The sequence below is a fragment of the Vigna unguiculata genome, chromosome 9 (genome assembly GCF_037176805.1).
Source record: "Vigna unguiculata cultivar grain cowpea cultivar isolate G323 ecotype 2 chromosome 9, ASM3717680v1, whole genome shotgun sequence".
NCBI lineage: Eukaryota > Viridiplantae > Streptophyta > Magnoliopsida > Fabales > Fabaceae > Vigna > Vigna unguiculata.
The window spans coordinates 35291065-35363153 of record NC_140800.1 but is presented as its reverse complement, the minus strand read 5'-3'; the positions used below and the strand labels follow the sequence as shown (position 1 = coordinate 35363153).

The 72089-nt window shown below is 28.5% G+C and overlaps 5 protein-coding genes and 1 non-coding gene across 6 annotated transcripts; 2 read left to right on the top strand and 4 right to left on the bottom strand.

Annotated features, from left to right (window-relative positions):
• Positions 1–8406: 8406 nt before the first annotated feature.
• On the top strand, positions 8407–11685 carry LOC114163764 (F-box protein SKP2B-like). The gene is made up of 5 exons (XM_028048069.2): positions 8407–8545; positions 9072–9369; positions 10422–10770; positions 10873–11014; positions 11120–11685. Exons 2-5 carry the CDS (start codon positions 9110–9112, stop codon positions 11476–11478), a joined length of 1110 nt encoding a protein of 369 aa, XP_027903870.2. The 5' UTR covers positions 8407–8545; positions 9072–9109; the 3' UTR covers positions 11479–11685.
• A 1828-nt stretch (positions 11686–13513) lies between these two features.
• TRNAQ-UUG (transfer RNA glutamine (anticodon UUG)) lies at positions 13514–13585 on the bottom strand. Its single transcript has one exon. It is a non-coding gene; the product is annotated as a tRNA-Gln (tRNA).
• A 13679-nt stretch (positions 13586–27264) lies between these two features.
• On the top strand, positions 27265–29170 carry LOC114164694 (putative indole-3-pyruvate monooxygenase YUCCA11). The gene is made up of 4 exons (XM_028049440.2): positions 27265–27933; positions 28283–28516; positions 28599–28724; positions 28834–29170. The coding sequence occupies exons 1-4, from the start codon at positions 27319–27321 to the stop codon at positions 29056–29058; spliced, it is 1200 nt and encodes a 399-aa protein (XP_027905241.1). The 5' UTR covers positions 27265–27318; the 3' UTR covers positions 29059–29170.
• A 7705-nt stretch (positions 29171–36875) lies between these two features.
• LOC114162224 (uncharacterized) lies at positions 36876–38190 on the bottom strand. The gene has a single exon (XM_028046041.2). It carries the CDS (start codon positions 38073–38075, stop codon positions 37077–37079), a length of 999 nt encoding a protein of 332 aa, XP_027901842.1. The 5' UTR covers positions 38076–38190; the 3' UTR covers positions 36876–37076.
• Positions 38191–46091: 7901 nt separating this feature from the next.
• LOC114162484 (basic blue protein-like) lies at positions 46092–47047 on the bottom strand. The gene is made up of 2 exons (XM_028046395.2): positions 46755–47047; positions 46092–46629 (listed from the first exon to the last, which is right to left on the bottom strand). Exons 1-2 carry the CDS (start codon positions 46936–46938, stop codon positions 46430–46432), a joined length of 384 nt encoding a protein of 127 aa, XP_027902196.1. The 5' UTR covers positions 46939–47047; the 3' UTR covers positions 46092–46429.
• Positions 47048–59837: 12790 nt separating this feature from the next.
• Positions 59838–61889, bottom strand: LOC114162527 (uncharacterized). Its single transcript, XM_028046448.2, has 2 exons — positions 61529–61889; positions 59838–61241 (listed from the first exon to the last, which is right to left on the bottom strand). Exons 1-2 carry the CDS (start codon positions 61674–61676, stop codon positions 60382–60384), a joined length of 1008 nt encoding a protein of 335 aa, XP_027902249.1. The 5' UTR covers positions 61677–61889; the 3' UTR covers positions 59838–60381.
• Positions 61890–72089: the final 10200 nt, after the last annotated feature.

The following is a 72089-nucleotide window of genomic DNA, read 5'->3' as shown; positions in this document are numbered from 1 at the left end:
TATGAAAACTAACTTGATTTTAGAGATTATTTGGTGAAATTGACATGAACCCTAATTATATTTTTCTCAAATTAGTATAACCATACATTATAAAATGTTGTGATTTTATGTTTTTTAATGCATACAATGAATTAGTTGAATAATTTTGAATTGGATTAGAAATTAGAATACTCATTTTGCGTGAATTCAATTAATTAGAAAGATAAAAAATTGAGAAGTGTGAATTGTAATATGAAAATGGTTTAAGTAAAAGAAATAATTTTTTTAATTAATAAATTATATATAAAAAATTTAAATTGACACCCCTAAATTTTTTGTCCAAGTTTCGCCACTGCTTGTCGTCATCTGACTTGAGAACAAAATGAACCCCTTAGTATTTGTATGATGAACTAACAAATTGTTTCTACATATCACTCATGTGGGAAGCACAAGAACACATTGACCAGAAAGAAAGATCAACATCTAAAATAGAAAAAGTGTTGTTTTTAATCAAAATACTTTGTTAGCACAAGAATGACATGAATAGATTCTAATTGTTATAATATAAAGCACTTTGCGATATAAAAAGAATTTGATGTATAGGAGAACAATGTAAATTTTTATATATGGGTTAAGAGACCCCAAGTTGTCCTATTATTTTTATAAAAAAAAAAAAATCTTCAATCATGTTCTCCCATGCTTTTTTTACGAATTTGTGAACATGTTTGCATAGCACACCTACGTTATCATCTCTTTGAAAAGCAATAAAAAACTATAAGACCACATATGCAATTTTTCATTCTTACTTTGATTAAGGTGTTATTATTCTCATCACTACTTTCATGACTTCTTTTATTATTTTTATTATAGATATTCTATTTATTATTATTATATTAGAGTTATTACAAAAACTATGGTGAAACAAAATATTTATTACGTTATATTTATTATTATTATTATTATTATTTTTAATGTTAATATTTTGGTAATAAATGTTATTATTATTTTTATTACTATTATCATAATAATAATATTTATTATTAAGATTTAATTAAATTTTAAATTTTGTATAAATTTATTATTTTTAGTTATGTTTTTATTAAATACTTTTTGTTTAATAAATAATTATATTTTTTAATTGAATCTTCATTGTTTAGTTTTTCGTAATTGTGTGACGTGACATCGTTATTTGGTTGTCTCTACAAATAAAAAGAATGTGAGATTTTGTGATTAAAATTAAACAACAATGCGATTAATGTAAAATGACATATAATTTTTATTACTTTTATTGAGAGAGTTTTGAATAATAAATGACTTTAGTTGCCATTTACATCAGTAGTAATAATCATAATATTTTCTTAATTAGCACAGAGGATGACATGAAAGTTATTGAGAGTACAATGATCTCATGATCGATATGTACTTAATTAAAATAATATAAATCACTCATTATTTTACATTAAAAATATTATCCATACGTAACAAAATAAGTAAATATAAGTACGAGATCCACTCACACATTTAACCAAATAATTAAAATGCACAAACACAATTCAAAAATATAAAAATTTTAAATACAAATTTGATAAAAAAATTAATAAAAATTTAATTATAAATTCTCAATTTTAGATACTTAAAATTTAATTACACTTTAGTATTATTTTTGTCAATTTTACTATTAAAACAGTCATTTTATTATTATAGTTGCTATTATCACCTTTATCATAATTTTTATTATATGTTTTGTTATAAACATTTTCATCATTATGTTACCGTTCCTGATTACCCAATTTAATATCATATTATAATTATGGTTAATACTAAACATTGAATATATTGTATCATGGTTATGCATTATACTTTTTTTCATCTTATCATATTTAAAAATAAAACGACTTTAGAAATTATATAACTAATATATATATATATATATATATATATATATATATATATATGTACGAAAAAAATATAATGTGTAATTTAATATTTATTTTGTGATACATAAGTTTTTATTATTTTTTTAGTATATTTTGCTATATGTTTCTTTCTTAATCCAAACAATTCAGCTAAAAACTAAAAAAAAAAGTTAGGAAACTTTGATACATATACAAGATATGATTGAAGCAAAAGGAGACCAAAAAGATATTTGTGATTGATTCATTCATGAATGGAAAGATGACATGGTATTTGTTTATTGACATGACATGATTGAAGGCAACCAGAAATACAGCTTGTGATTACTTCCTTCCTCCAGATTATTTTGACTAACTATTGTTTGGTACACGCTTCATATTTCATTTAGTATTCCCTCTTTTTTCATCCATAAACAGAACCACCAAATTCGTTTTGCATATTGTCATTTATAATGAATGGTGAAACATTTCTTATACCAAAAATATTAAAATACTCATTTTAACAACTTTCATAAAGTTCAATAAAAAAAAAAAAAAAAAACTTCGATATGACAGAAGAAGATATATTTTATGCGTTCTTTGAAAATTAGTAATATAAAAGAGGTTGTTAAAGAGTAATAGGACGGCTGAAAACCAAAATTGAAGTATTTTATTTAAAATTTATTTTAAGTTTTTTCTTTTGTAAAAAATAAGGTATTTTGAGTATAATTTGATGAAAAAAAGTGTATAGAATGTATATTTTAAGAAAATATATATTATTAATTTTAACATAATTATTTTTTACTAATAAATCTCTCAAATTTGTTTTTCAATAACTTGGATTATATGTATTTTTCTTTGTCAATAGTACAATCATCTTTTGTCTCTCAATCTTCTTCTCATTGTTCCAAGTTTAAAAGTTAGAATTATCATCATCAATAACTATTTCTCTTTTCTTTTTCTCTATCGTTATTTTTACTTATATCTATATTGTTATTATCTTGTTCATTCAAAAAATACCCACTTGTATTTTCTAATTCATCTTTCGTATCTATTTTTATAAATTTATTCATAGTTCCTTTTTGTGATACAATTAAAGCCTTAATTCTCTATTTTTTCTGAATTTTTGAATAATTTGATTCAATTTTTTTCTAGTTGACATATTTATATATTTTTATGTAAAATAAAATGATTATAATTATAAAATACTACTAAAGATAAGTATATAAAATGAGTAAGTTAAAACAATAAAACATGATTCTGATGTCAAGAAAGTAAACTCGATAATAGACTTGTAGGGTGTTAAGTCTCAAGTTTCTCTCTCATTCTTAAGTCTCAACTTTTTCACAAACCTACAGAGCTTATTTTAAGATTAATTATTAATAAAAATGATTAAAAAAATTATTGTTTTTTTAATTTGACAAAAAACCCAACTTCGAATTATGCTCAAATTAATCTATTATCCACAAAAAAGACTAAACTTTAATCTAATTAATAGTTTTGTAGAAAAATTTTAATTTTTCATTAAGATATATGTAAACAATCTCTCAAAACTCGTAAATCTAAGAATACCGAAAATCAAAATTGGGCAAAAGAAACACATTTTTAATTTTAATACAATTCCAACAAATAGAATAAAAACAACATCAAAACACATAGAAAGAAAAAACATATTAACCAGCCATGAAGATGAAAAGATTGGTATACACGAACAACATGAGATTCAAGGAATGTAATATACCAAAACCATAAAAAAAAAGACTCTAAAATAGAAGAAGAACAAAGAGAGACGACATAAGTTACTAAAAGATAAAATGAGAAAATAGAATCAAGATTGATTATAAGAAACTAAACATAACTAATAATTCTCTTTTTCGTAAACAAAATTATAAGTTACAAAAAAAAATGTTTTAACTCATTAAATATTATTTTTAATAGCAATAAAAATCAACATACACTAATAATAATTAAATTAAATTTTATTCTCACACATAAACTTATAATTAATTTAATAGAGCTATATTAGTAATAAAATATTCTTTTTCAGGTCTTTTTTTCTCTTTTAATAGAAGTATATTAGTACTAAAAAAATTTTGGAGACCTTTTTTTCTTAAATATACTATTGTAATTAATTTAATAAAAAAATATTAGTAATAAAAAATATATTTTTGAGGTCTTCTCTATTTGAAAAACTAAAATGAATGTTTTACTTGCTTTACTCTTGAGCTAACCTTAAATGTAACACACATGTACAAAAGATAATTTATAGTGTTAAAACTTTATATATATATATATATATATATATATATATATATATATATATATATATATATATATATATATATGTATAACGAAGGAATTAAATACATTTTAGTATAACATGAGTGATTATATAAATAAATCAATATAGTAGACAGTTGGTGAAAAATCTTAAAATTTTAAAATTTTTCTTAATGAATTTGTTTTTAAGAAAGTAAGACCGAATATGATAAATAATATACACGTAAAAGAATATATATTAAATATTATTTTAAATTTTTTAGTTAAAAATGATGATAATCTTTTATATGAATTTAATACATGTCTTATTCATTTTTAAATATTCATAATAAATCTTTTTCAAAAAATTTAACAAATTCAACAAGTTACAATCATATCATATATAGAATTTGTCATATCTATATCAATTTAAATCATATTTCACTTAAATTAAAACTGTGTTATCCTTTATAAAACTAACTAAAATAATTTTTTTTTCATATCTTTCTTATTTTCATAAGTATAACAAGTAATAGTATGTAACTGAAATAATAGAGGTGAAAAAAATTATTTTAACATAGTGAAATGACAAAAAACCAAAGTAGAAGAAATCAACAAATTTTCCGACATTTAAATTTAAATTGCTTTTATATAGATTAGATAATCCTAAATTTTATTAGAATACTATTATTATGAATATGAGTCAATTATTATGAATATGAGTCAGGATTCAGCCTCCCTCTTTGTGGTCGTGGTGATGGTTTAAGTTTAAAATTCACACCATGACTTTATGTTTGGATGAATCATTTCAACAATGTTGAGAAATTGAAAATTATTGTATTTGAATTACTTGCAATTGAATTTTCCTTCATTTTCTAAATAACTTATTTGGATAAAGAAATTAAAATATCTTACATTTAAATTTCATGTTTGAATAAAACAATTGAATTTCTTGTGATGTGACACTTACACGATTACTTTCCATAAATGTTACTATATAATATTTTGTTACAAGAGACCCTAATGCCACATAATACAGTTAATCTCCATAAATTTTATAATTTAATTAAATTTAAAAACTATTTTCGTTAAATATAGTAAATATTTGAAAAAGATATTGTCATCACCATCTTTTCTAACAAATATTATGTGGTAACATTTATGAAAAGTAACATTGCAATATAACTACTATGTCACAAAGTTAACTATCATACTTAAATGTAGAGGCTCAATTGAAAAGGTTTAAACTTTTAAGAAGAGATCACAAAAATTTATTAGGACTCAATTGAAAGTTTTCAAATTTATCCAACTTAAAATATAATTAAGTCTTTATTTTAATGTATACAATTTTTAAATTAAATTTTAAAAATATTAGTCAACTTAAATTTTTTTAAATAATTTATATTGTTAAAGGTCTAGAGAGTCTAGAGTGTAAGGTTGTGAGCAAAAAGAATTTTAAATTCCACTTATTTTGAATATATTTGAATTTATACTGATTTAACTAATTGAAATACTTTTAAAAAATAATTACGTTTTAAATATTTTTTAATTTCTCTGTTGAAACAATACATTTCATTATAAAAAATTATATAAATTCTTAAAAAAATAAATTATTTCATTGAAATATTATATCCAAACATATCATATGTCTTTTTGCATCATTACCACACTTGATGTCTTTCGATACTCAACTTATTAAGCACATAAAGAATTAAAAGAATAAAAATTATTTTAATTTAACTTTAAATTAAAAAATAAGACCGAATTATTTGAATAACAACTAAAATAATTTTAGATCCCCGATAGATGAATGGCCACAATTTTAGATAGACGTTGGACGTCTCCAAAACACATACATTTCTACAATGACAACTTGATTGACCTCCACAATGCAAAAGCACAAAGCGATTTTGGGATAAACATAAAACAAAATTACATCAAATCATTTCGTGTAAAGGTTACCCAGACGCAATCCCAACTCACCCAAACCAAACTCTCCAACCCCATTTCAAATTCCTACGCCTACACGTATGAATAAGCTATCATATTCTTTTTTTTTTTTTTAAATTCACTTTCAGATTATTTTCCACGTCTCTTAGTTATAATAATTCAATAAATTCTGTATATTTCATAAGATTCTTTACAATATGGTGTCCCCAAGTGTATTCTATTAAATATTCAATATAAGCACACAATAAAATAATATTTTCCCTTAAAGTTCAAACACTCATTTCATGCGCCATCGAGCTTGAAATTATATGATCTTATATCTAGTTGCTTCCAAGGAATGTTTTATTTCTGGTGATTGTCAAAGGAGGAAGAAGAATCTAGAGTGAGACATGCATCAAAATGTCAAAGTGTTTATGTATTTTTTTTTTCTTAGTTAGGATTATCTTTAAATTTATTATATTTATCACGTACAACAAAATATGAGCATACACAACCCTTTTCTACACTTCTTTACAGAACATTAAAACAATATCGGGTCGACAAAAGAACATGGAAATACGCAATTATGCGTCGATGTTATAGGAAAAAAAAATACAATAATAAGTTTGTAACGTTACCATAATAAGCTTATGATTTCAATTTGGAACTTCCAAAATAATGTATTAAAGAGGGGCCTAATCTAAATCCATCACACTGTTAAATACTAATTTAAGAAAGCATGAAGAGTGAAGACATAATAACAACTCTAAATTCATTAACATGATTATAGTTTGGTTATATCTAATAATTAAAGTGTAATTGCAATTTGTAGCCCTCCGATGTGACCTGTGTCCTACATGGAAAACTTGCTTCCATTTTGATTGATGGACTCATACATGTTCATAAAATAACACTGCACAAGTTGTAAAATATTTGCAATCGTGAGGTGCGGTTTCGGAATCGTAACACAGGGAAAAAAGACACATAAATAAAATAAAACCAAATAATGTAATTGCGTTACAGCAAGAAAAAAAATTGCTTCTTTTTCCTTCTATTTTCATTCCTCATGTTTGCGGTTCAGATGCTCCACATTTTTTCTACTTTTCGGGGCGGTTTCGGTTTTTCACAAACACACTTCTACACGCGCCACTACTTTTCCGTTTCTCAACCATCACTGATGTTTATTGAGTATAATTAACACTAATGCACTTCTTTTGTTATACTTTCTAATTCTTCAAAATCAAAACTGATTTTAAAAAATTAAATAATATAAAGAGTGAAACTTACGTACCGAGTTTCTAGAGAATGTGCGTTACGAAATAGGATATTGTTATTCAAATACACTGTGTATGACAACTAATCTTCGTAAGATTATACGCTAGGAAATATAACACAATACGTTATGTGTTATAATTTACTTTAATAAATTTAGTTTTAATATTATTTATTTTAATAATTTCATTTAAATAAAAATATATATTATTCTTTTTATACTTGATGTTTAATAATTTGAATGAGAAAAATATTAAAAAAATAATATAAATTGCATATGCGTAGAAGAAGAAAAAAATCATATTGTAATATAGTATTATGTACTATTATCATAAGTAGAAGAATAGTTTATCTCTACTATTTTTTATTTTGTTGTATATGTATCAAAGGAATAGTTTTTAATTTCAAAATATAACTAAATATATATATATATATATATATATATATGGAAATATCCTAATTGACTTTTATAGTAAAAGTCATTTAATATGTAATATAAATTTTTTATTTATCATAAAAAAATATAAGTTATTCATAAGAACATTATTATTTTCGCATAAAAAAGACACATGACGACTAATTTCTCCACCACTTCTTCGTTCGACTCTTATTTTTAATTTAAAATTAGTTTATAAAATTGTCCTTGCATTAATTTTCTAAAAATAAATTATAATTTATTTATATAATAACTTTATATAATAAATAATTTTTATTTTGTTTTTCTAAGAATGTCCGTGAAAAAATTATCCAGACAAACTCAATTTAACAAAGCTTTTCATGATTAAGTTTAGATTTCTCTTGCATTTAAATATGAAAAACATTTTTGTACTAAAAAAATGAAACTCGAGAGTTATAAAACATCTAAGATAAATTTACGTAATGTCATTTCTCATTTTATTTTCCATATAAGAAAGAACTTATAAGAGAAATTTCTTTCCTTTTTTCTTTATTTCTTTACTAGTTTCGGTGACTCTGGTGCTGACCTCCATTCTCATCAAAGGAGAGTACTTTACTTGGGACCCACTTAACCTGTCGCTGCCGCATTGATCATGCGTACACGTGGCAGCTATGCGTTGCTTGCCTCTTTCTCTCGTTTTTTCCTTTCTTCTCTTTATAGAGCTTCTCCTCCCATTCTCTATTCAGAGAAGCACACCAAAGCTTCTCTGCTCTTATAGGAACAAAAAAAAAAAAAAAAGGCGACAAAAGGGGCAAAGGTATTGGCTTTGCTCCTCTGATCGCATTCATAGTCATGTAGAACTATTTGTTTTCGGTTTTCATGTCTCTGATTAGAAGAAACCTTTTTTTATTTTAATTTTCCCAGTTTCATTTCTGATTGTTTCTTTCTCCCTTCCCCTTTGGTGATTTTATTTCTCTGTCTCAATTTTAAGTGCGCTTAATCTGATTTTAGAGAGGACCTTTTTGAGTCATCATTCTTCTGAATTGATCTTTCTGATGAGTCTCGAGAGTCAAGTTTGAAACTTTCAGCCAAGTCTTAATCATGTAATTGAGAAATAAGTGGCGGGTATTTATGTAATGTGCTGAATCCCTGAAATAGGATTATGCTCTTTAATTATTTTTTTATTTTTTTTTACAATTGTTTTTATCTTTCTGTTGTTTTGTGCGCATGGATTTTTCTTGGTTTGTGGTGATTATTGTTTTTCTTAAGGCTGTGTTTTCGATACTTTAAATCTAGGGATTCTCTATGCCTTATCCTTTGTTTTCCTCCCCCTTTTGTTACAGCTGTGAAAGTTGAAGCTTTTTGTTGTGCTGCAACTGAAATGGTTGGCAAGGATAATCTGAGGGCTGAGGACTTGAACTTGTGCTTTGAGAGACTTATGATGGTGGCTGGGAGTGGGAACAGTGAGAAAGGGGTGAACTTGAAGGTTGGGGTGATTACCGAGTGGAAGGATATTCCTGTTGAACTTTTGATGCAAATTTTGTCCCTTGTGGATGATCAGACAGTGATCACCGCTTCTGGAGTTTGTCGTGGTTGGAGAGATGCTATCTACTTTGGCCTTGCTCGTTTATCACTATCATGGTATATTGTTCTTTCTCTTGACGCTATGTATCTGTACCTGCTGGCCTTCTGTTTCTCTCCAATCGGGGATTTTGTTATGGTGAAGTGTTTTTGGTTACTTTTGATTGCTGGGTTTAGTTAATTTTGTTATGATGTGATTGTGAAACTGGTACTGTCTTCTTTTTTTTCTATTGCTTTTGTCATGATTTTTTTGTTCCTTTTTGCTTGGCATGGGGCTGAGCTGTTTGAATTGTTGTTTCCTTGGTTTGGGGATTGTAGAATCCCTTAGTTTGATGGAGAGTTTTCAATACTTTAAGATTGAGCTGGGATATTCTGATGAGAATGTGACCTGACACGTATGCGGTCAGGTAAATTTCTAATCGATTTAAGAGGTGTCGTGTGACTGTCTTGTGGGGTTGTGTTGCAAATCTTAATTTTTTCTTTGCCAAGGTGTTCTCGTGTCTGAAATTTTAGGCTCTCTAAAAATCTATCTCTTTATTGCCTGCATAAATTAGAAGATACAGCAAGTTGTGTGTGTATTTTCTTTTTGTGATAACGTAGTAAGCCTCGCCCCCTCTTTTTCTTTAGCCTAATATGTTATATTTATATTTATCTATCGATTTTTTAACTTGAAAACCTTTGGGTTTTTTAATGTTCCTTTTGCAACTCATGGTTCACCAGTTTTACTTTTCAGTCAATTTGGTATTACACTTATTTGTTAGCTGACTACAATCTATTTCTTAAAATGTTATATAAATATGTAAGTGCTCTTTTCTATAATGGATAGCGATGGTATGGCCAATAATTGCAAGTATAATTCCTGATGATCTTGACCAAGTTATTATTGTATGTTTTTCCGCTTTTGTGCTCAGTTCATTAATTTTCTTAAATGATTTGCTACAAAGGGATTTCTAGTGAACGCCTCACAGTTAATGTATTTGATTTGATTCAGTGGTACGGAGTGTTTGTAGTTATGGTTTGTGTTGGGAAAGAAACTGTTAGTTGAAGTGCTTGTAGTTATGGTGGAGTTCATGGAATGTAGTAATAACAACATGTAATTCGTCTCTCTTCAGGTGTAGCAAGAACATGAATAGCTTGGTCCTATCCCTCGTTCCTAAATTTACAAAACTGCAAACTCTAATCCTTCGTCAAGACAAGCCTCAACTAGAGGATAAAGCTGTTGAGACTATTGCAGAGTGCTGTCATGAATTGCAGATTCTGGACCTCAGCAAAAGCTTCAAGCTAACTGATCGTTCACTTTATGCTATAGCATTAGGTTGTCGCGAACTCACAAAACTCAACATCAGTGGGTGTTCAGCATTTAGTGACAGTGCTCTGGCTTACCTTGCCAGTTTCTGCAGAAAACTGAAAGTTCTAAATCTCTGTGGATGTGTTAGAGCTGCATCTGATACTGCATTGCAGGTAAGAATAATTGTGGTAGACTAGTTGGTTTCATAATCGTATAAGAATCAAAAGATTGCTTTGAAACTTTCAATTATAACCCATCGAGTCAATGATATGCAGGCTATTGGACAGTACTGCAATCAGTTACAATCTTTGAACCTTGGATGGTGCGATAACGTTGGTGATGTTGGAGTGACCACTTTAGCATATGGGTGCCCTGATCTTAGGATAGTTGACTTGTGTGGCTGTGTCCGTATAACAGGTATATTATTCCAGGCTTTAGTGATTTGAAATCCACATTGTGTTGGTCCTTGTGTTTCTCCTGATTTGGCTTTAACAGTTCTAACATTAAGGTTGAATATTGCAGATGATAGTGTGATTGCTTTGGCTAACAGATGCCCCCATCTGAGGTCTCTTGGACTGTACTACTGCAAGAACATAACAGACAGAGCAATGTATTCTTTGGCACACAGCAAGGTGAATAACAGGATATCAGTGAAAGGAGGAAATGATGAAGATGGGTTAAGGACTTTGAACATCAGCCAATGCACTGCACTCACTCCATCTGCGGTTCAAGCGGTTTGTGACTCATTCCCATCTCTCCACACATGCTCAGGGAGGCACTCACTCATCATGAGTGGCTGCCTCAACTTGACCTCTGTGCATTGTGCCTGTGCTGTCCATGCACACCGTGCATTCACCCATTTCCCTCACCCAGCTCATTAAGCTCCTGCTTTCATCATCTTCAACCTTCACTTCGAGGAAGTGCCTTTCTAGGGCTCTGAGAAGTGTCTTCTTGTAGATATGCCTGCATCATGTACATCTTCAACTTCTCTTTTAAAACTTTGGTTTGTTTTAAGACATTTTGGACGCCATACCTGGCTTGTTCTTAGTAAGCTTTTTAAGTTTATGGAAAGACCTGGACTTTTTAAATCTGGATGTATTGTTTTATGGGAACTGTATAGCACATCTTATTTCATGGTGTTCTTAAATTTGTGGAAACTTAAGTTAAGAAAATAATTTTTTTTTTCATTAAGTATTATTTATGGAGAAATTAAAAAAAAAAAAAGATTCGAATTTTTAATGTCAATTTTTAAAATTAATTTTACATCTCAGTTTTTTGGAAAATAATAATGAGTTTCAAACAGGCTATGATATTGAATTAAATATTAGTTTGAGAAAAAGAGTCATATGCCATGGAAAAAGATACGATTGCTTGTTTGATGAGCTGTTGTTATGTGTAGAACCTTGTTTTTTTTATTTTTTATTTTATTTTACAAAATGATACAGTTCACTACTACAGTTGAACTGGTATAGTGTACATGTATGTCATATTATACATTTATACATTTGACTATTATGTTTGACAGTGCTTTTATGTTTTAACGGTACTTGCAGGTTATGGAAATTGCTTATAAAATAAACAAACATGTACTTGTACTTGAGGGTAGAATACGACAGGGTTTTTGATGATTATAGCTTTTTATATTTAATTTATTTTGAAATAACTTATAATTATTTCTGTTTACATAAATTATTTGCTTCTAACTAATTTACATAAGTATTTGCTTCTAACTAATTCCTTTCATTTTTTTTTTAATAATTGTAAATATACTTCATTATCACTTTCTTTGAGCTTATAGCTTATAAGTTATTTTAGTTAGCTTGTAAGTTATTTAATTTTGTTTCATTATCATTCTTTATATTTTAATTATTTTTTTATTATATTAATTTCTTTTACTTATTACCTATTTTAGTTTTATGAATACAATTAGTTATTGCATTATTTTTAGTGTTTGTTAACTTACCTTCAATGTTTGAAGCAATTCAAATTAGTTTTAAGAACATAAATAAAAATTTAATTATCACTCATTAGATGGAATCATTTAAATAAAATAATTTGTTCAAATAAAAAAAGCATATGCATCTTTAAAAAAAATAAATTAAAATACTTAAAAAAATTAATAAGAATGTAGCTATTTAAAAAATTAAATATAATTACGTAATAATATATTTGTGTTCAGAAACAAAATTTAGTTCTTTTACTTGACAACATTAACATAAAAGAATTTTAAAATTAAAAAATAAAAATAGAAAAAAACTTCTACTTTATTTAAAGCTTTTATTTTAAATTTTAATATTAAAAAAAGGTTTTTATGTAAAATTTAAAACCTGTGTTTATTATAACTAAAGTTAAATAAAATGAGTTGTATTATGAATATTAACATAAGTCAACAAAGTGAATATATAATAGAATTTTTTAACTTGAATTTCAACTATAAACATAATAAACATATTTTTCTTTCAGTACAAAAATGACTATATGTAAATGAAAAAAAAATGATAAAAAAAAGATTGTTTGCCATAAGCATCCCAAAATAACCTTAATAGAAAGCTTTTATGCGTTGTTTGGTGAGAAGGGAGGGTGAGATTATAAATATAATTTAGTGTGCGTAGGAAAGAATGTTTTTCAACAAATAAAGTTTAACACTCATCTGCAAAAACAAATATGAGAAAAACATAAGCTTTACCAACCACAAAATAAAAACAATGGAAGAAAGTTATCAAAGATTTTATTATCTTTTAACAAATTACGATGATTTACATTTAAAAAAAAAGAATTATTTGAAATAAATTTTGGAAAATTGATCCAAACCAAAATTTGATTTGCTTTTTGACAAAATTTAACTCTTTTAATTATGTCAAATATTTCTTGATAATCAAAAATAGAAATTTATACATATTGTATAAAAAAAGAAAAAGGTCCTACCGGGAGTCGAACCCAGGTCGCTGGATTCAAAGTCCAGAGTGCTAACCACTACACCATAGAACCATTTCATGTCATTTTAAGTTAATAAATAATTAAATAAAAGTTTTAAAAATAATAATCAAAATATAATTTATAAATCCAATTTATATCAAAAATTTGAAATTAAATTAATTCATGAAGAAACAATAAAATGATAAAGGTACTTTTTAGACTTGAGATTTTCAGTGGATTGTGTTCATTTGTTAGCAGTTTTTTAAGATTTCTAATACTGCGTACATTCAATATTATTTTCAGTTTTTATGATCTTTTTGTATTCGTATGATTAAATGTGAGGTCACCAATAATATTTTAATCTCCTTTGAGATATATGGTAGCACTCTGTTTCTCTTCGCACTTTCCAACTAAATTTTTTCTCTGTGTAAAGTTTCAAGATTTAATTAATTGAAACTTGCTTGAAAGCAAGTCCATTGCTTAACTAAATATGATATACTTATGCAATAAAACCTCACATTTAACAATTGTGTAAACTATACTTGTAACTTACACTAATATAAATTTTTATATTGAAAGCTACTAAAATTAAATTATACACTTTAAAATGCAAATACTATACTATTTATCTCTTCTCATGTTAAAGTAAAGATGTCCTTACATATGCACATTATAGAATGTTCTTTCGAAAGACAATTCAAAATATGTTAGTTATAAAAGATATTCATAGAGATGACATTGGACTTGAAAGTGAAAATTTCAAGAATAAATTTCAAATTTTTGGATAGATGAAATAATAAGAAAACATTAGGGTTAAATATGTTTTTGGTCCCTTAAATTTAGTGTATTTTGGAATTAGTCCCTCTTTGAAACTTTATACCAATTTAGTCCTTAATCTTTAGAAATGTATGAATTTAGTCCTTCTTACCAAATTTTGTTAAGTTTATTTGACATTTTAAACACATTTTATGATAATATTTGATTTAACATTAAAGCGAAAATGTGTCAAACGGTGTAAACAATTTAAATACTATCATGAAATACGCTTGAAACGCTAGATAAACTTAATAAAATTTGGTTAAAATGACTAAATTCACGCAATTTTTAAAGATGAAGGACTAAATTGGTCAAAAATTTTAAAGGGGAACTAATTCCAAATTTTACTGAAACTTGAGGGATAAAAAACATATTTAACAAAAACATTAATAGTATTCTAGATTGAAAAAGGGTTAACTTTTTCCTTTTGTATAGCTACCTAATCGAAATTCCTAAAGAAATGAAATGCATTTATATAAAATTCCATTGTTCTAATTTTAGTAAAAATATATAGTTAAAAGAATAAACACCAAAGAGTAAAATGATAAACAATAATGAGAATTGAGTTTCATCCATTTAATAATTACGTAATCTTCCACTTATAAATATACTATCTCCATCACCTAAATTCTATATTTCATTCCAAGTTAATTAGTGAATTTTAATAATTTTAAAGATTCCAACTTAATAACTAATTTCTTCATCTCTAAATTAGTGTTTGCAACAAGATGAATACTATTTTAAACCAACAACTCTAAATCATTCTTATTATTTAAAAAACATTAATACAAATATATAAATTAACTACGTAGATAGATTACATTTATAATAAAAACATATCCTATGTTTAGGCAGTGATATTTTTGAAATTAATGTCCTTGAAATTAATGTCAAAGTATAGACTACAATTTAATGAAGGAATCAAAGCCTATTTTGTCACAGTGACATTTTTAAAGTATTGTCAAAAAACAGGTTACAACGTAACCTATTATGACATGGTACATTTTTTAAATTATTGCCCAAAAATAGACTATAGTTCCATGAAAGAACTGTATAACCTATTTTGACGCAGTTATAGTTTTAAAATTACTATTAAAGAATAGATACCGATTCATTAAAAGAATCGTAACTTATTCTGACGTGATGACATTTTTTAAATTAATGTCAAAATATAAGCAACGATTCATTAAAGGAACCGTAGCCTATACTGAGACTGTCTGACTTTAGGGTACAATTTATTTGAAGGAACTGTAACGTAAACCTCCGTGAGTAAGGTTATTTTCTTAAATTTTTACTTATTCCCGAAAGTCATTGTTGCCTCCTACTTCTGCAAAACTCGTTCTCTTCCTCCTTCGTTGCAAAAGAGAGAAGATTTTTCTTTCCCTTTTCTTCTTCTATTTGGTTTGGAAGCACCCACGTTTAGGTTTGTGTTGGTTCCTTCTTGTTTTATTCCTCTTTTCTTCCTTTTTAATGTAAGGCCCATTAAAAATATTTCCATTTCTCCCTGCCCTATATTTTAAGGGGCTGTCCTTGTAAGTGGGCCTAAGGATTGGCACAGTAGATAAAACCATCATTCGTTGCCCTAAGCCTCACTTTTCACTCATTTTCACAGAACCTAGGTCTGCAGCCGTCAACCCCTCTGCTAGGGTTTGTTCACTGTCACGTTGAGCTAAGAGAGATTGCTACTCCATGTAAGTATTCCTTCTTGTTTGTATTGGTCCCTCTTCACCTTATCGTAATTTCAGTTAAGAGCCTCTGCTAACTCCATCTCCTGGTTCTGTCCCACTCTGTTTTCAGCCCCATAATTCGTCCTTAGAGCTGTTGTGCCCGTGGTCGTGCCGCCAGGATCTCTACTAAGCTTTTTCCAGGTACGGGAAGTTAGGGTCCGAGTCTAAGTTGTGTTTTTATGCTTGTTCTTGAGCTTGCGAATTGTTTGTATGGAATAATCATTGTTCTTGGTACGTGAGATGCTTTGTGTGATTGGCTGGGTTGCATGATACATCTGTTGCAGGTGAGACCATGGCGAGAACTGATAATCTCGCCCAGGCGAGTCGGACTCGCCTAAGCGAGTCTGGTGGAGGCTCGTCCAAGCCTTTTTCGCCAAAGGTCGCCCAGGCAGCCAACTCATTATTTTGAGCGAGCAAACAACTCGCCCAGGCGAGAGGGGTCTCGCCTAAGCGAGATCCCGCGTTGTTTCCTGTTCCTGTTTTGAGCCCTCGCCTAGGCGAAGGGGGAGACTCGCCTAAGCAAAACCTTTCAGCCTGAGCGAGGGGCTGGACGAGACAGTATGTGGTTTGGTTGCTTGGTTGCCCTTGTATGATTGGTAATGGTTTGGGTATGCTTGCTAGGTTGAGATATACATATACATATATATATATATATATATATATATATATATATATATATATATATATATATATATATATATATATATATATATATATATATATAATAGACTGCCATGTATGTGTGACAAAATTCATGAAATGTATGATGGATATCGTGAGAACTTGGCATGTGAAATTAATGAGTGAGTTGGAATTTACGAGACATGGTAATGATATGAGATGAGGCCCTATACTCATGGGGTGGTAATGATCAGTGATATGGATTCAACATGTGGTACGAATGAGGTATTATATTTTTAAAGGTTGACATGGAATTTGTAAGCATGATTGGTATTCTCTTATTGTGGGTTTATGATTGTTGGGTCCGTGTCAGTGTGTAATTCCCGGGAGCCTCTTGGTGAGACTTCCGGGGTTGCGCTTCAGTGGTCGGGACGTAATTCCATGGTCCTTGCTAGTGGGTGTCTATGGTGGTGCCCCGGCTGTATAACTAGGTAAGGATTCAAGGTAAGGTTGTATCCTGACGCTCTAAGGGGTCAGTTAGTCTCATCTAGAGCGGACTGACTCTTGTGGTGAGAGTAGCATGAGGCCTGAAATTCATTAAGGGCTAACTTTGTGGTGAGGGAAAATGGATTCATTGTAACACTTGTGACACATAGCTCGGGGGTGAGCAACTCGAGGGTGAGCAGAGGTATCCACTACAAGTGTAAGCAACCGCTGAATCCGACCAGATTATACGTATCCGGATGAGTCGAGTCGTAGTGTATTGATTGAGATTCATAATATGCTTGATTGTTGTATGGATATTGAATGGTGAAAATATATTCGACTGTATGATAAAATGTTGTTGGCTCTAGCTTACCCTGTTTGTTGTATGGTTGTCTTGTATGTGGCTATTCTTTCTTGCGATGATCTTCAATTTAATTGATGGGAGCAGATGGGCGAGGTTCCTGCGGTCAGCAAGGAAATGGCGATTCCGCTGCTTAGCCATCTGGGCTGGACTTTATGTTTCTTTTCTTCATGGGTCTTCTTTAGGGCTACAACCTATGTATTGTTCTATGCCTTACGATTCTACTCTCTTTTTGTTAGACTTTTATCTGGTTTCCATTGGCATCGTGGTGTGCCCAGTTTGTAGGGGTTGGGTTAGGACCCCAGGACTACACTACATTACTATTTTGAGTGACGTTTCTTTTAATTTCGCTTAATAATTAAATGGGACGTTACATTTAACCTGACACGTCTTTGTATTGAACGTTGTAGTGACCAACCACAAAAGAGAGAAGCTTTTTCTTCCGTTGTTCTTCTTCGCTTTGGTTTGGAAGTGTAACATGCTGGTCGAATATTACTAATTTTTAAATAATATAAAATAAAAGTAATAATAAAGTCATATTTAATTAAATGTCTTTCCCAAAACGCGAGTAATTAAAACCCTTTTTAATCGTCATTCATAACAAATATAATTTAAACTTCAAGTGTTTACATTTCCAAAACTGGGAAAATAAAACCTGAGTTACAAAGTAATTAAAGTAAACAATAAAATCAAATCCCCAAGCATCCCTGCTCCGACTTTATGCATCACCAGCACCACCTGCAACATCATATGCTCCCGTATAACGCATTACACGATCATCACCAAACACAAACAGATATAGTGAGCTAATAGTATCAAATTATATATACAATTCAAATATACATGCATACACTCATCAAAGGAATTATATCCTTTGATTCCATACCACACCATCGCCACCATGTTATCCATGTTCTACGTCTTTAGATGATAACCTTAAGATACCCTTTGCTGCCTCCACCTTCAAGCCACAACTTATAGAACACGTATGGGAAACCTGCTACGGACCACACTCTGTAACGCCATGTGGAGTTCCCAATACGAACCATAGTTTGTATTTGTCCAAAGACTACCAAACTCACTGGCTAACGTCGAAGAGGGCAATCTTCTTGGACCCATCTGTACGAGCCACGACTCGCACACTCACACTGGCAACACTCGCCGATCTGAGCCACAACTCAAGGAATGCTAATGTCCATCCGCCATTCCGAGCCACAACTCAAGGGATGCCAGTTTTAGCCACAACTCAAGGAATGCCACGTGTTTACCCCATATCCTGAGCCACAACTCAAGGGATACCATTCTGAGCCACAACTCAAGGAATGCTATAGCAAAGTCCATCCTTAAGATATCACCTAAAGCCTCGTAGACCACGCACATCCAAAGCATATAAGCCATGACCCTGCATTATCACCTCATTATACAAATGAAACCTACTAACACAGGAACACATCATAATTACTTGACCATGAACTCATGATATATATCATGCTTCCACGAACTTGCCCGCTTGTGGTCCAACCTCTACAAACCTCCTCGCTCGTAGTCCAACTCTTCGGATCTCCCTGCCCGTAGTCCAACACACGTGATCCATCCAACTATGAACTTTCCCGCTTGCAGCAACCCTCAAGTGTGAGCACGGAACATACAACCTCCCCGCTCATATCCTCACACGAGAGCATAATTAATATGAACCTTCTCGCTCATATTAATCATGTGTTCATCACCAGTCATGAACTTACCCGCTCATGACACTGATAAGCATCTCCTGGTTCAAGTACAACATCACAAACCAAACGAACACACATCCCTATGCATTATCGCTTGGTGTTGCCTAAGCGCTGTCAGGCGAAATGCCAACGAACACCATCTTCGTGGCTATCGCTTGACGATTCACTCCTCACCGCCAAGCGTCACGCGCTCCAAGGACTTCCTTGGTGCTCCTATCGCCTGATGACCACCATTGTGCTGCCAAACGCTATACCAGTAACGACCCGTTGCTGGTTTAGCACCCCAAAACAGGTTACATTCAATCCTAATCTTACAATTATGTATGTCCACAATCAAGAATCTATATGGTTCCAGAAATCACATGACTTAAATGCACAGTATTAACTTAGATAGCTTTAACATGCTTGTACACAAATATCACATATTAAACATGTATTTCACCAACCATCACTCATATTCATGTAACCATTTTAAATAGTATACACACTCATGCTCCTTAAAAATATCACAGGCCAATCCAACACACACGTTATTTTCCCTTTCTCATTTTCACAACCTTTTGCATGCATACAATTGACATACACCACATAAGACCCAATCAAAGTTATATACTTATTCTACATGCCCCTACAATTCCATTACTTTTAAAGTATGATTATCATGTTCCCATACTTGTCCAAAACCCATCATGATCATGCAACACTCGGTTATAGTGATATCATCGATAGTGACCTTTTTTACACACTTATAACATCATACATTGGAGCTAACCTAATTAGATTTATATATTCAACATGGCTTCGCAAGCACTACCAAAAACATACTCATCAATCTCTCTCTCTCTCACACACACACACACATATATATATATATATATATATATATATATATATATATATATATATATATATATATATATATATATATATGTATATATATATATATATATATATATATATATACATATATATATATATATATACATATATACATATATATATATATATATACATATATATATATATATATATATATATATATGTATATATATATATATATAATATATATATATATATATATATATATATAGATATATAAGTATATATATGTATATATATACATATATATGTATATATATATATACATATATATACATATATATGTATATATATACATATATATGTATATATATACATATATATATATATATATATATTCACCAATCAAGGTTATACCAACATTTAAGCATACTTAAGCATTCATTACTAATCATACTTGTAGGGAATTCAAACCACTAATCATGAGTAACATATATATCTATAGCAACATACATCCAATTCAAATATCCACCGTTCAAAGTGTATAACAACATGTTATGGATCATTTGTTAAAATTTAACCTAAATCGAATGGTTAACAAACCGAGAAATACAGTTTCACGAAAACTGCGCATACTAGAAAAATCAGTAGTGCCTAATGCCCAGAAATTAGGGACCTGGCGCCTAGCGGTATGAAACCAGCGCTTGATAGTTCCTACTGTGCGAAAACACGAAAAATAACGTCTTTTCATGAAAAGTCCCTATTTCACACATTCATGCATCGCCTGATAGAAACCCAAAAATTAGGTTTGTTTCACATGAGTCGCCTGACAACTTTGAAGGCCCACCAGGCGGTTTTTGGAAATTTTCCAGAAACCTAGAAATTTGAGGTTTTTCAGTATGAAAACATATACAATTTATCATACTTTATGCAATTAAATAATTAATCATCAAAATAACGAGATTCAACTCCCCTAACCTGAATTCCTAGCTTCCAATTACAAACTTATTATCCTTGGTGAATTCCCTCTCCACTCTCTTTTCTCAGAGCCCTCTCCATTTGCTTCTGGCTAGGGTTTTTCTAATCCTACTCATTCATGCTAAAAAGAAATTTGGCCAAAAAGGAACTTATTACTCCTAAGGCAAGGTTTGAACACACAACCATCAAATTTCAAAGCAAAAGCATAATTAATTCAACTAATTCATGTTTCATGATAATTCCTATACATCTAGAAATTTATAATCACTCATCATGATCAAGCATATCATTAAAAATAATAATTATTCAAATAACATACAAATAGCATACATAGGACTCAAACCCAAGTCCTTTCACATAATTAAGTACTCTCAACCACTTGAGCTAGTACTATTCCACATCATAAACCCCAGCATTAAATGTCATAAAGGTTCCCACTACCCGCATTTATTAAATAATTATTTAAAATTTTCAGGTCTTACAGGAAGCACCCACGTCCATGTTCATGTTGGTTCCCTCTCATTTTCTTCCTCCTTTGATCATCTTTAACCTCTAACAACTTGTTTTTGTGCTCAACATTGTAGTGGCCAGCTGCAAAACAGAGAATATTTTTCTTCCCTTGTTGTTCTTCGTTTTATTTCTCCTCTTTTCGTTTTTATCCTTTAACTGACTCGTTTTTGTGCTCAACTTTGCAATGACTAGCCATTGAAACAATGAGCCCTTTTTCGCATCTCACTGACCTACATCATAGTCTATTTCGCTATAAATAGACCACAACTCCTTCCATAAACGTAGCCTATTAGAAATTATAGACTACAATTATCAATTGTAGTCTAAAATGTTTGTTTTAGACTATGACCTGATATGCTTTGGTTCATTAATTGATAAATGTATAGGTTACTTAATTAGACATATGATTTTGGCACTTAAAATGCATCCAATTGATATATTTTTGAGTGAATCAAACATCTTTAGCTTAGAATTACAGAATAAGGTACTAAGAAGATAAAAAAAATTCAAGAAGTTTTGTTGATTTTCAGCAATGTCTCAAGGAATTAAAGGATGATACAGTTGAGTCCCAAAATTTTCCACTGAGCGCTAAAAAGATGATTTTGAAAAGATTTAGAATATGATTTTTTTACAGTTGAGCTATAAGAAAGTGACAATGAACACTATAGGCAGTTAATAAGGATGTCAAAGGCGGTAAAAGAAAAGTCAAAAGTAGTGCACAACCTAAGCTGCATGAAAATGGCGCTTAATAGTTAAGGTGACAAAGAAAGAAGAAAACTCTAAATAGAAGGAAACATTTGTAGTTGAGGGCAGAAAGGTTCGAAGTGAGCGCTAGTGAAAATTTCTATAAATAAAGGCCTTATGTCTTGGATTTCAGCATTGAGTGGTGAAGTAAATAGGTAACAGTATATTAGGAATACATTGTTACGAGGCTAGAGAGATGTTGCACATTGTGAAAAAGGTATAATTATCTACTGCTAGATTATATTGCAACATACTACTCATCATGAGTAACTGAGCTTTTTTGTGATTGATTGAATGGATCAGTAACTTCCCTATACTCTATTTTCATCTATGTAATCATATTTAGATATTTATGCTTTCCATTGATTTGATTTATGTTTAATGGTTGTCTCGGGGTACGTCTTAGTGCATGATATAGTTGTTGCGATTTGTAGGAATGGATTTTTACTAGTTGAACTAACCAAATCAAACCAAATGGTATATCTTCTAGTGCCCAGGGTTGGGTTGTGTGTTTTGTTCACTGTTCTGATTCTTAATGCATATGTTGAACAAATCTTATATCAAAGAATTGAGTAAATTGATTGAGACTTAGACAAACACTATATAAAGAATTTAAGTGTTTTTGACCTTAAAGAACAGAAAAAACAATATTAATTACCAAATGACCAATAAAATTATGTATCAGACATGGAAGTATGTTTAGTCGTGCCATCCAGAAATACATAATTGTTATAATATTTGTTCAATCTTTCGTATTTTGCAACTATTAATACAAGTGGAATCTTGCCTCCACCCTCTCTTTATCTTATACTTATACATGATTTATGATATATTTTTTGTTGGTTGTAAAGTTTTATCTTAAAGCTGGCAAAATCAGCATGCATTTATTAAAGTAGTTTTTAAAAGTATAAAAATTGAGAATATTGTGTTGCCTCTGTCCATACTCTTTAATTCATTCAACATTAATTTCAACCCAGAAAGTAACAAAGAAAATGGCTAACCGATGCCCGCATTGATATGTAGATTTTTTTTATTGTTTAATCGCATTCATAACTTTTTTATTTTATTTTTTTTATCAATAATTACTAATATATAAACAAGATATTAAAATGTCTCAATCTATATATAAAAATATTAATAAATATATAAAAAAGTGAATATAAATTTTTTGAATACTAATATTTTCAACAAACAGAAAACGCAAAACATTATGATAAAAATGAAACCTACGTGTCTAGAACATGGAAGCATGCATAGAGGGAAAGGTGGCCGTTCTCCTTATTTGACCCGAGAATTTTGCATGCAGACAGCATAACCTATAGAACTTACTTTTTATTAATAATAAATTGGATAGCAAAGCAAAGATTTAAATTAAACTCCTTGAAGGAAATAAAAAATATTGGAAATATGACTGTTGAGTGTTAGAAAAATATTAATCAAATAATACTAGTAAGATTAATATTACTCAGAGGCTTAATAATTTATATAACAATAATAAATAATAGATAAAAGGTAAGGAGTAAAAATAGTCTGGGTTGAGACACATATAATGCTATCATTAGAGATAAAACGCCTCCACTATACAGGGCAATACAAATACACAATCATATGTGTTTCAAATCATATGTGTTTTTCTCTCAAAATATAACAACCCGTCAGATTAATCGAGTGCAACGAAGGATTTCCGAACCTTATGAACACTACTGTTTTAAGAGATAATATAGAAAAGAAGAACACTCTTGAGAAAACTAGTGTTTTTTGTTATGTCTATTGTTGTGTCTTTTCCCATGCACCTAGGTGATATTTATAAGTAGAAAAGGGAGACAAAAAAGTAAATAATAATAAAAATATAGTAATTAATCATAAAAAACATTAACCCATAAATTAAAAATCTACAAAATCATAAATAAGAGTAGAATTTTTATTTTAATTATTTATTTTTTAAATTATATTAAAATATTTCTAAAGTTGAGGAACTCAACCGTTGATTTACTATGTACCGAAAGTTTTATATCCAAATATTTACACTATGTCAACTATATTATTTTTACAATAGTATTTATTATCATATGTTTTAATATATGACAGTTAACTAGGATTGGAATAAATTTTTTCCATAGTTTAAACCTTTAAAGTTTTTCTAATAAAATATTCGCTTATTTATATTTTGAACTTGAAAATTTTTTAATTGAGTTTCTAATAAATTTTTTGATTCATTAAGTTAATAAAATTTTAAAAAAATCAATTAAGTCCCTAATGTTAACTGTTGTTGTTATGAAGACTAGTTTTTTTTTTTTTCTTTTATCAGCTATGATGGCTAGTTATCTTGTATTGTCGTCTTTATTAAAAGTCGTCACATAATATTTTGTTATAAAAAATCATGATGATGAGATCTTTTTTAAACATCTACTATATTTAAAGAAAATTATTTTTAAATTTAATTAAAATTATAAAAATAAAGATAAAAAATACAAAAAATACAAAATTATAAAAATATAAAATTTGTAATTATAAAATTATGAAATAAAAAATTATAAAATCAAAAAATTCAAAAATATAAAATTACAAAACTTAAAAATTACAAAATTATAAAAATAAATAATTTCATAATTACAAAATTATAAAATATATGAATATAAAATTATATAATTATAAAAATATAAAATTACAAAATTATAAAATTGTGAAATTGTGAAATTATGGAAATATAAAATTATCAAATTGTAATAATTTATAATAAAGTTAAAAATATTTTTTGTTAAATACCCTCTATATATAATTGCCACATCACAACATTAATAGAAACATTTAATTGTAGGGACTAAATTGAAAATTGTTCAAAATATTGAGATTCAATATACCACCAAAATTTATGTGGGACTCAATTAAAAATTCTTAAATTTATCATGGACTCAAAATATTATATTTTTTCTTTGAATATTTAAACAAAATAAATTAGTGTAACTCTTGATGTGATAATGTTAATGTGCTTATGAAATATTCTTTTACAGATTAATTAATAAATAAATATTTTGTAAAAATACAGTAAACGAGATATTATAAAATCAATATTTAAATGGAAAATTGTTGATGTTTGAATACATAAACTAATTGATATAATTTTTTTTAACTTTGTTAATCATAATTACGAGATTTTTTTAGAGTACTTTAAGAGATAATTTTTCAAATGATCTCATTAAAAAATAAATAAAAGGTTAGTGTGTCAGAATGAAAAATATGTAAATGCGCTTCTCCCTATTGTTTTTAAGTGTTTTTAAATGTTTTACAAGCAAATAAATTCAAGAAATGCATTTTTTTTCATAAAATATTTGTTTTATTATGAGTCTTTTTCATTTTTTTTTTGATAAATTTATATTATATATGAAATTTAATTAAAAATCAGTAAGATTTATACAATCAGTAGGATTTATACAATTTTAAATATTGGTATATTTTTTATTTATTTAAAATATATATAAAAATAGTATTATATAATTTCTTTGATTACTTTATAAAGACTAGATTAAAAACATGCTTTATTTATTAAATCTAATTAAAACATTTATTTTATCTAATGTTATCTGCAAGAACATTTTTAATTAAATTAATAGTCATGAAATATATTATAATGTCACATTAAATTAGTAAACTGAATTTTATCAGAAATATTTAAGGGAGTAAATATAATCTGCAGATGACATTTATAACATTAACATTTTATACATTCACTTAGTGATTACAGCATTGAGTTGGATAAGATGAGACTTTGAACATTAATTAGTTGTGATTGAACTTATCACCTATAGTGGATAAAAATTGAGCTTATCTTCCTTCGATCGTATATGCATATATTTTAAAAATATCTTTGAACTAAAATGGTTTATTGAGAGGTTGAATACATCTATGATAATTTTATATTAGCAAAAAAAAAAAAAACTATGACAATTTCCTGTCTCATCACACATAATGGAAAATTTTCTTCTTAGTTTAGGTAAACTTATATTTTGATGAACATATTTAAATTTATGTCATGATCAATACAGGAAAGAAACACGAAGAATCCATGGGTAAACAATACTAATATATACTTTAAATAAAAAAAAATAGTCATAATTATTACTTCCACCTATAAAGAAAAAACGTTTAGGATTTTAATGATGTAATTTGTTTTTCATTTCTACCATGCTTCAAACATAGCTTTAGCCTTGATTGTCTTGTATAATGGCTATCAAATATTTAATAGCTAATTACAACAATTGAGTATAGTTGCTTCCTTTATTAAACTATTTATTTCATCTGAAAGATATGTAAATCAACTCGCTTATTTTGGATTTAAAAAGTCAAATTTATTAATTAGATTCACAAAGTGAGTGAATCGTATTGATTTTTACTTATTAAATTTTAATCATAATGTTATATATATGTTATATCCACTTGTACTCAAGGAAGCAATTCAGCAATTAATAATGCGTATTTTTACTAATTATAAGAGAATATATGAATAAAAGGAATATAACTAGTAGATATCCTTGAAATTAATTGTTTTGGTTTTTGATCTCATCAAAAATCTGAGAATGGCCGAAGAAAATTAGTTAATTAAAAACCCAAAAATACAACGTAAAAACTAAAAACTAATAAAAGGTGACTGTTAAAGCGGCAGAGCCCACAGTAAACTTTCTTTTCCTGGCTCTATACTGATATAGGTGAATCCCCCTGTATAAATGGCAGGCAATAAAAATAATCTATTTTTGAAAAAAGTAACTGAAAATATTAATTATATTGCTTTTCTTGAATTTTCCGATTGACTCTATTGACCAAAATATAGAATGATAGTAAAAAAGGAAAACTAAAACTGGGTTGATGACACTCATGGTTGGCAAGGTGGCAACTCATCAGAAGTGCCCAAATAAATAATGTCATGAATTGCACAAGCTTATAAAAGCAGAAGCATAGCAGAAGGTGAAAACCCACACAAACCAATTTCAATCCAAACCCAAAACCATTATCTGTGTCATGGAGATTGAAGTTCCTGTTGTGATTGTGGGTGCAGGCCCTGCTGGTCTTGCAACCTCTGCATGTCTCAACAAACTTTCAATCCCCAATCTTATCCTTGAAAGAGATGATTGCCATGCATCTCTTTGGAGGAAAAGAACATATGACCGATTGAAACTTCACTTGGGCAAAGATTTCTGCAGCCTCCCTCACATGCCCTTCCCCTCTGATTTCCCCACCTTTGTTCCAAGGGTTGACTTTCTCCGTTACTTGGACAGCTATGTCTCTCGTTTCAAGATTTCCATCAGGTATAACCGGAATGTCGAATCTGCACATCTTGATCATAACAGTGGCAAATGGAGGCTTGTTGTCAGGGACATAGCATCAGATGCTGATGAGGTTTATGTCTCTCAGTTTCTGGTCGTTGCGTCTGGGGAGAATAGTGAAGGGTATGTGCCCAGGGTTGAAGGGCTCGAAGGGTTCGAAGGAGAATACATGCATTGCAGTAAGTACCTCAATGGAAGGGACATGTATGGCAAAAATGTCCTTGTTGTTGGCTGTGGAAATTCTGGCATGGAGATAGCGTATGATCTCTCAAATTGGGGTGCAAATACTTCCATTGTTGTTAGAGGCCCTGTAAGCCATTCCTCCATTTGCAAACCCTTTACGTGTATTCTATAACAAGGCAATACTTAAATTATTCTATAAAACGTTAAAGATCATACCTTTATTATTAAAACACCCTCATATAAATTCTAAATATTATATATATATGATGTCTTTTTTGCTTTGATATTATTTTAATGGCACTTTTTGTGAATGAATAATGTACCGTTTTATATATTTCTAAACTGATAAAAAAAATGTTGGCTTTCTATGATTTAAAATATTTTAGGGCTGGAAGTTCAACAAGGTTAGGGTAAGGTTTATGATTAAAAACATTAACCTCGTACTGATCTATTTATCTGACACTCTCTGTGTTTAGGTTCACTTCTTCACTAAAGAAATGGTGTTCGTGGGAATGACCCTGCTGAAATACTTGAAAATTGAGAGAGTGGACAAGCTTATGATGCTTATGAGCAAGCTCAAGTACGGAGATATGTCTAAGTATGGTTTGGTGAGGCCAAGGGATGGACCATTCGTTTTGAAGAGAAAGGGTGGTACCACTCCCACCATTGATGTTGGTTGCGTTGGTAGGATCAAGAAAGGAGAAATTAAGGTAGCTAGGGATCTTGGATCAGTGTTTCTTTCATGTTAATTAAAACATTACATTGATTTTGGTTGTCACCTTTTGTGTTCAGGTTTTCCCAGCTCTTTCAAGCATCAGAGAGGGAAAGACGGCTGAGTTTGAGGATGGAAGAGATGCAGAATTTGACATCATAATCTTTGCTACTGGATACAACAGCACAGTGCTGAAGTGGCTTAAGGTGCATATAAAACAGTAGCATAATTGTTTTGTCGAAGTTCAACCGTTGATTTTTTTAAGGTGTCTGAGATTAGCCCTAACTGGTTTTTCTGCGACTTGTTGAAATGCAGGATTATAAAGAACTGTTCAACAGTAACGGAATGCCTAAACCAGGTTTTCCAAATCACTGGAAGGGAGAGAATGGTCTCTACTGCGCTGGATTTTCAAGAAGAGGATTAGATGGCATTGCTTTTGATGCACAGCGTATAGCTAATGATATCAGCATGACTACAAGTGCAAGAGGTCCCGATTGGGACGATGCCAACTTTGATTCCCTCAAACTCATAGAAAAATAAGTTCTCTGAAGTATGCTTATGTTTGTGTGTAATGGGAGTGACCCACACCCATAAAGTAAATAAATAAATATGCAGAATGTAAAAACTGATACATAATAAAGTCAGTATTATACTATAATTATAATTATGTATAATAGTGATTAGTATATATAAATAAATATATAGATTATGGTTTTTCCTTATTTCTCTACCAACTTTTTTTATTTGTCCTTCTTGCTCAAATTTATTTCTTAGAATAATTCTATTGAGTCATAAGGTTTAATCCAATGTTTTTCTTTTTTAAATCGACATTTTCTAATATTTAAATTGAATGTTACTAATTTACAACATAGTTATGGAATGAGACTGGTTTTTAAAGAAATTATATGCAACGGCAAGAAAATAGTTTTCGGTTTATCCCAAATTTCTTAAATTAATATTTTTTAAGGGTTAAATATGTTTTTTGTCGCTTAACTTTTAGTGAATTTTGAAATTAGTCTATTTCGAAACTTTGGACCAATTTAGTCATTCATCTTTCGAAATATGTGAATTTAGTAATTTTAATCAAATTTTGTTAAGTTTATTTAACATTTCAAGCGAATAGTGTTTGACTTAACATTATAAACAACTCAAATACAATCCTGAAATGCGTACGAAACATTAAATAAATCTAACAAAATTTGATTAAAATGACTAAATTCACATATTTCAAAAAATGAATGACTAAATTGGTCCAAAGTTTTAAAATGAACTAATTCCAAAATTCACTGAGAGTTAATGGACTAAAAATATATTTAACTTTTTTTAAAGTATGATATTAACCACCTCTTCAACCATCTCAAAAACTTTAAATTATTGATAGCCATGAATGATTATTTTTACTTCTCCAATGTGTCATTCACATTTAAATCCATTAAACGTTTTGATACCTATCCTCCCATTCTTTCCTTTTAACGACTTTCCATTCAATTAATTAACGTGTGAATAAATTAATTTTTTTAATTTATAAATATTAGTATTTATAGACTATATTATTTTATAGACTATATTATAATTATAAGGTAATTAAATATATTTTATAAAAAATAATTATTGGTAAACAAAATTTTGATACATAATAATATTTGATATGAACTTCAACTTAAAACTCATTGGCGGATCTTTATATTGATAGGAGGGGATCATGCCCCAGATATTTTTATATGTGTATAATTTCCAAAATTTTCTTTTAAATATTTAATATATTTTTAATATATTTGTTATTTTTTGAAATTTTTTATACATTTATGTCTATATATAAAAGAAATTTTTTACTTTTTATGTTTACATTTGTGATCCAATTTTATCTTTTAAATAATTTTTTAAAAATTAAAATAATTATTTTATTATTATTTTAAGTGACTATTTGTTTAATTTAACATTTTTTAATTTGACTATTTTTTAAACTTAATCATTATAAATAAAAATTAATTACAGTAAAATTATAAAAACTATTTATATTTAATTTTATTATTATAAGAATGACAATAATAATCATTTTATTATATTTTATTATCATGAAATAAGTAAATACAATGGTTTTTTTTAGTTTATATATATTTTGAGTTTAATTACTTTTTTTTTTCATTCAAAAATAAGTTGGTCCTTTAGTTTTATTTAGTTTCAATTTAATCTTGATTTTTGAAAAATTGATATAATTTGGTTCTTTTCGTTAAATTTTTTGAAACAGATTAAGGTTTTTTCATCAAAATTAAAGTTGTGAATAGAAATGGTTTGAGTTATTGTTGTAATTAATATAATCCTAGTGTCAATTTTGATGAAAAATGCTTGATCTGTTTCAAGAAGTTTAAAGAAAGGACCAAATTAAGGATGACAAAAAAATTCATACACGTGGGTATTTGCAATTAAAACCTACAACGGATAATAAATGGATATTGTAAATAGATACCCGTGGGTAACAGGTACGATTATTTTTTATACTTACATGTTAGTGGAGCGGGTATGGGTATCATAGTATATGTACTCGTAGATATTTGTACCCGCTATACTCTAAAAAAAACTTGATCAAAATATTAACACATTGATTTTGAATGAATTATTTTTTATTACTTGGTTTTAAAAAAATTCATTTCTTTGTAAACTGTCAGTCAACACTATTTAACTATATTATTTAAACTTTTTTTAAATTTATAAATGTTATGTATTGTATTTTACTTGAATGTATGGTTAAGACATTATGTTAGATATTTTAATTTTTTTTATTAATACCCACGAGTACTCGTGGTTATTAAAAAAAATGTAAATACCTGCATAACGAATATCCATAAGGATATGGGAACGGGTACGAGATTAATATTTATCTCATGGGTAGGGTACAAATACCCGCCTTATTGACATCCTTAGACCAAATTGCATCAATTTTTAAAAAATTAAGATTAAACTAAAATTATAAAAAAACTAAAGGATCAATTTGACATTTTTAGACAAAAAAAAATACCAACTTTTTAATTCAACAAAAATGTTGGGATTCTAAAATATTGGTTAAAGATCCACCGGTATGACAACCAGTGATCAAGTTTAATTGGCTTAGTTATACGTAACAAATAATTAAATGTTTGCGTTATTTAAATTTAATCACATAAATATTTATGTAACATTCAATAGTGTTAATTTAATATTTCATTTATACATAGATAAATATTTATTGAATAGCAGTTATTATTTATTTAATTTAACAATTAAAATATAAGTTTATTAAATGTATAACCTTTAATCGCAGTCTCTATATAAAGTATATTATTAAATAAAACTTAATAACTTAATTCATATATGAAAGATGTATCTATAAATAACTAATCATATATTAAAAAGGAAGGTTGAAATAAAAACTATATCGTGGATGTAATTAAATTTAATAAACTAAGTTATATATATATTTTTATTAATAAAGTAATACTCATCCTTATTATATATATATATATATATATATATATATATATATATATATATATATATATATATATATATATATATATATATATATATTATAATTATCTATATTATTAATATTTATATAAGTTTATTGAAACAATATTTTTACAAAAATAAAATTTTTTATATTATTTCTAAAATATAATAATAATAAAAATAAGTAAAATTTCCATATATATATATATATATATATATTTAAAATTTTAGTTTTAAATTTATAATTCTATTTCAATTTAACTTTAGTTAACATATTATTTTTAAATAAATTTTCTTATGAAAATATTACTTCCCAACAAAAACTCTATTTTAGAATTAGAAGAGACATTCTTTTGGTGACGGAACTTGAACAAAAGATTCACAGGTACTAAATTTAGAAAGTTGTTTTTCATCATCTTTAATCACTAGATTCATATGAAATTTTTAAAGTTTAATTGTAGTAAATGTATTTTTTTTTCATCACAAGCATTTGTCTTGAAAAAAGAAAAAAAATCAATTCTTTTATTTCTTATTATAATTTTTTTAATATAAATTTATCACTTCTCACCTATTTAGAAAAAGATAAATGTATTATCTTCCAATGGTATAAAGTAGAAATTTTTATCACATAAAAAAAAACATTGTTTTTTTTTAAAAAAGAAGGTAGAAAATGAATTTATTTAAAAAAAGAAATTGATTGGTTAAAAATGTTCCTTAATTAACTTCTCAATTTGACTATGGTACAATTTTATTTTGAAAAGAACGAGAGATTGAGAGATTGAGGGTGAAAATTAAAATAAAAAGAAAAAAGTAAAAAAGAAGTGGAGGTACAAAAGAGAAAAACAAAAAATAGAAGATGAAAGGAAAAATTATACATGACGCTTTAAGAAACAAATTAAAAAGTTAATATAAAAAATACAATAATATATAAAAATAATTGTTAAATATATATGAAAAATTAAATAAAATATTTTATTTTTGGAGAAGTCATGACTTTCCTATGTCTGTCCTATGTCACGTCTAAGTTCTATCCGTACATCTTCCCGTATAACCAGTAATGTAAGATGATTGTATTTGAATAAATAATCATACGATAAGTTTATTTAATTTACGTGTCATTTATTTATATTATTACAATAGTAGCTGAAAATAATGATAATAAATAAAATAATTCTTCTAATTATTATTAGAGAAAATAATATATTTCAATAAACATGTGTAATTAAATTTGTTTTTACAGTCATCCCATTCTGTTATTTTCCTTCTTCAAAGTACCATCTATAGGATATGCAATACTATTAAATACAGATGGGGTTGGGAGGCAACATGTAAGAAGATAACATGAATAAGGTGGGCCAATATATATGCAAAACTAAGAAATAAGGAGGATTGGATACTAAGGACATTAGACTAATTAATCCTGCATTATTGACCAAATTAAAATGGAGGTTGGATATAGTAGATAAGGGTCAGTAGAAAGAAATTTTATAATCCAAATATGGGTATGAGAGAAACAATGTAGAACGTTAGGTTTTGTTTTGCTGACAGGTAAATACATAGTTGTTTTGCTGTTTCGTGTTTAGTCTGTCAGGTGTGCTGGTATATGTTGTCGCTTCCTTACTTTTATTTTCCTTTTCTTTTGACAAGTAGCAGTAATCTTTTCACTTTACCTTTTTGTTTTTGATGTGGTTTCTCTTCTTATTTATTTGTTCTAAATCTGAATCTAGAATGTTGAGATTAGTTATGTAACGTCCAAAAAATTGAATAATCTCGATAAATAAAACTCCATTAGAGTATGAAAGTATATAATACGTTGGACATACTCAGATTACAAGAAAAGGGTCCCACATGGCCCAATTAGAAATATATTGAAAGAAACAAATAAAAGCATTAGACCTTGTTCGGACAAAAAAAACATAAATAATATAAAATCCTTCAGTAATGAGTCTCACAGTGGGCCCAACACCTGTCCCATCCATCAAGCTGCAGCATCCCTATTACCACCACCACTGCCAGGGGTTCTCACATCATTGCAAGGGAGGAAAACCATGCACACAACCATACAGACAAGCGAAAGGGTAAGCTAGTGTACATAATTCACACATTATAATAATCATCATTCAATCACATAATCAAGCACAATTGACGAAAACGCTCACATAATACACCAAACCCCTTTCAAGACTACTAGACTTGACTATCCGAATACGCACAATGAGGCACCACCACGAGACAGTGGAATTAAGTCCTAGCAGTGAGACATCACCACGAGGCCTTCGCGAAATTACACCCTTACAAGAGGCACCACCACGTGGCCTACGTGGAATTGCGTCCTGGCCTTGAGGCACCACCATAATACTTGCGTGGAATTACGTCCTTAACTCGAGGCACCACCGTGAACTCCTCCTTAGAAGGGTCCACGGAATAATGTCTAATAAATGAGGCACCACCATGAGCTCTCACTATAAGAGTCATGGAATTACGCCCTACTCACACATTGAACATGTTTCACCAACCAATCAGAAGTTCCCATAATACTAACATCATATATAACAACCCCATCATGCAACTCATGCTTTCCAATTCATATAACATACAACAACATACCATTCCCACCGCAACCTCATATATCAATCATAGCATCATCCCTCAACCCACCAAGTAAAGCATTTAGATCAAACAAGCAATCACACATCAGTGCACCATCCAACAATAACATCCAAACCTACCCGCTGCCTCGCTCAAGCAAGCAGGGCTCGCTCAGGCGAGGGGGTCCTCTCGCTCAGGTGAAACCCTTCTCGCCTAGGCGAGATCGCGAAAGGGAAAAAGCGGACTCTGCGAGGTCTCGCTCAAGCGAGTCCCTTCTCGCCTAGGCGAGACCACTCCTCGCTCAAAAATAAAAACCTCTCGTCTAAGCGAGAGATCGAGCAGCAGGTCCTGGGCGAGCCTCTGCTAATCTCGCTTGGGCGAGGCAAGCTCGCCTGGGCGAGAAAACCAGTGCCCGCCACTGTTCCTTCGAGTGACAACTACCCACATGCATCCACACAGTCTAACAGACATTTTCAACCGATTAAATTCACACACAGACCGTTCAATCAACACATACCCATCAAACAAGCAGATTCTACCGAAAACAATGGTAAGGTCTAGCTTCCCTTACCTGGAAAAGCTAACAGAAACTTCGATATGTAGTCGTGAACACCACAACTCTATAAGCAGACCCAAGACTGGAACAGAGAAACAAAGCAAGGTTACTACGAAGCCCTAATTGGAACAATAGAACTGCAGCTAGGAAGGATTAGTCATTAGCTAACAGAATACTTGGAATATAGAAACGAAGTCGAGCTTGGTTTGATCGAGATTGCGTAAATCCTAGCAGAGCTCTCTTGGGCTGCGGAGGGAGACGACTACGTTCTGCGAATGAGTCAAAATAATTGTGTTAGGGCAGATTAGGGTTTGGTTTTATCCTCTGGACCAGCCCTTAGTCCCATTACACTAGGGTAACCCTTTTAGTTTAGGACAGAAAAGAGAAAATAATTAACTGGATCTTACAAGTTATGTGTGCGATAAAGAAAAACTTAAACCACGCTAATTCTTCTGTCGTCATATTTGCTTCATCGATGACCTTCTATATAATAATTAATTATAAAATGTAAATAAATTCTTAAAATTGTTGAAATTTGTTAGCTCTTGATATTATTATTATTATTGTAAATTTGCAATAGATCATGACAAAATGTATATATTTATTATCCCTTTAAAGCTGGCCGTATGAAAATAAATAAATGAAGTGTGTTTTCTGTCCTCTTTTATTACACCAAATCGTTTTCATGTTCCGAATTGATTTGTTCATTTCTTGACCTTTTCTCTCCATTTAGTTCTTTTCTATTTAATTAGTTAATTGAATAGTTGGTGATCTCTCTTATTTATATTGATATACTTGTGCTTGCTGGGAATAAAGGAAGCTTCAGATTAGAGTTTTATACCAAACAATATTCAAAGCTCTATCTGTAATACATGCAACCACTTTTACTTTCTCTAACATAAACATAAGTCTTTCCTTCCACTTCTCTGCACGCCACGCTCACGTGGAGACATATTAATTATTATCACACATCGTTACAACTTGTCATAAAAGATATTATCGGACTATTATTTCCCCTTTTATAATAAAGACTTTGATATCTTCATACAATATATATTAATATTTTATTTAAATTAAAAATATTAATATCTATAATTATAGTAAAAAAAAGTTATTATTAAGTGGGTGTTTGTTTAAATGATTAATAAACTATAACTTCATTATAATAATTATTTTCTCGTACACAATAAATTGTTAGGAAATCACTATTGCATTTTTTGATATATTGTCTATTTTGGAGAGTAGAACTCTGTCATAATTTTGTCTTTAAAAAAGTCTTAGAGAGTGAAAGTAAAAGAAAAAATATTTAAATTGTGTTTGACCTCGACTTTTAAGCAAGTAAGATTTATTGATGTATCGGAAAAATAGAAAAATAGAGCTCATTTACTTCATATATATTAACTTTGAATTTAACATATAATTTTCATTTTGTTTTGTCATCGTAACATATAAAACTCCATTAACCTTTTGGTTATGTTATTAACCATTAATATGTACTGATTAAAAAAAAGTAAATTAAAAATAAAAACTATATATCTACAGGCACCTAAAAAGAATGGCAAGGCAACGGCCGATCATACTAAGCAAAAGCAAGTCAACGCTTGTTTTCTATAATTAAATAAAGATTTAAAATGAAGAATTCAAAATGCAATGTAGACCAAGTCAGACTTTTCAGAATACCCACACATATATAAAACAAGTTGCTTATAAAAATCAAGATCACGAATTGACAAATTAACCGCCACAATTTTATTAACAGACATCGGAAAATGAAATTAATTAAGGCACTGGCCGGAGATAATTAATCCTGTGGATTCAGCAGTATCACATAAGTGCTTGATTTAACTTCACAAGAAGGGAAAAAGTTTCTTATGGCACCAGAAATTAAACTATATATATATAGCAGATAATAGAAACATGATAGGTATCAGACATGGCTCTCTTCCATTTGAACATCTTTGGCCTTCAAAGGCTCATACTCTCCGTGATACACTTCAAGATGATCTGACAAAGCAGATTTATCAATATTCTGATGGTGGTAGGACTTGCAAACGAAATAGAGCACCGTTTGAATCACAAGTTGGAACAGGTACAACTGAGAAAACAGCACCAAACACACTATCCCATAAACTGTTCTGTCCACAGACCCTAGCCTCCACCCATGCACCACCGTTTTCTTGAACAGAAATTGTATCAACCCAAAGGAAACCACGAGCTTCAAGAATATGAGAACCGATAAACCCATCTTCCCCCTTATCAACTCGTTGCTCTTCACCATGGCTCCAATCCCACACGAGTCTTCCAACACAGTCACAACACTGGCCAGATTCCAAACCACGCTTAAGTACACAAACCCTGCGAAATAGAAGACCGCCAACACCACAAAAAGCCCAACTCCGCCGCCCCTTCCCCCGGTTGTAAGTGCCCATATGATGACAACAAGCACTGCCATGACGTTGTAGACGAAAAAGGCTGCGAAGGTGCACAAAAAGGTTACCATGAGTCTCTTCCAAACCTTGGGAACGACGGTCATGACCTTGGAGAAAGTGACCTCTCTTGCGGCGTAGATTGAGGCGACGGTGTATACGACTGCTGAGGTGGAGAGGAGGGAGAAGACGAGGAGGAAAGTGAAGTAGATGAGCTTGAAGAGCATGAAGGTGGTCCATTCCGAAGAGAGGATGTTGGAGAGGCTGTGGTATTGCGGTGTGTCTTGTGGGGTTTCCATCATTTGTTGTGTGTTTTTGACGATGTTGCGGAAGAGGATGTTGGAGACTTCGATGTGGATGAGGAAGATGAAGGAGAGAGGGAGGATTAGCGTTAGGGTGATCTTGCTGAAGATCTTCCTCCATGCAAATATGATCTTGTAGGATTCTCTGTAGACGCCAGAGAATCCCAGAAACTGCATCTCTTCTTGTTCTCTGTCCATAACTCTCTTTTTTCTCCGACGGGGTTTTGGTTTTGGCTTTTGTTTGGTGGGGGAGATATGGGTTCAGAATATATGACTAAGGGTGGAATTAGACTCGGTTGCTCTTCACCCACGTTAGGGTTGAATGTGCTATTATTTGAAAGCAAAAAAGTCAACGATTAATTATTTCTTTTTTCTTTTATCGCTATAATTATCAGTCAGGTGCATATTCAATTAAAAAAAATCCAACGAATGAAAAAAAGAATAAATAATAAAATATTATTAGATTGCATCATATTTTGAAATAGATTTTGAAAACAATTCAATCCCATTCAAAACAAATATATAATGAATTTAATGAATGTGTGTTGTGTGAATAATATGATTTATTCGTAATACTCTTTATATAAATATGAATTTAATGAATGTGTGTGTGTGTATATAATATGATTTATTTAGAAGTTATATATACTTACTACTGACATTGATTATTCTAATATTTATATAAATAAAGTCAGGAGCACTTTGGATATTAGTAGTTATTTATGTGTTGTATAATATGATTTTTCTATTGCATGATTTTTGTTTTGTATTAGTGATAGAAAAGTATTCGATTTTATGTTTTATCGTAACACATACCTGGGTAAGAGTAATTCGATAATAAAACTAATTATGTATTCAATTCAACTTAAAACACATCTTATTGATTTGAATAAGATAATTATACTTCAAACCTTAAATCATAAATAACATTTTAGCTCAAAACTTATTCAAAGCGTCTAAAGAAAGAACTTTAATAGTATATGACACTATATGAATAGAAAAAACAGTGTTTATTTGATGCTTATATGAATTAAAAACATATATCTAATTTGATGCTTATTTAAAAAAAATGAAGGTTCGTAATATTATTGAATGTACTACAAATAAAAACCTTTAAATATTTAACACACTCTAATACATTTTCTTTATGAAGCTAAATGTTATTAAATAAAGAACTAATTTCCGCATACTCTTACTAAAATATCGCAAATATATTTATTATATCAATAAAACAATACATTATTTTACACATACTTTTAAAATTGTTTAATAAAATATATTAACATCTTTAAGTGAGTGTCCTAACAAGGAACATTAAAAAATTTATCTACAAACACACACAAAAAAAAAATCGTATTTTGAATATAATAAATACTTTCGTTTTTATTTTCTTAGCTAATAAACCTTAAGCAGCCATCAAAATGGAGGGGGTTTTTATGAACGCACACAGAAGAATGGCATGTTGGTAATTGTAGTGAAAATGGAGGGGGTTTCCACTTAATAGCTTTATTTGGGCCATAATGGACGGCAAAGACTACTTGAAAAATTATTTTATAATCGTTAACGTTACGGCCAAGCCGTGACGAAGACTACGAATGAGAATATTAATAAATAATTTTTTTCTTAATAATAAATATCGCTTTTGTTTTTGTCCTTCTTCATCAACTCTTTATCAAGCTTCTTTTTCTTGGACAATTCATGGTCCTCGACAAAGAACTGAGAGCATTTGCCACACTTTTTACGCTTCGATAGTAGTGTTCTTTGTTTGTACCAAAACTATCTCATCCTATAAATAATAACTTATAATATAATTAAAAGCTATTTGGTTAAATTCGTTTTACAATTATATTTTTAGGGATTTTTAATTAATTGAGAGAATAAAAATTCACCAAAATTTAACTTTTTTTACTTGGGCTTGAATTTACGCCACTAATGAGTGCCCGTAGCAATTGATAAGGGAATATGTTAACTTAATCAATACTAATTATTTTGTTTGATTAGTGTATATATATATATATATAGATATAGATATTTATTCTCACCAATATTTAATAATGATGTGAGAGAAAGAATACTCATAGGCAAATGATCTTTAGTCCAAGAAATTTGTTGGGTAAAAAGGTTTGACCAAGACAATTTTGGAATTTATGAATGTTCAATAACTTGTAAAGCATTGTGAAACTTGCGTATGGATGTTGAGAAGGAGACATGAATAAATGTTTGATGGTGGGAAAGGGTCATAACAATCTTGTATTTTGTTAGTATGATCGAGATGTTGAATCTACTTTTCTTTCGATATAAGAACTTATGACGTTTTATTTAGTTATATATTATTTATATTTGAATCTAGTGAAAATACATGTGTTATGTACATGTATTTATATTTTTTTATGATGATAAAAAATAATAAAAAATATTATTATTACTACTATTATAATTATAACCAAAATATAAAATTAAAACAATTTTTGTAATGAATAATTTTTATAATTAAAAAAAATTTAAACTTAAAAAAATATCAAATAGAAAAACAGATAAATTTAAAGAAACAAATCACTTAAAAAGTGAACTTCATAAAATAATTATCTTAATTTAAAAAAAATATTTAAAGGATAAATTTGAAAAATAAATGTGAACATCAAAATGAAAATTTTTCCTATAGAAGATATATAGAAAATATAAATACTTATTAAAATAAAATTATTCTTAATATAAAATATAATTTTCTATTTGTATAACTTGTGTCTTATTTAAAATCTAGAGTCTTAAATTTATTGTTGTGTTGAGATCTTTAAAATAGTTATTATAATCAATTAATCCGTATAAGGTGGTGTTATGATTATATGTTATATTTATATTATACTGATTTAAATTTCCATGTTATTTTAGAGTTGTATTACATGAATGAAAATACATTACATAGATTCACTTAGATTTTATATTTGGGATTATGTGTTAACTAATTTATTATATATTAAGTATAAATTCTTATAATTAATAAAGATCTATTCGTTTTATTGATAATTCAGATAATCTAAATTAAATATCAAAATCAAGTAGTGAAAAGTTGTGAAAGAATTTCGTAACTTGATTTGATGTTTAGTTTATGATATTTATAAATGTATAGGCTTAGAATGCCATGGAATTAATTAAGTCATGTATTAAATTTTTTCTTTTTTAAATATATTTTTGGTTCTTTAATTTTTGGTGAAAATTAAAATTAATTTATTTTTAAAATTTTAGACCAATTTAGTCCATCAACTTTAAATATATATATATATATATATATATATATATATATGCTTTTAACCATATTTAGATAAGTTTTTTTTTTTTTATGTTTCAAACACATTTCATGATAATATTTGAGTTGTCTACATCTTTTGACACATGTTTACTTCAATATTTAATTAAATACTATTATGAAATGCGTTTGAAACTTTAAATAAAATTAACAAAAATTAATTAAAATGATTAAATTCATTGTATTAAGAAACTAAATTGGGTCAAAATTTTGACTAATTTCAATTTTCACTAAAAAATTAAGAGATCAAAAATATATTTAACCAATTTTTTTTACAATATTGTATGAGTATTATAGAAAACGTCTGTCTTTTATTCTCTATCTTTTATATATATATATATATATATATATATATATATATATATATGTGTGTGTGTGTGTGTAAAATGAGAAAATTGTCCAAATAGTGTTTGATTTAATAAATAATATATGTTTTGAAACAAACTAAAATATAATTATTTATTTATATAATATGGTATGTTATTTCTTTTCTACAACTATTGGTTATATGAAAATTTATTATAATTTATGCATAAAGTCGAAGAAATTGCGTATTCAAGAGTTAAATGTAAAAGGAGGTTTGTGTTAAAGTCTTGTCATCCTGCTACAACTTCATTTCAATGAAATCATCTCAAGATGAAATGGCTTCTCTATATTCATAATTTATTTTTTAAATCTATCTATTTTGATAACTTTTTTAAAAAAAATTGCACCATAACGTGTTTTGCCTACAATAATACTATCAATGCAGAAGGGAGGTTCTTGCTTGATTTTCATATGCTAATCAATTATGCTCTTATTTTTTACACTGCCATAACATTGCATTATATGTTTTTTTGCAATGTATGATCAGAAAAGCTAAGGGTTTTTCTTCCTGCACCTCCAATTTTTCTTCCTACACTCTCAACTTTTTTATAATTCCACTGTTACCATTTTAATTTGTAATTATCGGCTTTCAGAACTTGGTATTATCGACTTTCAGAATCTGGTGTTACTGGCTTTCAAAAATATCCGGTTTTATCGATTTTCAAGATATGAATAGTGGCGAAACATGAATAAAAATTTTAGGGGTGCCAAATTTAATTTTTTTATATATAAATTAATTTTTCTAGTTAAATAAAAAATTCTTCATTTTTTTTACTTAACAATTTTCATAGAGTGATTCACATATGCACTTTTCAATTTATAATATTTCTAAATCATTGAATTCATGCAACAAAGATATTATAATTTCTATTTTAAATCAAGGTTATCCAACTAATTCATTATGTGTAGCAGAATTTGTAATGCAACCCAAGATTTATCCATAAATTTTACCATTTTAGCAGAAAACACAATCTTTAAATTTCATAATTAAAGGTTGTACTAATTTGGATAACAATATAATTAAGGTTCATGCTAATTTGATAAAAGAATTCCTAAAATCATAATTAGGGTTCATACTAATTTGGGTAAAACTTAATTTGGAATAAACATCATAGGAGAATCATAAATTTAAGATACATAAATCATAAATTTACCAGCTTTCAGAATCTGGTGTTACCGGCTTTCAGAAATCGGTGTTACCGGCTTTCAGAAACCATTGTTACCAGCTTTCAGAATCTAATGTTACCGATTTTCAGAATCCGGTGTTACCAATTTTCAGAATCCGGTGTTACCGATTTTCAGAAACCGGTGTTACCAGCTTTCTTAGCCCGTCTCATTTCTTTTTATGGCCTTAGCCCATTGAAATAACATATCACAGAAGTTTTCTTCTTGCAACTCCATAATTGTTACCTGCACCCCCTTTTAAATTACTCATCTCATCTTACCTAATTAGGAGTTTTCAAACACATTTTTGGAGAATGGAAAGCACATTCCGAAACAGTAATATTATTATTATGGAATGATTATCTAAAAACACTTGTAAAGCAAACTTTCTGAAAATTTGTTTTGGAAGTTTTTCGGAATAGTCAGTTCAGAATAATAATATTACCGTTCCGGAATGTGTTTTCTAAAAGTCAACACTAACCATCTAAATTTTCTAATTTGGAATGATTACTTTTTTAAGAAATATTTTTCGGAATGGGTGTCTCAAAACCTAATCAGAATTGGAAAAATTAGGGGGTGCAAGTAAAAATTAGGGAGGTACAAAAAAAGCAAAAGCCCACATGACTTTGGCATGGTTAAACCATGACAAAACTGAATTGAAAGTAAAATATCAAATATTCATTCATGTTTTACTGTTTTAGTGCGAAAATAACATAATACAACGTGTGTACATATAACAGTTTTGGTTGGTTAACTTCAAACTTGCCAATTAGTCGATTATTTATATTAATGCGACTATTTATTGGTAAGTCCAAAGTTATAGTTTATAATTAAGAAATTAGTCAATTTAATTAATAAGTATCTAGAACATGCTAAGGAAAATATTAATTTATCAGCAACAATTCGCCAAGCTTAATGATAATTTCTTTCAAAACAAGGAACTCTTAGTAAGTAAAGATGAATATTTGGACTAATTCATGTTATCTGATGTCATTCAACTATAGGATTCGTAAATATGGTTCATGCCTCTTGTACAAATTCAAACCATGTTATCTCACAATTCATTGATACTTTGGGTAAAGGGTAGATATAGGATCACTCATAAGTCATGAGTCAGCATGTCAACAACCAATTTTTTTTCTGGATGAATAAAGTTATTTTTGAAAATAATATATATTTTTAATAGCAAATAAAAAAACAAGTGAAGTAAGTATTCTTTTTGAAAATTTTCAAACTTTTATTTCAGCACAAAAATAGATAAAAAAACAAAAGAAAATAAAATAAAAAATAAAACAAAAAATAATAAAATAAAAGTAGAAGGAAGAACCTAATTTATTTTTAATTATCACACTCCTTTTATGTCACTTGTTTTTGAGATAAATATATGATTTTAATAATTAGAGGCAATATCTTTTTATGATAATTAAAATCAATATTATGATATTTTGTTGTGATTTAATTTCTATGATGTATTGCATCAAATATTTCAAGCAGACAAAGTATTGATCTGATTTAATAATTATAAACAATATTTCTGATAATAATTAAAATCAACATATTCTATATTATGTTTGATTTGATTCCCATAATATAATGTTATTATGAATAATTTCTTTCTTATATTGTTTAGTAAGGATAGTATTACATTGATATTGCAATGTATGTATATAAATAAATAGTCTGTCATATGAATTAAAAAAAAGATTTTTTACACTTCTCTCTTCCTTTCCCATCACTACTCTCACAAACACACCTCCTTTTTACCTTTTTTTTTTAAATAAACAAAAAAACTTGTACAAGGTGCATGGATAAACTTACTTGTTTGTGTTCTATTTTATTTTTGTAACAAAACCTTGATATGTATGAGAAGGAAGTCTTGAATCCTACATGAATGAATGCATGAATACACGATAAATGTCCTTATGTTTTTTTTTTGTTGTATTTTTGGGGTCAAAGAAACTGGACTTTAGGGGGGCTTAGAAATGTTGGACTTGGATACTAGGTTTATATGTTGGTGCTAGGCAAATACTAAACTTGGGGGTCAGTGTGAAAACTAGACTTGAAGGTCAGTATGGAAACTGGTCTTAAGACCAGTGTGGAAACTGGGCTCGGATGTTAGTGTTAGGCGGTACTAGGTTCATATGTTGGTGTGAGACCGATACTAATCTTGGTAGGAAGGATTATAGAAATTTGAGTTGATCCAATACGAGTCACCTGTTTATTCATGAAGTTGATGTAATGGGCGCATGTATGCATGACATGAAATGCCTTTAATGTATTATTATTATTATTATTATTATTATTATTATTATTATTTTGCATTATTTAAAATCATTATGAGTAATTTGAAATATTCAATTGGTTACCATTTCATCATTATTCTAAACTCATGGAATCATTCAACTTTGACATTTTTTTTTCTGCATTTCTAAAAATAACTCTTTGGTATGATCTGTTTATTAAGAAACTTTAATTTTTGTATCATTTCTTCTTAAACATTATTCAAATGAAATGCATGAAATTGCCAAAGGTCATAGAAGGGTTTGAATTTTAACATTAATTGGATGAGGCGATATTTGGACCAATTTAAGAGTTAGAGGTCGACACTCAAGCATAAGATATGTTTAAGTTTGCCTAGTGGTTGATGGTATGAGGAAAATGATGAGGACTTGAAAAAGTTGCTCTTATTGTGAAAGTTAGGGTGCAAAAGCGTGCTTGGCTTGCCCCAATTATTGATGACATGAAAGGGCTTGAAAGAGATGAGGACTTCAAAAGTTGCCCTTAATGTGAAAGTCAACCAATTTGAGAAATGACTCCATTTTGGGATGAATAGCTAGAATGTATGAATTACAAATGAAGTAATTGTCCCAGTTTGGGCTTTGGAGCGAGGGTAGTGAACAATATTAAGAAAAAGATTGGTCAAAGTTTAAGCTCAAAGATGAAAATGGTTGGACACAAAATTGGAGTTCTACGAAGAATGGACTCAATGAATGAAAAGGGTGATCCTTATTTGATTGATCGACTTCGCTTGCTAATTTTGGAACTTTTGAAACATGTTGATCAAAAGAAACTGTCTTGTGTTTTTCTTCTTTTTATGCTAAAATTAATATCTAAAAATATCTAAAGAAAAAATTTATTTCACTTTTTTAATTTACCATTAATTAAAAATATTTTTTATTTTTTCAAAAATAAATTTATTTAACCTGAATAAATGAGATGTAAACATTTCTCCATCACAAATTCAAACCATGTTATCTCAGATTTCAACTATACTTTGAGTAAAGGCTAGATAGATATCACTAATAACAACTCTATAATAGTCGTTCATCCAAAAGCTTAATTAAACACCTCAAAGCTAGTTCTAACCAAGAACTTTTGGCTTTACTTAGCAAATTTAATTTATTGAGGCAACAAATTTGTTTGTTAATACAACCAAACACCGTGACACCGACACACAAACACAGACAATTGGCCCTCAGACTTGAATAACATAAAAATATGCAGATCCAGTGTCTAATAAGAAGAGCCCGTGACTGATACACCATTATCATACTCCCACCACACAAACATTCCAAACTGAACCATCATCAGAGCCAGCTCACACTTACTTTCTTCACAAAATTATTGCGATTAATATATACAAACATCACACACTAACATTTAGTAATGCTAGCTATTTTACAATGAACTACTTCAATTAAAGAAGTGTTGAACAGCATCACACTGCATTAATGGAAATCTTCATCCCAGATTCACAGTGACCAGGATAGTTGCATATGAAGTAGTTCTGTCCTCTTGCTAGCTTTATTTGATCGTTCCCTGAACTCAGCACTTTCGCACCTGCTGTACTTCTGCACTTGCTGTATCCATTCTTGTCCACAGCAACCACATTGTGGCTCGTTGAGTCATACTTGAACACTGCAACAGTTACCACATTCAGCACGCAGTTACATGGTCAGAAGCATAACACATTTTCTTACACAGTCTGAACAAGTTAAAACTAGCATTTTGCAGAGAACGGAGTAAAAATTAAATTTACTTACCTAAGACATCACCAGCTCTGAACCTTTTTCCATTGGGCCAAGTGTCAGTGTTGAAGGTCCATCCTGAAGGTCCTCCAACAGTGTAAGTTGCTGCATTAGCACCTTCCAAAAGAACCAACAGGCACAGTAGACAAATCACAGAGACCAAAACCAAAGATTTTGCACTGTCTCTTCCCTGAGACATTCTTGTATAGTGCAGACCTTAGGAACAACTAGTGAAATAAGCTAACTTTAGTTGTGTTGGCTTAAGGATGGGTTGGGGCTTATCCCTTTAATAATGGAATGGGTTGTGTTACACTATGGGCCATATCAAGATTGTTTTTTTATACATGGGGACATATAACTGACTTTTCTTTAATAATTACAGTGAATTCAATAATTTGTTGATTAAAGTAAGTAGATGCAACTAAGAGGTACACCATGATAACTGTCACCGCCGTGGACATTTTAACTGTTCAACTGTATGATGAAGTGGGGTCTAACAATTAACTAATAACTGTGCCCTTCCAATTCTGACACGTCAACGCAACATTGAAAATTTAATAACTGACCAAGAATATTAATTCACTTTTATGAATTATCATAAGTGTGTACTTGTTTTACTCTAATTCACGCATTATTTGTTATGTAGCAACAATTTTGTAGATAAGAGTGATGAATAATTAGTATGAAAGAGAAAAAAAAAAAAAGTAGCAGTGGGTAGTTATTGTATGTGGTGGAGGTCTTAAAAGATGGAGATAAATTTAGTTGGAAAAGTAGTGGCGTGATTTTTGGAGGCTTAACGGAGGAGAATATGCGAAGGGTTTTAGATAGGAAGAAATGATTAAAGCAATTAAAGTAGGAATGGCAATATTGACTGCATAATTTGGGTGACACTTGTTGTACCCCAAAGCTTTGATTCGACACCACTTCTTCCAACCGCTCATATATCTTTCTCCATCTTCTTGTTTTTTTTGGTACATTATCATAAATTAGATTAGAACATTATAAGAAAATGATTCATTAGTAATCAATTTTAGTGATTAAAAGTTGTTAGTTACTAAATTGCTCTCTAATTAATTAACAAATTTAGTGACCAATTATAATTTTTTATTTATATTAATGATTATTTTAGTAACCAATAAATTTTAATTTTGTAAATTGGTATCTAAATTGGTCACTATAATGACTAACAACTTTTAATCACTAAAATTAGTTATTAATAAGACATTTTCTTGTAGGGGAGGTATTTCAATTTAATAAAGTATAGATAACCTTATGAGAAAATAAACTTATGAATACTCTTCTTATATATTATTTATTTAAATAATCTTCATATTCATACTATCAAGTTTATTCTTAAAATTTTCAGATTTCTTTGACACCATTCAAGTTGGAGAGGTAAATAATACACTAATAAATAGTTTAAGTTTTCAATGATGTGTCTGGAAAATTTAAATTAGTTAACTTCATTTTGTTTTACTTCACTTAAGTTGGCAAGGGTTTTCTAAGTCAAAGAAAGTGCAAATTTTTAGCCACCAGTATTTCAAAGAGAAAAAAAGAAAAAGAAAAAAATAGTTTATACATTCACTATCATATTGGAATTTTGTCAAAAGTTTTACGGAATATAGTTCTTTATTTTGATAGTTGGAATCCTTAATTAGATATTCATGGCTGAAAAAGTAAGTTTTATTGTTGCTGCAGGTACTTGTTTATGTATTTACTTTGACTTTTTGTATTCATATTTAATTTTATTGAAAATTGATTTACCTGTTTATGACTATTTATTTGTACTTTTCGAATTGATAGAGTTTTTTTACATTAAAAATATAAGTGTTTTCATTTTATAATAACTATTATTGTTTTATATTGTTATTATTCCTCCCAAAAAAATTTCAAGTTTGGAGAAAACATTTCCACCATATACTTTTATATTTTTTTGTTATTGAATTAGTGTTTATCCCATCAATTATCAATACTAGGATAAATGAATAATGAGTGAGTAGTTCTTTGTTCTTTCACGTAAACATGCAGCTATATATCTGGTTTTGGTGACCTTTTGGACCTCCAGAAGAACATTAAGAAATTATTTTAAAATGTTTATATTTGAATATTCAATAGTTTACCATGGTTGAATCCAATCAAAGGCTTAATAATTTAGAATAGGACATCAAGAATACTTTAAAATATAGGAAACACTGTGAAAGCAACTACGAAAGCTTACAAACAGTATTTATTTAAATACATAAACTAAGTTTACATGAAAAATAAATAGTCCATATGTTAAGTTATGTTCCTAGAATTTGATTACAAACTTGGTTTTGTAATAAATACGAGTAATTCCTTAAAAAAAGTTTTTGATATATTAAGTACAAATACTAATATTTAATTACGATATTTGTTTATAAAGTTCATTCTCTAAATATTTATAAGAATTATTTAATATATTTATATTAGTTGATTTTCAGAAAGTCATCATTTGTATATTATATTATTGTTTTTATAATTATTATTATGAAAACACATTAACTATTTTTAACATTGTTTTTTTTAGGTAATTTAACTAAACTTTAAAATAAATGAACCCTTAGTAGACACAGGACATTCACCTAAACCCTAATGCACCTCAGCATTCGAAAATTCAACATCACGATATAGGATATTCAACCTCAACTCTAGTGCCATCTCAACAAAAAGAAAAATGAATTTAAATTCTATCAATATCTCTATCCTAATTGATTACACATAATACAGATTTAACTCATTTTAAACTTTATTTAAATTAGTGTAAAAATAAGTAGTTTATGTACTATCAATGTCAAGGTTTTCTGTTTATCAATAAAAAGTGTCAAAAGATTTTTATGATGAAAATTTATCACAAAATATAATGTATGTTAAGTTCTTTGTTTTTATAAACGTCATATGATTAATTGAAAACGGAATACTTAACTTTTTATCTTAAAAAATAAAAAAACATATTTAAATAAAAATTAAAAAAAATAGTGAATCTGTTTTATTTCTAAATCCTAAATCATAAACGTACTTATTTACTGTAAATTTATGCTAATTGATGTGAAATTTTCAAAAGTGATTCCCAAGATCAATTGTTAACGAAAAGTTAAATAAAAAACTAACTCAGACCGAGTTATATTTAGAGTTGTTAGAATAAGTTATCCGGTTCGGCTTATCACATGTTGATCATTTGGTTTACTTGTTAGCGAGCAAAAAAAATTGAATCTGATCCGGTCTACTACGAATTGATGGATTAAATGGGTTGACTCACTAGATCACTTAATTAAAAAAAAACATTCCAAGAATACTAAATTTTAATTGTTATTAAAATTTAAATAAACTTCAATATAATTCAAAATAATGTTCAATCCCAAATATAAACCAAAATCACAATAATATTATGTTTGCTTTTATCAAGCCAATATGTTGGCAAAAAAGAAAACAGTTCAACCAAATTCAAATACAACAAAATTATGTGACCATTTATCTGTGAGTGGATTAATAAACTAGGATTAGTAAGCTAACCCGGCTCACCACAGGTTCAACTCGGATGAACAGAGTTCTTAGTGGGTAAAGTCAAAAATTTAACTTGTACTAAAATTTATAAATAAATTTCAACCCAACCTAGTTCGTACTTGTAGTAGACCAATCGACCCATGAATTCTAACCCACTTTTATATTATATGTTTGATTGATAAATTTCATTAATAAAATCATTAAAGTTCCCGTACTTAACGGTCATGATTTCAATGTAATTAATTAGTCCATATAATCTTTGTGAAGAAAAAGGAAAAAGATACTTTGGAAGAAAGAAAAAGAGATCCCATCACAGAGAAATTAAAAGAAAGTGTGGAAGAATACGATTGGAGGCATTGGTGCAGTGTTGGTTGAGAGAGACCACTTATTCTTTCTTTCATCTATGTGTTGTTCTTCTCTTTCTTTGCTTTGCCCATGTGTCTGATTATGATGAGCCATCTAAATGGAAATCAGAGATGGGTACCCAAGTGCTTTCGGTTAATTAGGTCCACAATTTCGTTACTTAGTGTTAAAATCTTTATGTCTTCATTACTTCCTTTAACTATGTCAAAAAGCAACAAATATATACATCAAATGAAACAAATGAGATCATACACTTTATAATGATGCAGGCCGGTGGCCAAAAAAATTGACACGTCTTGCTCTTGCGTAATTAAGTCAAGTGATACATCAATAGTAATAAATAATTTAAAGGTTATCGAACACGAAATAGCGTTACAAATTTATTTGTCTGTAAAACTTTTTCTCAGCTTGTCAAGTACGTTTGTTGTTTGTTCTCAAGGATGTCATTGGAAGTTGGAACAGTTTGTGGTTCGATTAAAACTTCATAGATAATGTATATGGATTTGAAACTTAAGAATAAGTTATGAAATTATATGTGAAATTTTGTAAGTAAATTTTAAGTCTAAATCAATTTTATAAATTTAATTTTTAAAATAAAATTTATATTCATTACGGTGATATATAAATTCTATAAATAATATATCTCTTTAAAATAGGTTTTGATCGATTCAAATATCATTTGAAAAAATAATTATTATAACTATAATTCAATCTTAAAAAAACTATACCTTGTAAAGCGATATTTCTATTTATCTTCTATTTATCTTTGTATTGTGATTTCGAGGTCAATATAAAATCTCTAATACTTTCAACTTTTAGTTAATAGAGATATTATATAATTCACTTAATGATTTTACTGTTCAATAATTTACTTGTTGTTTAGTGTCTTTACCTAGTTGATCACATGTCCGTCTTTTTAAAATATTAAACTAAAGACATCAATACTGCTAGTAACCTTGTAGAAAGAAAACAAAACAACGAAAATAGGTATTCTTTTCTATCTACATAGATTTGTTAACTTTAGGTGAGAATATCAAGATCAGATATATATAATTTTTTATCAGCAATAACTAATATATAAATAAAAAAATGAGACATTAGGGATGTCTCAACCCATATATAATACCAATAAAAACAAAGAAGTTGAGAAAAAGAAACCTATGAATACTAAATCTCCTTTTCAACATGCATAACCTCAAACAACATCAAAACCCCTCACAAGACAAAACAGAAAATGAGATGCATCTTATGGTCTCTACAAACTCAAAATATTACAAATAATCTATGTATACAATTGTGTCATAGGGTCATCTGCCACCAAGATAACAATCTATATACAACATACAATAAATTAAATTTGCAAAAAATTGAGGTTCAACAAGCTCCCGTAAATAGGGCTGGGGAAAATAAATCAAACTACACTGCACTACCAAAATCTACACTGAATTAAAAAAATTATTCGCATGAACTGCACTGAACTGAAAAACAGTTTAGATGAACTGAACTGAACTGTTATTCTTAAAAATAAACTGAACTGAACTGCACTGCACTGTACTATGATATAAACTGAACTGAACTGTTATAAACTGAATTGTTTTATGAACTGCACTACGTCAGAACGGAACTGCACTATTTTTGAACTGAACTGCACTAATTTTTAACTTAACTACACTGTTTTTGAACCGTTTTTGAACCGAATTGCACTAATTTTGAATAAACTTCACTATTTTTGAACTGAATTGTACTATTTTTGAACCAGATTGCATTGATTTTGAACTGAATTGCACTATTTTTGAACTTAATTACACTATTTTGAATCGAATTGCACTAATTACATATGATTGTACTACACAATAATAATCTAAAGTTTATAATTTGAAAGTGCTTAGGAAATAATATTTGAAATATGCATCATACTTCAATACACCAATTAACATTTTTATAATTTTTTTTATTTATATTAAAGTTTTTTGTAACTTAAAATGTAATTAAAATATTAAAATTAATATAATAAATATAAATATCGGTATTAACTTATTTTTTATATTTTAAAATCTTATATAATATTACTTTTTGGTTTTACAATGTTTATTATGTTGCGTCAAATTTTTTAAAAGAATTTATTTTAGAAAATTCTCAAAATTAATATATTTTTTAACATTTGCATTCATTAATATTTGTGTGAAAAATGTTCTAGAAATTTTATGAAGTTCTAAATTATATTTCGTGAAACAACGAATCAATAACTTTTTATATTTTTTAAAATTTTTTTAAAATAAATTCTCTTTAAAAAAGTTGACGCCACATAATAAATATTTTAAAACTAAAAAATAATATTACATAAAATTTTAAAATAAAAAATACGTTAGTACCAATATTTATATTTATTATACTAATTTCAATATTTAAGAATATAAATAAAAAATTATAGAAATGTTAGCTGTCACAAAATTTAATTTTTAAAAATAATTTGTGTAAAATCATAACATAAAAATAACATTACATAGTAAAATTCATTCAAAATAAAATAAGATCTTGAATTAATTTATAATTTTTTTAATAAATTAATTATAAATATTTTATTTTTTTCTCAAAGAAAGAGTAAAGAAAAAAATTAAGACAAAATAAAATAAATATTTCAATATGAAAGAGAAAGAATAGAACGTAAGACACAAAATTCATATGTCCAATTCTTATCCTAATACCAATATTTTATTTGAGATATTTTGCTCTTTCAATATACTATAGTTCAATAGTTAACTTAGTTAACTTAACATAAGTTTAATTTTTTAAAACTGAACTATTTTATAATACAGTTCAATTATTATTATGAATAGTTTAGTATATTTTAGTTTAATATAGTACAATTAACTATAGTTTAGTATAGTTTAGTAAATTATGTCCAGCCCTACCCGTAAATCATCATTTCCACTAGAGTCAGCAAGAGATATTTAGAGTAGCCTTTTATGATAATTCCAAAACATAACTATCTTCTTTGCAAAAAGTTTGCCTAAAAATCTTAACAAAACAACACATAACATATAGGTGATGATAATAAGGGGTTAGAGTGAAAGATAATAGCATTATAATATATGAGACCATTGTTTTTATCTTACTTTTGAACTAATGTAAAACAAATTGAATACATGAGTTTGGACATAAACAACAATCAAAATATGAAAAATTTGCCTTTGATAATTTGTTTCTCAACCTTATCCAAGCTTTTAACTGTGTTGTTTCTAAATACAATGGAATTTCTATGGTGCCAAATACTTCTAATCATAGCCACTCATATCACCTTCCATAACTTATTTTCTTTAATATTCAAACCATGTAGATAAAATTGATCAAAATGTTGTAAGGTTTTGTTATATTGTGTTGTTAATACTCCAAACCATTTAAAGCAGAGATTCCAAGTAAAGTTAGATATCATATACTCAAAGAAAAAATGTTGAAGTGACAGATGCACCACATAAGGCGTATAAATTACTGGATATATAATCATATCCTCTTTTACCTAAATTATCTTTTCTAGCTATGCAATTCAAATCCATTCGTCAAACAAAGTATAATGCACTAGGGATTGTTTAGTAGAAGAGATTTCGAGTACCAATAACAAAAATTCAAAATATTGGTGCAATTGCTTTGAGAAATCGTTTACTAAACTCGATCCTTGTTGATAAATTCTACTATTTAAAGATCAAATTTAAATTACATAAAGGAGAATTATTTTTGTAAATGAATTTTAATGTGTTGGATAAAAAATTACATATAATGAGTATAAAAAGTTAAAGCAAAGATAACTAAGAATTCATTTTGATGTTTATTAAATAAAATTATTATTTTATTAAGACATGTCGATAGTTAGATGGTGTTTCATCTATGATGAAATTACTTCATCTTAAAGTTTTCAAACAAAATTTTCGGAGTCTTTTATTTTCTATCGTGTGATGACCCGTGCTTGAAATTAACTTTTTGGATCCTTAATAATAGGTTAACTTTAGACTTTTTCATGCTTTAAAATAAATAAACAAATAAGTGATATTGAAATTTGCAAGTAACGATTATTACGGTGTCTAATAAGGTAGAACCAAGGAAACACCTGGTAATTCTGAAAAACGATGTTTTAATATTATAAATGTTATTGAGTTGATGAGAAATAATATATTTTGAAAAGTCACTCATCACTTACGATTAGGAAGTACAGGTGATAGTAACAATATATTTTAACTTTGTATTTGATTTTTGTTATATTATTGTAGTAAAATGTTACAAGGTTTTAGGGAAAGTCCAAATGAGTTTTATATTCGTGAGTGAATCTGGCTCATTACGAGTTCGAGTTAGATTGGGTTAAGAAAAATTCAATTTTTTCAAAAGTGGGTTGAACTCAACTCAGCTCACTTAACCTTCGGATTAAACGGACTGAAGGTGAGTTGACTCACTTAATCTGCCAACATTTTTTTACAACTTTTTTTAATAATTATTTACTACTCTTAATTATATATGTTCACAATTTCATATTTTTAAATGTTAGAATGTTGCTAAAAAATATTTAAATAGTTTGAATGTTTAATTAATTTGATTGCCAAGTTATATACGTCGATACTTTAATCTTTAACTATAATCTTTATAGTAAATTACTCAAATAATCATCTTAAAAATAAACTTTTCTAAATTAGCATGACAAAAATCGTAGTTTTTTTATTTATATTGAATAGCATGAAAAAATTGTGTAATATTAGTTATATTTTCTTGAACTATATGGATACTTTCTTGGAAACAATTCATCATATATTGGTGGTGAGCATGATGAGGTTATTGATTTTACTATGATTGTCATTTCATAGGTTGCTTAAAAAATTATTTAAATATTTGAATACTTAAAAATAAATAAATAAATAATTTTTTATGTGACTTGGTGAGCTAACCCACTTAACCCACCAACGCGTGGTAAGCTGAGTCGAATTGCAAAATTTCTGATTTACCATAAAGTGAGTCGGGTTCGGTTCACTCATTTTCAACCCGACTCGTTGTGAGTCAACCCGCGTGAGCCGGATTGACTCACTTTGACATGTCTATAAAGTTTGATTTAAATTATTGTTTCGGAGAGTGTGATATATGAAGTCAAAGAACATAGAAGAGTAGTTTATATATTGTAAAATGTTCACATACACTAGTGTAAATTAATGATTTTAAATCAATATTTTATATCATTTTATCAATTCGAATTTATTATCTCATTCTTTTTTACTTATTTTTATTTTCAATTTAATAAGTATGAAATTTATGTTTTTTGCCCATTATAATTACTCGTTCTTTTACTATATTTCAAATATTATTAATTAAGTAAAATTAAAAAGAAAACTAGAAAAATATATTATATTATTAAATATTAAATTAATATAAAAAACATGTATTTTGTTTACAACATCAAAATGTCATAAAAATAAAAACTATAACTATATAAATATTAAATAAGATTATCAAATGTTAATTTAATAAAAGTTAATTAATTATAAAAAGATATCATTTATGTGTCTTATAAATAAGTTAAAATTAAGAAAAAAATAATATAATTTTTTTTAGAATACATAATTTAAAATTAAAACGAGAACAAAAATTAAGACGGATATATGAAAAAAAAAGTAAAAAATAGAGAACAAAATGAATATGTTTATACTCATTCATATTTTCTTATCAATTAAAAAAAAACAGATATTACTAATACTCGTACTTAATCTATAAAAGAACTTTTCATTGAAATTGATATAAATTCAAACGCTAAAATAGATTCTAACGATGCCCATGAGAATGATGATTTCGACTACCATTCCCCTCTAAAACACCAACCATCTTCATTATCCGTCAATTATAACTTTTGCAGAACTCTCGTAAGCTAAACTATTTCAAAAACGTAATTCTTTTCAAAGAAAATGAATAAGTGTGGTAAAATTAGTTTAAAAAACTAATTTTTGTAAGAGTTGTAAGATTGAAGATTGGGTATGTTTGGAAATTGACAAATTCTTAGCGCGATTCAACGATATAATTTTCTATCCCAAGACCTATATAGGTAAATATGTCTAAGATAGTGGCTATGACTAGAATCTATGATGTAACCAATGCTGCAATTTAAAGAAAAACACTAATACTATAAAACCTATTTATACATAAATTATAGGTTAAAGCTATGACATGAGTGTACACGTGTGACAAACCAACCTTTCTCTATTTAATTCTCTACTTCCCAACTACCGCCACTACCTATTTTAACTTTTAACTCCAGTTCACCACCTCTTCTACTTCATCTTCTTCTACTCTTCTAGAACAATCACACACTTTTATATTTCAAAATTTAGAGGATTATTCATATCAAATCATAAAAAGTTCATATTACTGGTAAATGGCATGAACATCAAAACCAATATTTAAAAAAAAAATTAATTGAATATTAAAGGATTTAAAATATATTTTATCTAATAATAATATACAGTTGTTGGTGTCATGTTTTCTAACTCGACTTCATTTCAATTTTTTTGAAAAATTTAAATTGAGAAGGATTTTGTTGGGCATAAGAACATTAGATTTAATAATAATGTGTTGCATTTATAGATGTGAGTTACGAACTAACTGAATTTGTACCGGTCTTTCTCGTAGTTGGTTAATAATGGACACATGTTCAATTCCTCACATTTTAAATGAGTTAATATTAAGAATGTTAGTTCCAACTTCAACCTTCACTTCATCACAAGAAAAAAAAAAGCTCTGCCTCAGTGTGATTTTTATTTTATTTTTTCTCTTTAAGATTTGTTAATAATATTAATGATTTTTAAACGTTTTTTTTTCGGGTGTACTGTAATGATAATTGAATTTAGAATTTTACGCAAATAACCTAAAATAATTGTCATCACTAAGTCAATTCTGACGATCTTCTTAACAATGTTTTAACTTTTGAGTTACCTGTGATTTTTCATTTGAGCTCGACAATGTATTGTTGCTCGTATTTTAGCTTTTATATATATATATATATATATATATATATATATATATATATATATATATATATATATATATATATATATATATATATATATATAATAACCAATTTTATTGATAAAAAATTATTAGTTATTATAGTAATTAATTTAGATACAAATTTATAAAAAAAAATTATTGGTTACTAAAATAATTAATTATTGTGAATAAAAAATTATAGTTAATTTTTAAATCGATGTCTAAAATTTAATTACCAAAATTTTGACTATTAAAATAATTAGTTTATAAACTGATCACTAAACATTAGTTACCAAATTTTTTGCTATTAAAGAAATTAGTCTCTAATAAACTAGTGACCAATTTAGTAACCAATTATAATTTTTTATTCATAATAATAGTCATTTTGGTAATCAATAATTGTTTATTTTGTAAATTGATATCTAAACAGGTCACTATAGTGATTAACAACTTTTTATCATTAAAATTGGTCATTATTTAAGAGTTTTCTGGTAATGTATATATATATATATATATATATATATATATATATATATATATATATAAAATTGTAATATACATATATTTTCTTATATTTATACACCATGCGAAATATATAATTTTGTTTATGCATTAAATATTTTAATTTTGTCATTATCCAATTAACCCATGGCCAAGGGGATGAAAATTACAATTATTATTATTATTTGAAGAAGTAACATTAATTATAACGTATATGATTAATATTGAAATTGACTGAAGTTATTTAGTTTGCAATCTTTTTTTCTGAATGTTGTCTCATTTTAATTGACCTGCTCTATAGTTCTTTACCTTTAATTTAAGTTTTGTTATCTTTCCATATTTTCGTTTTATTATGGATAATATTTCTGAAAGCTTTAACATCAACAAGGATGCTTCATTTTCAGATGAAGAACGACACTTTCACATTTAATATATAAAAGTTATTTTTTAATAACCATATACTTTTACAAGTAAATTGTCAAGGGATTAAGTAAAAATGAAACTCAGAAATTACTTTTAGGAAATTCAAATCACATATGAAAGTAGGAAGTAAGTCCCACCAAATAAATTTTTAATTACAAATCAAAACTTAGTTAACCAATTTGTTTGTCCAAGAAATTCTACAAAGATATATGTAAGAAACGAAAGAACTTAGTTAACCAATTTTTAATTACATTCTTCTTCTTTTTTACATGGTGGGTATTCCCCCAGCTACCAGTGTATACATTTTCCTTCTATGTAATATTATTTTGCACAAATTTAGTTGTGAAATAGATATCAATAGCTTGCACGTTTTGCAATAAAGCAAAAGCTTATTGACATTTAGAAAAATGGTTTTAATTTAAACCTCTTAACAATACACCCACTATAAAACATCTTGTATACATTAAATTCATGCCCTATTACACATCATTTTTCAAATCATACTCCTCCTCTGCCTTATATTTTATTGGCATGTGTCCAAATTGATAGTTGTGACGTCATTGTTTAATTTCAGTCACAATTTTACGTCAGAATAAGTATGTGAAGAATTGGAAAAGAATATTTCGGTTGTTGCATGTTCTAAGGACACATTCTATCTCTAACTAAGCTATTTACTGTCCACCAAATTACAGAAGCATTTATAATTATAATATTATTTTTACAATGTAAAATAATCTTGTAATATAAATAACAACATGATGGATACTGTGTCAAGGTTTTCAGTCTACAAAACAAACGAAATTGATGATAACTGCGCTTACGATGGTTATCTAGGTAGAAATCTTGCAAGAATATCAATAAAAACAATTTCTAGCGATGTATATTCTAAATTCTATCTCACTTATGAATTAATTTTCAAACTATTGCGTGTTTATAAATCATAATAAATAATAAATACCAAAAATAGTCTCATGAAAAATGGAATGATAATTTTGAAAGCACTATGTGTGTTCTAACATACTGATAAAACAACTAAAGTGATTTAATTTAAAATCATTAATCCAGTGTAGTTATAATTAATCTAAATATTATCAGTGGTTTTCATACAAAAATAATAATAACAGAACTACAAATAAAGCATAAAAAACAGCTTTGCTATACCAAATTTAATCTCATTTACCTACTTACTTTTCTGTACGAGATTCTACGATAAACACAAAGCAGCAATGACTAAGATTCAGGCATCATCATCAAGCTCGTGAATTGTTGAGCAAGGAAGAGTTAATGCATGCATTGCATTCATTAAGTTACACCTACACTTGATCACAATCTCGCAATTACTATATATATGGGCATAAAAGATAGCTGCATCTGCCACTACTTTTATTCTTATAGTGAGCTTTGAAACGAAGTTGCCATTGCATAAATAGAGACAAGACATTTCAGTGATCAATGTCTGCAAATTTTGAATACCATATTCACTTACTGGGTATATTTACCCCAAGCCTCGCGCAGCAAACGTGTGCCTCACACACCCTTAATCAGATCATCAACACTCAAAGCTTTATTCTTCAGACGAGGACAAGGAAATAACATTAAAGTTATAAACAAAACAAAAAAAGTTGGAAAATTTTCACTCTAAACACAACCTGATGATGAAAGGCCTCATCATAATTACGATGGCCTTTGGCAAAACTATAAACTAGAATTGCTATTTGCTAAATGCTAGAATTCATAATGGAGGGTGAATACTAGAAATCTAATTAAACTACAATCATAGATGTATCATTCGAGGTTAAATAATTAAACCATCGATTGGTCATTATGATGAAGAGACACCCACACCAAGAAAATCAATGAAAGGAACTTCTTTGGGTTCGATATTGGTCTCATCTTCAGGTGTTTGTTGTTGGAGATCTTTCTCTGTGGAAGCCTTCAACTTGGTGAATGTGGATGAGTTATTATCGCAAAAACTCATGAAAAAGTTTTTCTTTATCCTTCCATCATTATCAGAATCAAGGAAACTAAAAGGACTTGTTGGAACAACCCTCTTGTAGTTGGGAAGAGAGAATGCAAGATTTGGATAAATTCTGTAAAGAAACGATCTATCTGAGTTTCTGGAACATTCCGAGAGATAAACACTAGAAGAGCAAGAAGAACTGTTGAAATAGTCTCTCCCTCCTTTTCTATCCACTACAGTAGAACCGTTTACGGTGGTTGGCACAGAACCAAAATTCCAAGACGCCAGAGAACTAGAGGGAGTAGCATCTGCAACTATCCTATTATTAGCAGTAGTATTATTGTTATTATCCTTATTATTATCGAGGCTCCGAAAGTCAAAGAATCTTCCATTCTCCAACCCAAATCTCGTACCAAACAACAGGTCCTGATGAGATTGTGGTGTCCTCTTCTCGAGGAACGTGTTGGAATCGTTATAAACATCTTGGAAACTTCTTTTCCCACATAACTTGGATTGTTCCCTTTGCTTTCTCGCCATTATAACGTGCCAGTGGTTCTTCACAGCATTATCAGTTCGGCCAGGGAAAAGCCTCGCTATGAGAGCCCACTTGTTCCCGTGAATTCGATGAGCTGCGAGTAACCTCTCCTCTTCCTCTTCCGTGAACGGTCTTCTGTTGATTCTTGGGTCAAGCTGATTGAACCACCTTAATCTGCAACTTTTCCCTAAGGAACCAAAACACGACCATACGATTATAAGGTTTATTACCAATCACAGACACAGAGACATGACATGCACAATTTTTATGCAGATAAATTAACAACTTTATCTATACATGAACATAGATGTTAAATACAAAGTGCTTAAGGAATTAATCAAGTTGACTCTAGCCAGGTGCAGTAGTATTAATTAAAGGTAATTAATAGTAAACCCTTGAATTAGATCTTCCAGTGTTCCACTAAGATTTTGAATTAACTTGGTGATATATATACATGAATGATATGATGTGTACCTGATCTTCCTTGAAGCTTCTCAGCAATTGAATTCCAGTTTTGAGCACCATATTGTTCAACAAGTTGTCTGAGCTTTTCATCCTCTGCAGGTCTCCAGTGGCCTCGGGGACAGGTCTTAGGGTCTTCACCTGCGGAAGAATCCTCCATGGAATGAGGGAGAAACACAGTTACTGTGGATGGAGGTTGAGGGTGGAGATATTATGGTGAAGGTAGCGGCGAGAAATCTTGAACATCAAGCACAGAAAAGAGAAGTCTGGAAGAAGATATATAAGTGGAGGAAGGAGGGGTTGGTTTAGGGTTGTGGATGGTAAGTCACTTTTGTTGTCTTCACACGACAGATTGTGCCCTCTGTATACATGTACTTAAATAGAGACCTTATCAAAATCCTCTTTGCTTTTAACAAGAAAAACAAAAAGGAAAAAAAAAAAATGAAATTCCTATTGCCGTTCCTTTTCAAATTCCCTCAATTATTATATAAACCATTGCACCACGTTAATAATCAAATCCACTTGTTTGGTTACCGTATAGTTCTTACTAAAGGGACGTCTCTCCTTGATCGAAGACTGTGGTTGATTTCCCACATCATTCATAAAATGAAGCAGTTTCTAAGCAATATCGATAGACTAAGTTGTTGGACATTTTTATCATTCTTATATCAAATATTATTATGCAAAATAAAATCCTTCCCAAAAATTGCTTTCTATAATAAATGCTCATACAAACAACATGTCGACACCTTTTTCTGTGTGTCTTGTACATGATGAGTTGCATATTTAGGTTATTATTGTACTTCTATTAAAAAAATTAAAGAGTATTCCTATATATTAAATTTAGTATAAATAGATACCTTAAATTTATTTTTATTTTAAAATTTTATCACATTCTTAGAATTATCAACTTCAAATTCATTTTAATTAATCCTTACATTTCATATTTTTCATAAATAAATACCTTGAACTTATACTGCATTCTAATTCGCTCTTAACATTTTTCTTTCTTATATAAAGTGTTCTTTTATTGTGTTACAGTTAAATTATTTGTATTAAATACCTATCACTCATTATTAATCCTTTTTGGTACAGTTTATTTTTCTCATATGTGGAATATACCAAAAATATGAATTTAGAAAAACAATAAAAGAAGTCTCTGTTTATTTATTTCTGAATCTATTATATTCTAATGTTTGGAAAAGTGATCTCATATAAATATAAAATAAATTAATTACTGGGATTTAAATAAATAAACGATTGAAGAATTTTCTTTTGTTACTATATATGATTTAATAAAAGAAAATTAATATACAATTTGTAAAGGATAAATTCTTGAGGATTACATCAGATAAAATTATAATTAATGTATTTATTTGCAAAAGGAGATAAAATGAAAAATTAATTCAAAAATAAATAGTTCAATGTAAATATTTATTAAAGAAGTAAAGTTTAACTATCAATCAACACGCACTAAAATTTAAAGTATCTAACTGAAAAGATAAAGAATTCCTTTCTGATTAATATATTTTTACCTCTTGTTTATATTTTAAGTTTTATAATTTAGTATTTTAAATTAAAAATACTTTAATACCTTTAAATTTCTGTGTTAGACTAAAATTATCTGCCTGTTAGGTTTTCTTACCCTAATTCGACCAATTTAATGATATATATATCTATATATATATATATATATATATATATATATATATATATATATATATATATATATATATATATATATATATATATATGATAAGAAATACCATGTCAATTGATTGATAATTATATTTTTAAAAGTAACAGAAGAACTAATATTTTCTACGAGATGTTCTAGAAGACTCAAATGAGACTAAATGTAAGGAAGTAAACTAAAACTAAAAATATAAACAAGGCCAAAAATTAGTCTAAAAATTAACATTGAAAAATATACACACATATTATATTATATATTTATATATATCAAAGACAAAAGACATGCACATTTAGTGTGGTTGAAATTTATTTGAACACAGATCAACTAAGTATTTAGTTGACAAGTTTTTATTAAGAGTTTACTTATAAATTAAACAATGAAACTTACTGAAATGATAAGGTCGATAAAGTTTAATAAAATAAGGTTAAAATTAACTTACAACATATGCTGTAATAATATGTTGAATAAACACTTTGAAATACCTCTTGGCTCATGTCGGTAGGTAAGCAATTTTCTTTTAACACTTTATTAATTTTGCGGATATATAAAACACACACATTATAAAAAAAAAAAATCAGAAGAATTACATTATGTTGTATATGAACCCCTAAAAAAATTTAAGATAATTGTTCCTCTATGGTATTTAAATTGCCAAGCATATAATACTAAATTCATTCTCCGTATAATAAGCATTTTTATACATGTAGAAAAAGAGACAAACACGACGTTAGCAAGCAAAAAAACTCATCATTCAACCAAAGTTTAATGAGAAAAGAAAATAAAAAACAATTTAAATGAGTGTATGTTAATTATAATTAGTTCAACTAAACTCATTATAATACCTCTTTCGTCATATTGGTAAGTGGATAACTTTCTTGAAGCCAAGATTATCAATTTTGTAGAATAAAACACTAAACTTAATGTGAATGATGAACAACTCATAAAGTTTGGACTCTGATTCTTGGATTTTCATTTTTTTTGGTAAATAATTTGGGAAGTGATCACTCAATATTCATTAAATCTTTAAGAGAGTTTAATTCTGGTGTTTGACGAAGAGATACTCTTCTAGATAATGAATTAAGAAAAATAGACCAGACAAGTAAATACTTTTTTTTTTTTAATGGAAGTCCTGAACATTTTAAGTCATCTAAGCTCGCTCCTTGTTATAGTTTAACGAAAACCCTAAACTAAATTAGGATAACTTCCCCTTAACATTTATAGTTGTATCAAAATTTTCGTTTTCCTTGTTTTTCTTCGCGATTAATTGTTCAAAGGGTCTCTGACTAAACTTCGTAATCTGAATTCTGCACACGTCGTGTCGTATAAGAACATTAAAAAGATTTGAAGAAAGAAAGATGAAAGAGGTGTCACAGCAACCATTTTGGGAGAGGGGCGTTGCTTATGCCCATTTATAGTATTGCAGCAATTTTACATTAAAAGGCTATTGAATAGGTTTCTTTTTGAGTTGGTTCAAGTTTTTTTCACTGTTAGGTTTCACAAACTGATCTTAAATTCTTGAAAATCTCGATAAATCTGATCTTGGAAGAGTATGTTGATTTTGAAAACCATTTTTGTGTGTACGAGAACAACCAAGTTGACAGATTAAAACCTATTTTGATGCGTCCATTAATTCTCTTTTTGCATTGTGTAAAGCACAGCCATAAATGGAAAGAATATGTTTCCATTTTTTCGAGTTGAAGAGAGGACTTATCAATAAAGTAGTCCCAGAAATTAAAAACGCACGTGAAGGCCAACGGACAAGAAGAAGAGGAAAATGCAGTGGAATGCATTTGCGTAGTTGATTTAAATCCGCACATTTTATTCCTTATTATCTGCTAAATACTTAGGTTATTGAGACAGGATAATAATCGTTTCAAATCCAAATGTCTCCCTATGATGTAGGATTGTTTGAAAAATTGTTTTGAAAGCAATCACACACGAAGTTAACTGGTTTAACGATGCTCTGATTAATTAATTGATTGATAATAAGAACAAGATACAGCAAAAGCTGGTGAAGACGACCAGAATTTTTTTTGAAAAATCCTTCTGTTATTAATTAATAGTGATTTTATTAATGGCATGAGAGAGTCAGAGAGGTGTCAAAATCAATTTTTAATCTTAAGGATTAATTGAAATGGCGTGTAAGTATAGCATCAAGAAAAGTACTTCCAAACCGTCTGCCTTTGTTTTTCATTCTTCAATTCCATGCAGATGGCAAGTCAAATGAAACATTGAAACATATAGTGAAGTAACTATTATTCTAATGTGTTTCTTAACCGATTGAGATTTCATACCCCACGAAATCAAACACTTATCTTCCCATCAAAATATGAATACAGTTTGTCCGTAAACATCAATATATATATATATATATATATATATATATATATATATATATATATATTTTATATTTATTTATTTGTGTGTGTTTTGAAGATAAAATTACCTCACACAGTTGTAATTGGTAGGTCTATCCATCCAACAGATGAATTGTATCTTAAAACCAAATTGTCTTCTTTCTAACAATTCAACTATAGGGTATACAGAAATATAAACAATGGAACACTTCAACAGCAACACAGGTTTCATCTGAAACATTTAGGGATTAGTTCAACCCTCAAAGGATGATATAGAGACCAATAAATTCACTGAATCCTAAACCCTAAATAGACCTGTCTTAATTAATCATATCAGGTTTGAGTTTCGGAAAGGTTATTGACTATTTGCCCCCAACATATAACTTTTTATTATGTGTTAAATTAACTGCATATTCTTAATGATAAAACGACTAAAGGATAAGATGTACTAAATTGAAGACACTCATACAATTGCTACTAAAGGTTTATTAAGTGTTGGAGGAAGTGAAGATTTTTTTTGTGGAAACCGAAATCTCATGTTTTCATAGAGTTTAGACAAACTCTCGTATTTTTACATTATGGTTTGCTTAAATTTATTTTTTAATGTAAAAAATTAAAACATATAAAAGCTCTAATTGCACTATACAAAACATTAAAAAGTGAGGTGGGAAAGCATATATGCAGTAGAGGTAAATAAATATATGTTGTCAAATAACCTTTGTTTTTTTTCGTAAATGTTATATTTCAAGGATCGATTTATTACTTTTATTTTGAAACAGCTTTGTTTTTTCAGATTGATTTATAAATTGCAAAATTGTTATATATCCACCCTTCTTTAACGAGATACCACACATCTCCCAAAACAAGAAAGCTTATAGTGTAAACCATGGATATGGATTGTTGAGAAGTTTTACTAACCACTTCTTTTATTATAATATTTTTTATAACTAAGAGGGGAGAAAAAAGAAAATGGCCAAAATTATGAGATAAAATAGGTACCAAAATAAACTGAGATATAAGAGAAAAATACATTATAAAAATACTTCAAATAATTTGTACATGCGAAAAAATATATAATTAACTCATTATAAACACTATTTTTGGACCATGGTATGGAAATTACCGGTTGATTTTGACGAAGAAAAATGGTAACTGTAAAGGGAGAATAAATTATTTAATAGAAATCCTAGCTACAGGCAATTATTTTCAATAAAAAGCTTAGAAAAATGGTTTTGGTCTTCCTCTGTCATTATTACCAATTGAAATGCTGCACATAACTAACTAGTAATACCTTAAGCCTGGTCACAAATAAGAACAAGTCCGGTAACAATGAATTAATAATCCCAGTCATACTGTAATAATCCTGCAAACTTTTAATATATGATAATTATAAATTAACCCCGTTTGTAGTCTTAGGCGACTTTTCATTAAGATCACACTGTCAAAGCAAAAAAATTGACCCCTTTCACCAATAGGATTCTTGTATATATACCACCTGAAGACTCTTCAACTCAAAACATTTCTTGGTGCATGCAATCTTGAATAACTAGTTTTTTTTTTTCTTACAGTTGAAGACGTCTTAATAATAATCTATATTTTGCTGCTCAACAAAGATAATAAAATCAAACTAATAGCATATATTTAAAGATGACCCATCTAAATTAAAGGGTGGCTAAGCAAAGTTTTAAGAAAGAAGAAAGTGGAAATTAAGTTGAAGTGGTCTCTCAAATTTGAAAATGACTGTTACAGAACCCTTGAAGGTTGAACCATGATGAATGAAATGCATTCTTAAACCACCATAAAAAGGGGATGGAGTTAATTAAAGGGGGTGTAACACGACAAAGCTAGGTTGCCCAAAATAATCTTAATTAATATTTACTTCTGTTGTGTGTTTGTTCCATTTCGCATAGGATGATTTTTGGTGATACTTTGTTAGCTGTCATCGACGGTATATATCAACTTCAAAACAAGGGAAGCCAACTTTGAGAATTGGCTTCATTCCAATTCACCCTGCAAAACTATTTATTTAATATCGTACACACTAATAATAATAATAATCCGACAAGCATTCAATCAAATAAACTTTGTGGTTGAACGTTGTAAATGTCATGTTAATAAGGTAGAACGTACTATCGTGCGACATGTTGTAAAAGTTAACTTTATTTTGTGCACCAGGTCTTTCACTGAAGCTGTTTGTTAAAGGAATCATATAAGAAGGTAACATTGTTTTCATGAATTGTTTTATATTATATTGTTGCTTGATTCAAAGCAAAATATGTGGCAGAAGAAGAGAGAAATAGACCGTTAAAATGATGGTAGCAGTTCTACATCTATCTGTTTTCTCCATGCTTGGTGCGGGTGTGGGGAGAAGCAGGAATAGAAGGGTTTGAAATAGCTTTCAAACAGTGAATGCAAACTTCCATTTCCTTCAACTGTCTCTATATGAAAACCATAACACCTTTTCTTTCTCACTCACCTTCCCACGTAACCTAAGCAACCCACCATTTTCATCATCATAACCCACACCCTAAATTTCACATCAACACTATCCCTCAAAATCCTCAACAAACTACTTTGACTCTTCCCATCCAACTCTTTTTTCTATTCATTTATGAATATAGATACCACATACCTCTCTCACTGTATATAATAACATATATCATCATATACATATATAAACATAGAAGCATTTTTGTGCAGATTGCAGACCCTAACTTTCCTCAGCTTCCCCTTTTTGTCATTCTCATTAAATAAATTCTGTTACAACCACGCTAGCTTCATTAATTCAAATGTTGCAGAAATAGTATTCCAAAGTTCAGCACACCCCCCATTGGACTTTTTATAAACTCAACAAGGTAGAGTGAAAAAATAAACAACATAAAGTATATATATAGAAATAAAATGATACCATACCAAACTCCAATAATATTTTTTCTCTCCCCTTCTCTTGGACCTATCTTTATGTTTTTACATGTTTTCTTGCATGAAGAAATAGCTGGTTCAATCTGAATTCGCTCCTGCAGCCATAGATGTACATCAACAGGTTCATGGAACACTTTGCCGTGTAATCCGACATGAGTGAAGTAACCCACAAGAATGTACTTGTGTCATACACTTCAGTTTCTTGCTCTCATAGGCATACAATATATGTATATATATATATATATATATATATATATATATATATATATATATTATAGCAGTTTCAATTAATTATTGTACATATATTATTATAAGTATTGAGTGTGGAATTTTATTTTATTATTACAGGCCCACTGAGGTACGGTTCGTTGGCAAATTAGTGGTGTTGTTTCTTGAATGTCTCGCAGTTTGAGCGAAAAGCGACGTCCCCATTCTGCGCTGTGATAAACCTCCAAAATGGTATAATTAGTGGCATCAGACAGTGACACTTCACCTACCTACACAGCTACCCTGTTCGTTGTCCGTTTTTACTTTATCAACGCTTAAATTCCCTAAACTAATTATGAACTAATGTTTAGTCCAACATATGCTAAGAGTCAATTCCTCAAACAATATATGTGCAACTGCAATGCAACTTCCCCCATGGGCTTTCATTTGCAACCACAAGCCCATAAACAAAACCCTCGCCAATTAAAATTCACCATTAATTAGGGTTTTCCAACCCCGTTCCCACTCTGTGTTAGTTTAGAACCTGCCAAAATACAATACCCTTCACCCTACTTCATCACGTTTTAATTATTTTTGCTCATTTTTTCATGTATTTTATCTCTTTGTTAATTAAATCAAATATCTTGTCCTGTGATGACATGATAAAGTTATGTAAAACTGAGAAGAGATTTTTTTTTTTGTTTTAGTTATCCGTTCTCTGTAGGGAACCTAATCCAGATACAGTGCTGTGTGCTTTAGAACGTGATGGGATGTTCAAATCAAAGTCGGTGAACACTTGTACTATTTGCCGTCATTGTGTAGAACTAAGAATACTACTTTATCATAAGATTCAACATTTTTTTAGTATTTGGTTGGTTACTAGAAACAGATCATGTGACTAGTTGTGTTGTGTACACCAGGCATGCTTAATGCCTTTTCTTGCTGTCATCTTTTTGTTTTTCTCAAAATCAGGGAAGCATAAATAGTATTGTAAAAAATATTGAGAAAAAAATATTTATAGATTCACACTATACTTTGTGACTGAATAATAGACTATGCTGTGTATAATATTAAGAGTGTAAAGATATTATACTGTTAAATAGATTAGTATATATGTTATTGTGTTGAATAGAATGACATCTTACCTACCGATTCTGAGAACAACCCTTTTAAGAACGCAAATTAAAACATAGTTCTCTTCTGACATCATTAATGTTTGCAGAATGAACATAGTGATAAATATTGTATGAATGTGTGCATAAAACTCTTTAATCAACCTCCCACTTGCTCAATGGATATCAGTTATCTCATATTTGATTATTTATGCTGAGTCATTTGTCTGTCTAATCATTTTCGGTATATTGGCAGATGGAGCAATTAAGAACAAATTATAATAGAATCAAGTTTTTAATTATGCTACTCATTTTTCTGTCAAAACAACAACATGCAGTTGTTCTGGGAATTTGTTTTCAGTATTTATCAATATCTGTCACTATTAATTTCAGGTTAATTTTGTAGTTTTTATTTGCTTCAAAACCATGAAAGCGATACTTTAAGAACATCAGTAAGAACATCAGTTTTATATATGTGCCAAAAATTGAAGAGGACAAGAAGAGCATAATCATAACAATAGCTTCATAGACTTTGACAATTGATGATATTATAAAGTGAAGTAGTGATCTTTTTCGATAAAAGTTACAGTGGTTCGATGGCGAAACTATCCTTGGTCAGAAGAGGAAGACAGAAAAAAATTACTTGAGATTGATGATATAGATAAAAGAGGTAAAAGGAAAATCTCAAATAAATATTTATTGAGTGTACCTATATTATTGATTTTTCATATATATATATATATATATATATATATATATATATATATATATATATATATATATATATATATATATATATACAGATATATTTAACTAATAAACGTTTAAAAGTAATTAAAATATTTAACTAAGTATCAAAACTATTATTTTAATTGAATTCTTAATTTTATATTTATTTTTCAATTGGTCTATTCGTGAACCTAATCAAAATAAATATAAGTTCATTGACTCAGTTAAAAGTAAATAGTTCAGAGACTTAATTAAAAAAAAATTCAAAAGTTAGCACCTACTAAAATAATTTTAATAAATAAAATTAATAAAAATAAAACCATATTTTTGTCATTTTTATCAAATTATACAGTATATTTTTTATCAACTATTATGTCACTAATATCTCTATCAATAAATAATTTATCCGTTCAATCATTAAATTATAAAGTTATATCATCTTTACTTTTCCTGTTATATTTGTTAGACTTAAACATGTGAGTGTATTTCAAAGAAATTATATTACTTTTATTTTAATCTATAACAATAATAGTCTTTGATTAATGTAACTTAATATACATAGTTTATATTATAATATAATTATTTTATGAGTTAAAAATAGATTTTGAAAATATTTTTTTTTATAAATTAATTTATACGCAGAACTTTGATATTTATTATTAATACTAATCATATTTTTAAAATATATTTAAATTTAGATGAAATTTAAAAGTAATTTTAATTTTTAATAGAAAAAAAATATGTAAAGTGAATTAGAAATGTATTTAATATTCTATGAATTTTGGAACATGTACTTGAGCCTTTCTTTATAATTTGGATTTTATCACCACTTTTTAACCCAAGTCTACTATCTTATCGATTAACCTGATCAAAAGTTTGGGTTATCAGTGTGTTTCTTCCTGCACCCCACTTCTTTCTTCCTCCACCCCATAAATGTGGAATTCTCAAACTACTCTTCATTAAAATTATAATAAAATTCCTGCACCTCCTCTATTTAATAATTTCTAAATTGAATATTTCAGAAGATATTTTTAATCTGAAAATATATTTCAAAACACTCTATTTGAAAAATATAAAGAAATATATTTCGAAACAAGTGTTTCATAAGATATTCTCAGACCTAAAAATGTTTTTTGGAATGCTAATTTTAAAAATTTATTTATATTCCATAAACATTATTCTGGAATATAATTTCAGATTCGGAATGTAAAAAAAAATTCTGGAACACTCATTTTGGAACACACCAGAAGGGCTTCTTCTTCACTTTCTTTTCTTTTGGGAACTATATTGATAACTTTGTACCCGTACTTGGTGTGTTTGTTGTAGGTAATTGAGTGTTTTCTTTAGCTTTGTATATCTTTTTGAAAGGTTTTTCAACGAGTGATTTGTATTTATTGTTCATGTAAGATTTCTTGTAATTGGTAATTCAACAACATTTTTAGTGAAAAGTCTAGTTAAGGTTGTTTGAATTAATTGCATCTAAATTCAAATAGAATTTAACTAATATAAAATCTGGTAGGTTTTGTTTATCTTAAATTCTTTTAGTTCTT

What these genes read in the sequence shown, in the direction of transcription:
- LOC114163764 (XM_028048069.2), top strand. Translation starts at nt 9,110, where the DNA reads ATGGTTGGCAAGGATAATCTGAGGGCTGAGGACTTGAACTTGTGCTTT. An exon ending in GCTCGTTTATCACTATCATG is followed by an intron (nt 9,370 to 10,421) that starts GTATATTGTTCT and finishes GTCTCTCTTCAG; the next exon opens with GTGTAGCAAGAACATGAATA. An exon ending in CATCTGATACTGCATTGCAG is followed by an intron (nt 10,771 to 10,872) that starts GTAAGAATAATT and finishes AATGATATGCAG; the next exon opens with GCTATTGGACAGTACTGCAA.
- LOC114164694 (XM_028049440.2), top strand. Translation starts at nt 27,319, where the DNA reads ATGGAGATTGAAGTTCCTGTTGTGATTGTGGGTGCAGGCCCTGCTGGT. An exon ending in CCATTGTTGTTAGAGGCCCT is followed by an intron (nt 27,934 to 28,282) that starts GTAAGCCATTCC and finishes CTCTGTGTTTAG; the next exon opens with GTTCACTTCTTCACTAAAGA. An exon ending in TCAAGAAAGGAGAAATTAAG is followed by an intron (nt 28,517 to 28,598) that starts GTAGCTAGGGAT and finishes TTTTGTGTTCAG; the next exon opens with GTTTTCCCAGCTCTTTCAAG.
- LOC114162224 (XM_028046041.2), bottom strand. Translation starts at nt 38,075, where the DNA reads ATGGACAGAGAACAAGAAGAGATGCAGTTTCTGGGATTCTCTGGCGTC.
- LOC114162484 (XM_028046395.2), bottom strand. Translation starts at nt 46,938, where the DNA reads ATGTCTCAGGGAAGAGACAGTGCAAAATCTTTGGTTTTGGTCTCTGTG. An exon ending in CAGAGCTGGTGATGTCTTAG is followed by an intron (nt 46,630 to 46,754) that starts GTAAGTAAATTT and finishes TAACTGTTGCAG; the next exon opens with TGTTCAAGTATGACTCAACG.
- LOC114162527 (XM_028046448.2), bottom strand. Translation starts at nt 61,676, where the DNA reads ATGGAGGATTCTTCCGCAGGTGAAGACCCTAAGACCTGTCCCCGAGGC. An exon ending in GAAGCTTCAAGGAAGATCAG is followed by an intron (nt 61,242 to 61,528) that starts GTACACATCATA and finishes TTGGTTCCTTAG; the next exon opens with GGAAAAGTTGCAGATTAAGG.